This window comes from Diorhabda sublineata, chromosome 6 (genome assembly GCF_026230105.1).
Source record: "Diorhabda sublineata isolate icDioSubl1.1 chromosome 6, icDioSubl1.1, whole genome shotgun sequence".
In the NCBI taxonomy this organism is placed as follows: Eukaryota; Metazoa; Arthropoda; class Insecta; order Coleoptera; family Chrysomelidae; genus Diorhabda; species Diorhabda sublineata.
The window spans coordinates 20,624,908-20,696,996 of NC_079479.1; the positions used below are offsets into that span (position 1 = coordinate 20,624,908).

General features: G+C 32.2%; 4 protein-coding genes across 4 annotated transcripts in view; 2 read left to right on the forward strand and 2 right to left on the reverse strand.

The window, feature by feature from the left end:
* Nucleotides 1-1,605, forward strand: part of LOC130444943 (sodium/hydrogen exchanger 8) — a 15,433-nt gene extending 13,828 nt beyond the window's left edge. The window contains exon 2 of the mRNA XM_056780337.1: nucleotides 1,262-1,605. Coding sequence (XP_056636315.1) covers nucleotides 1,262-1,396 — 135 coding nt within the window. The 3' untranslated portion in view covers nucleotides 1,397-1,605. The remainder of the gene's footprint in view (nucleotides 1-1,261) is intronic.
* A 6,099-nt stretch (nucleotides 1,606-7,704) lies between these two features.
* Nucleotides 7,705-39,135, forward strand: LOC130445461 (N(G),N(G)-dimethylarginine dimethylaminohydrolase 1). Its single transcript, XM_056781078.1, has 5 exons — nucleotides 7,705-8,008; nucleotides 14,457-14,559; nucleotides 24,734-24,831; nucleotides 35,451-35,675; nucleotides 38,781-39,135. Exons 1-5 carry the CDS (start codon nucleotides 7,751-7,753, stop codon nucleotides 38,904-38,906), a joined length of 810 nt encoding a protein of 269 aa, XP_056637056.1. The 5' UTR covers nucleotides 7,705-7,750; the 3' UTR covers nucleotides 38,907-39,135.
* Nucleotides 39,136-51,802: 12,667 nt separating this feature from the next.
* Nucleotides 51,803-53,821, reverse strand: LOC130445845 (craniofacial development protein 2-like). Its single transcript, XM_056781730.1, has one exon. The coding sequence runs from the start codon at nucleotides 53,819-53,821 to the stop codon at nucleotides 51,803-51,805; it is 2,019 nt and encodes a 672-aa protein (XP_056637708.1).
* Nucleotides 53,822-54,039: 218 nt separating this feature from the next.
* LOC130445846 (craniofacial development protein 2-like) lies at nucleotides 54,040-55,422 on the reverse strand. The gene has a single exon (XM_056781731.1). It carries the CDS (start codon nucleotides 55,420-55,422, stop codon nucleotides 54,040-54,042), a length of 1,383 nt encoding a protein of 460 aa, XP_056637709.1.
* Nucleotides 55,423-72,089: the final 16,667 nt, after the last annotated feature.

Consider the following 72,089-nt stretch of genomic DNA (forward strand, 5'->3'; position numbering starts at 1 on the left):
GAAAAATCTAATAAATACATCGACCTTCTACACATTCCCGACGAGTCACGAGTCAATAGTATCAATTTCTCTTTATTCCTTCTAGAAGTTTTATCATTATCCAAGTACTCATTTATCGTTATAAAAAACCTAAAAATTATTTGTTTGTTTTTTGTTTAATTTAAATTAAACTGATTTCATCCACGACTGTCGTTTAATGTACTCATTATACATCTATTAGCTCGACTTTAATAATACTCATCCTTAATTAATCAAAGTTGTCAGATGCTTTCTTGATTTAGCTATATTATATGGTTTTACTACAAAAAATCGCCGTTTATAATTTTTTTTATGTAGAACATTAATAAATATCATCAATTTATTTCTGTACACATAAAAAAAATTATTAAATTTTCTTAGACCATATTCGAACCCGGTAGAGGTGCAGGTGTGTCTAAATTTTATTTTGGCCCGTTGAAACAAGCACTAAAAAATAAAAAAGTATTTTTTTTTATTTTGTCAAAGTCTGTAAAAAAATCAAATCAAATTGTATTTACTAATCCCATTCCAACTTTTAGTCGTTTCCGAGATATTTTAGGTTTTAAATTATTATTGTATTTTTTAAACAAGTTTTATTTTTTTATGTATACTTTTAGTAGGCTTTATAATAAATGACACTTATTTAACTGTCATTAGTTCCTTGTTGATACTTTCGAAAATCGTTAAAATGGCTCGTTCTCAATTTAATAACGAACATTATGTAAATTTGCTTTTATTACATGGAAAATGAGATCTTGGAGTAAGAAATAGTCGATTTACCGTATCTTACGAAAACATAAAATGCATTATTATTCTTACAATTTGTGTCAAAGTTTAAAACCAACTGATTTTATTAAACGAGTAGAGTTGCTTAAAATGAACCGAATAGCTTCAAATTGTTATGTATTCTTTTAACAATGTGCGATTTCCATCGTGGTCTATCTGGATATCTTACTGCGAAGAAAGCACATGTTCTTGTAACAACTTTGCCATATTTACCTTGTATTAAAAGCAAGTTTACATTTCCAGTAGAACCGGAAATCGGCCATCTTTGAAATATTTTAGTTGAAAAGATCGTATCCGAAAACCCAAACATAGAAATTTTCATGATTTTACTTTAAATATTTTGCTATATACAGATAGTTTTAACTCGTTGTGGGACACCCTGTATATATTCTATTAAATATATCATATAAAAAGGTAGTTTCTTAATGTATCTGTTGAATTATCTGTTTTGTTTAAGGAATTAAAAGATTGCAAGAGTCAGATGACAGATTTAACCAACCAGTGGTACCAGGCAATCCGTATATCTCCGGACCAATCTGATGAAGATAGCGCGAATACAGCACGATCAAGTATATCGAGCATCGTTCGCTGACTATATAATATATTTATAACCCGTTTATCAATATATCCATATAAAAAACAGTATTGAAATGCAAATGTCCCTAGTCAAATAAAAAAATGTACTTACGCCTTTTTTTGGTTTTAATTTCTTATTTGTAGGTTGTTATTAAAAAATATGGTTGTATATTGTTAATTAGTCTGCACTAAGATTTTTTGATGATAATAAATATATCATCTTCTTATTGTTTATTATTTAAATACGTTTGATTAGGCCTTTCTGTAATCATCAATCGGTTTTATAGAAAGGAAAACTAACTTGCTATTTTTAGGATCAAGAAGAGTATCTAATGAATCTTTTCTTGCTATACAATTAGAACAGAGGTTGGCAAACTATAAAAAAATATTATTTTTATAACGTCTCAAAAGCTTCGACATCTATAAAACTACTGGCCTCGATGGAATACCACCAATCGTATTGAAGAAATGCTCTACTGAACTAACATATCCGCTTTGTAAACTCTTCTCTATCATATAAAAAGATATCTTCCCAGCAAATTGGAAACTTGCTAGAGTTCAACCCATACCAAAGAAAGCAAAAATATTGGTTCCCAACAACTACAGCCGTTGCTAGTCATGGAACTAGTGGTTAACCAGCTAATTTTGAACCTGTTAACAGAAATACGGCTTTCGTAAACATACATCAATGACAATGGATATATATTATCAGACTTTCATTTGCCAACCTTCTTAATGAATTGAATCGTACGGTTCGTCTTTCTCACTCATCGACTGGCTTAGTAGCTTTCTTAAAGACCGATCCATCCAGGTAGCTATCGATGGATACATCTCATAAAGGTCAACGCTGGGGTTACCCAGGGATGCATCACCAAAACTATAAACCCCGATCTATAGGTTCGCCGACGATAGAACACTGGTGTCATTTTCTAAATCAAACGCCCCAAGAAACTTTGCTAATACTGAAATACGTAGGCAATACGATCTAGCTATATGCATCTTTACACGGCGGACTCTACTCGAACTATTCTCTTGTACTTGCTTTTTACATGAAAAAAGAAAAAATTTAAGAGAATATTGACCAAACTGCAGCAAACGCCAAAAAAACAATATTTACCAAACAAATAGATAGCACAGGCTTTCCCTCTACTACACACGATGATCCATCAAACTCAAGGTTACAAACGGAGCAGCGAGTCGATAGCGCTGCTTATGTGGCAGTGCGAACTGACCCTTCTTACACATTGTTTGTCAATATTAAAGCTGATTCATTCACTTTCCGTTTGCAGTTTGACGTCTTTTGAGCCTATTCATAAGTTTAACGCTGCTGCTGTTAACTTAAAAAATGTTTTATTATTTTTGACGTGTGTACTGCTTTTTGTTTTCGTGATATTTTTGTTGTTTTTTTGTAATTCGGTATTTATGGACGATATTATGAAAAATAACGAAGAGATTTTTTATTAGTAGTATTAGGCAAAATCACGTGACAAATGCAAACATATGATTTTCTATTGCTCCGAACGGCCGGCAGAAATAGATAAAATTCGTTTATGTTGAAAGTCACCAACGGCAATTTTGATTGATCTTGTGAATTTCAATGTTTTTAATATTGTAATAGCAAACGGAAAGTGAAGTTTATGAATAGGCCTTTACAATTGTTATTCTAGCGCACAGCAAAACGTATTATCTCTTAATTTTTTTATGTTTATGGTTACAAAAGGAAAAAAACATAATATAAAGACTCACTTTTTTGCTATAAATACGTACCCTTACAACACAATAAAGTAAAGTTAAAACGATGTTTTATCTTTATCATATTTTTTTTCGAACTTTTATAAACATTCAAACTGATGATGAGCCGTTAATTAGTCTAATTATTGTTTATTTTTTATAATTATTAAATTGCATCTATTATGTATCGCCTATGATACAATGGTGAATGACGGACATAATATTAGTTTCAATAGATTTATTCAATAAAGTCTAGTTTTATTTAGCCAAATAAATATGATACTTCGTACACTCAACTACTTTTACGTCTAAAAAGTGGCCGAAATTATCTCTTCTTATTTCCATCTCAAGTAATGGTGGACTTTTTTCCTTTGCTTCTAACGCCTTTTCAATATAACATATATATATATATATATATATATATATATATATATATATATATATATATATATATATGATTTACATTGAATAACCAGCTGTTGACAGCTACATCCAAAAAATGAAGAACTAATCAAAGGTAATATTTCTTTGAGTTTATTTTAATTCTAAAATAAGATAACAACAATTTACTAAATCCACTCGTCCCATAAATTTTTGTTTACTTGTCATACCTTTTCATTTTTTTCGTAGGATAAGCAGAAATAAGAATTAAGAAGAAATAGAAGATACTATTAGACAGATTTATTATGTAAACACTTTCCAGCCCTTAGTTCAACACCATTTATGGTTGTTTTCTTTTGTTCACAAGAATCACGTCCCTTTTTTGCCACGTCTTTGTCAGCTGTAAAAGTAAGTCTAGGAAATACATTTGAACTAACTCCAATATCCGGAAAGTTAGGATTAGGTTCACTTTTACCTAGAAATTGCCTCATCTTAGTGATGTAATGGGTAATATTTCATCTGGATTTTTTAATATCATATAGATTTGATTGTTCCACAATATTATTCATCATATCAGCATCAAAATACGTGATCGGTATTTCAACTTCTCTTTCTTCTATTTTATATAACCTAACCGGTGTGTCCTTGGGGCCATCTTCCTCCTTTTCTTCTTTCTATTCATATGCTAATTTTACCTTCTTTCGCTACCAGTTTTCCTTTGTTCTATATTCTGATCTTCATTTTCTTTACCACTCATTAGAAGATTCACTTTCATTGTTAGATTACTTCGATTCATTCTGAATCACTATCAGTCTACATAATTATCCTAAAGGCAACTGTCATCGCTTTCATAATGACGAACTAGAGTATTGTTTGGCATTTATTCATCTGTAACAAATTACGATAGTAATAATTAATTCTTAGTTTGACCTTCTTAGGAACAGTTTTGCCTTACAAATAACGAATTCATAAGAAGGATATTTTGGGTAAAAAAAGTTTTTAATTTCATTATAAAACACGTTGGCAAATTATTCGATGCCAATATGATACTCAGTACTATTTTTAAATAACTTCCATTAATATATTTTTAGTTATACAAGGGTGTTCAAGTAATGTTCATTGGATGGATGATAAACATAGCATTTGATGTTTCGCTAAATGATAGAGCTTATTAAGTAGTTTCTTTAAGAGAGGATATATTTATTGTTACAACTCTGTTTGCAAGTTTTTTTTATAAAGTGCATTAATCTAGATCTAAAACACTCTTTTATATTTTGGTAGTTACAGAATTTTCAGAAGGACAAATTTATGCTGAAGAACGACCACGTGAAGGTATCGGCAATCATACCAATACTTCGAGTTGAACTTTTTGTGTCTTTTGGAATATACTTCTGATTTTATTTTCTGCCATTTCCGACAATAATAAATCTTATTATTGGCTGTTTTATTTTCCTCAAAAGTAAAATATGACTCGTTGTCGATAATGATCTCTAAACTTTTAATGGGCGAAAACTTGTTGTTACTGAGGGTTTTGATTTTTGTTTCTCAGAATATTTGAGTGCTGATTTTCTTGATTTTTAAACAGTCCTTTAGATTGTAGCCTACATATTTCTTATAAGTTTTAAATTTACTGCCCAAGTTTCGCCTTGAGCTAGTTTAATCAGATTCTTTTTTAGTATTTTTCAGTTTTTCTGCCTGATCCTGGCTGAATTCAATCTCGGCTTTTTTATAACAAATTTATCCATTATCGAGTAATAAAAGTTACCAGAAGAGATAATTTCATTAAAGGGCAGCTCACAACAAGAAAAGTAAATACTAAATACTAAATACTGCAGTATCACGACTGTCAATAAAAATCATCTCATTGCCCGTTCAATATGTAAGCATAAGAATTGGGTGATATTTTTACCCAATTTTTTGAGTCGCTTTACCAAGGCTTCCTTTTTCTTTTTTTGGTATTTTTTTTGCGTTTCTGCCTTATCCTTACTTCTTTCCAATCGAAATACCTAATTATTAAGATGATTTAATTAATAAAGGTCAACAAATAAAGAAAATTTTCTCACTTTGTAAAACCATAATCGGCTTACAAACATAGCTAAGGAACCTCTCATTAAGAATTGCACAGAGTTGTACTTACTATAACAAATGAAAATAATTTGAGTAGAATTAAATCCAAAGATAAATTTCTTGCTTCAAAGAATCATTTGTAACTTAGAAACTAGATTAAAAGTTAAGTAGCACTTCTTGATGAAAGTTACTCAGTATTTCTGCAATTCTCGACGCTAATATTTGAAATTTTTTTCATTATCACGTCTACAAAGGAGAAAAAGTTTTGGGTGAAGTTCTTGTTTGTCTTTTTACTCGGAACCAAATTAATTCGATTGGATTTAAAATACAGTAGTACTGAGGTAATTAATAACAGTGTGACAATTCCTTTTGACAATTTCATCTTTAGTATATTCTTTGTCAACTATTTTTGTTTCTAAACATCTATTGTTGATTCTTTCTATAGTTCTCTTCGAAATATAAATTTTGTTTAAGTAGAAACTCTTGTGTGTCTGCTTTGGAAGAATATTTCTAATAAACATACACTGTTTCTATCGCTTGGTATAACCACACCTAAATATTTGAAACTCTTTAATCCTTTCAACTGTATTTCATATATTTCGATTCTAAGATCTTATTTTCCCCACTACCATTCTCCATATTAATATTCATGTTCCTTCTGTATCTGTTTCCATTTTATCTTCACTGCTTCCTGCAATATCATTGAAATAATGCCGGACTTAATCATTCTTCTGTCGTGAAATCCTCGGATCGGTCATTATTTTTCCTCGCATCGTTGATGGAACCAGAAACTAATATACGTGCATTATAACAAATTTTTTAGAGAGCTTTGAAACTACTATCATTAAGACTACAAAAACTTTTAGATACGAAGCAGAACTTATTTAATCTCTGAAATAAAAATAACTCATAATCTCAGTTTTTTGTTTATAATGGATTCACAGAAATTTCTCATAAAAATTTTAACTATTTTGTGAAATTACACAATTTCCTAGACATATCAATTTCAATTAATAATATGTAATAATAAAACTATTATTTTCTGTAATTCAGATATTTATTGAATTATAAAAATAAATTATACAAATAATAATAAATGAGAAAACAATTATACTTGAAAATTTATAATAAACGATTTTATTCTTATTTCTTCATTGATTATTGTGAAGTACATGATAATCAGACGCCAAATTTATTTTTAAAGCAAATAATCTGGAATTTGCCATATTAGAGATCACAATTCTTTTTCCTTCAGATATGTTATTGTCTTACAAAGTCGATAATTCTGATACTTATATTCCAAATGATAACTTGTGGAATAATTGTATATGTATTTAATTTGGACCTCTACTTCGTCGGCGTTTAACTGTATGTAGTTTGGCAAGACCCCTGACATATTTTCGTTACTCTGACCAGGTATTTTTTCCACATACCGTAGCCTTTATCTTCACGCAGTGTAGTTTATGTATCGCTCATTCAACTCCTTCTGTTTATAATGGTCGCTGGTTTTTATCCTTTTCTAGTTATTCCTTTTTTTCTTCTTCATTATTTCCTGAAAGTATTCCTCCACCGGTCTATAGTTTCTCTATCGTGTCTCAATACATACATTTTTATGTTTTATATTATTCGATGCCCCTTCTAGTTTTTGGAACTTTGGAGAAAAGTTCATGTTTTCTTTTATCGTCTTCTTGCCAAACTGTTTCCGTGCTTCTTTTTCCGCTGTCATGACCATATCCCCAATTTTCTTTCTTTCAAACATATACGAATATAAACAATACCGACTATGCCTCACTCTTGTAAACCACCCTGTAAATTTGGTTTAGTGTTTAAATCGCACCCAATTTATCGAGCGTTTTCTATTATTTCCAAAATAAAAACAATATTTCATTTCTTTACTGTGATTTCTATATAACTTTTCTTTTTGTCGCACCTCTTAAGCCTTCGAATAATAAATAGATAATTTATTTTAAAATGAATTTAGTTCTTTACTGATAAACAATTAATATATTTTTCTGTCAGATACTTTGAAATTAAAATATGAAAGGATTTAACGTTGTAATTTGAAAACGATGCGTCGTAAAAGTGTTCGGCTCCGGTTCTGTTATGATCAACTCAACAATGTCCAGTCGTTGATCATCGTATGGCAGTTGCGTTCTCGTGTTTGCGAAGTTAACTGCTTGTGCTTCGCAAGATGGCGGCGTTTCGGTATACACACGCTGTAGTCAGCCGATTGCCAAATTCTTTAGAAAATCATGGCAATATTGATTTAGAAGAAGCGAAAAAACAACACGAAAATTATGTTCGATTGTTGCGAGAAATCGGTTTGGATGTAATCGAATTGCCTCCTGATGAATCTTTACCAGAGTGTGTATTCGTAGAAGACACAGCGGTTGTTTGTAATGGGACAGCTTTAATAGCTAGGCCAGGTGCGGCACATCGGACACAAGAAGTACGTTTCATTATTTAATTCAGGGGTTATTGAACTACAAAAAGTAATAATATTATTTGGTTCAACTGTAATATCTGTGAATAGAATTAACAAATGCAATAACTTTTCAAATACACAGGAAAATTTCGAGGTGCTGATCACTATTAAATATTAAAAAAAATAGTACTACTACAATAATAAATTCAAATATATTGTAATAATACTATAGATTTCGTAAGGTGACGTATTTTGAGGTTTGTAACATGTTATTGATTTATTTTTTTAAAAATACCGTGAATATATATATATATATATATATATATATATATATATATATATCTGAAAAATGAGTGATCAGTTGCATTTCAAAGCTCAAGATACAAGATTACAAGAAAATTCATTAAATTAGGCGTCGTTAATACTTTGAATCAGAGTTTCTTCATTTACATCTGTGATAAGTAAACTTGTTCCATTTAAATATTTTTTAAATTATTGCCCACATCTGCTTAATTGCTTAGCGCCCATAAAATTTTATGTGTTAGTTCCATGGACATCATCTTTTCTTTAAATTCTATGAATGAGAGAGTAATAAAATGTTGAAGGCGTATCACTCCTTTTAGAAGACAGTTAAAATATTTATATATTTATATATAATTATTATATAAAATACTCGAGAAATAACTTACTAAATAAGTTATATCTCGAGTATTTTCCTATGAATTAAAATTTATATAAATATAATGAATATATACCGGTTGTAAACTCATAATTTTTATTCAATTAACTTCCAACAGCTGTAAGTAAAAAAGTGCAATTTTTAAAAAATATGTCATATTCAATTACTGTTCAAATTTTTATCAGTTTTAGTTTGCAATGATATGGTGGTGATCTAACCACCTTCATTCCACGATGTTCTGCAATTTCAGATATATTTTTCTAATTTCTCGTTATAAAGGGAACATAAATAATACGATTCTTTTCTGATCGGGATGGAATTTAATATTATTTGAATTTAGCATATTGAGTAAATCTTTTTGTAACCATTTGTGGGCATTTTTCAAAAAGTCTCTAGTGACATCTTGCATTATAAGTACAACACAGTTCTGAGGAAGAAGATCTATCCCTTGTTCGAACCATTCTCTAAAAACATCTGCATTTATATCCTCACGCTAGTCACCGGAACAAGTAGATTCAAAAGACAATAAACCACCTTTAACCAAACCGTTTAAACTGCCTATGTGTACTATTAAACTGTTTACCCCTAATAACTCTGTAAATCGTAAATTCACCAACATTAAGCTAAGTTGTAATTTCACTGTGTCATCAATACTTTTACATGAATTTTTGTCTATAAATGATATAAAACAATTAAATATATTGGTTTTTCAATAACTGTTGAAGGGCGGATTTTTAGGGCGTTTACGCGGCCTACAAATTTTCCATAATCTCACTAGATTGCACACTGTATTTTGCACCAAAACTAAACTGTTACAGCCGTTTGACATGATACAATACAACGTGCAATGGAATGTAAGACGCAATATCTCTCGATCAAAAGCGTGCGCAGATTCAGTTCAGCTGATCGCTTCATGAAATATCTCGCACTTACAAAATTATCGAATCGGTACAATTTTTATTGCGTCTCAGCTGCAATTTTAGGGAGAAGTCTAGTAGCTTTTCACGTAACAACCAATCTGTCAATCGGGCTTCAAAAGTGGCAGATATCATTATTTCCAGTTATTCACTGATCACTAATTTCTTGTCCATTTCACTTAGCTTTGTTTATTTTGAAACTGCCAAAAAATATTGAATAAAGTTTGAGGCTAGGAATTTGCTTAATTTACTTATGGAATTTGGACAGGGGCAGCTGTAATCCTATAATGTCAAACAACAACAATTAACCAAAAATTGTGGTGTAAGTATGTTTTAAAACTTCACAACTTCATTTGAGTGCTGAAGAACACTCACTGAGGAACATATTAAAAAATTGAGATGTATTTTTTGTAACGCCAAAACAAAATACGTTTGATTCTACTTCACAATATCTAAATAGTAACTTACACTTCAATAGTCGTTGTGAAACTAAACCAAAATGTAAATTGTGAAGTAATATTATAGTGCATCAATATCTTGAAATTTTTTGAAAACCGAAAACGATATTATTTATGGGAGGAACACCTTTGTCGGAACGGTAACTAAATGAAAAGAAATGGAGAGACCAGCAATAATTGGATATGCAATAAATTCTTTTAATTTATATAACCAGTAATAAAATCATCAATAAATAATATCAATAATAAAATCAATTTGGTCGCAAATGAAGGCATTAGTTTACAAAGAAAAAATTACTTCTCTTCCACAACTGCGACAGAATATAGAAGCCGCGGATGTAATTAAAAATAATAGACAAGGATTATTTGATATTAAGAGATGTTTACGAAAGTGGATCATAAATTTTATTGAAGTAAATGATAGGCATTTTGAGCATTTCTTATTTTTGTTACCAAATTTGTTATTGAAAATATTTAAGGAATAATAAAATTTTTTTATGAAAAAAGAACTTTTTAGAAGCAAATAACTCGATAACCGATTGAGTAACACGATTCAAAAAAGAGTAACTTTTTTTTGTAGAATTTAACACTTTAATATTTTTTTATTATTTTAGTTGTAAGTTTAGTCCAAAAAAAGTTTACTTTGATTTAATTAACACAAACAAGTGTAACTAGCACCCTCTATTAGCAATGGTAAATTAGACTGCAAATTATGATTCCTAATGCCGAAAAACGTAAAATTGCCAATTTTCAAAGAGAAATTGTGAAAACAAAAAATTATTGCGAAAATCAAAATTTAAATTTAAACTTAAACTCTCGGAAACTAGCAATATTTGCATAAGGCATGTTGAGCAGAATCATCATATTTTGAGGTATAGATATAGAAGTTATATGACGAACCAACGTGTTGTTTCCAAATTTTTTCAACTTGACAGGACCGCTGCCTGAATTCCTTTGTATTTTAATATAAATAAATGAATGAATCAAACAACATTAGTTAGTAGATAAATTTTGACGTTTCGACTTTTCTTTAAGTCTTTATCAAAATATGATATTGACACTGACAATTTGCTTATTTATATTGATTATAGATCACCTTCATCATGAATATCAAAATAAGGATAAAATCAACTTAGAACTTTGTTCTAATAAGAAAAGTTAATTTTTCCTTGGTCACTACATCTCAAATATATTTCTAAGAATTCCTTTTTTCGTGTATTAGATTTTGGTTTATTGGTCTATTTTCTAAATACTGAGATGTTTGACCTATGTAGGCAGCGTCATAATTAGTACAAGGCACTTGATTTCTTTTGTTTTTCGGTGTTTTAGATTTTAATTTAGTGAAATATTTGGACAATGTATTATGTCCTTTATGACTTATACTAATATGATATTTATTGAAATAATTCGATAATTGTTGGGAAAGTCCTTGTACATATGGTAAGGAAAAATGTTTTATGTTTTTGTGTTTCGTTTCTGTTTTGTTTTTGAATTGATTGTAGTATTTGTTTATCCTTTTCTTGAATATGTTATTTATAATTTTTTCCAAATAATTTTTTTCTTTCAATGCAGCTTTTGCTTTTTGAATAACTAATCATCTAAATTCAGGATCTGATAGTTGGATAGATCTATCAGCCAATTATTTTTATTTTGTTCAACCTCGATTATGAATTGAAGTTTTTTATGATAAGAATTGAATTTTTTATTCATGTTTTCAATTTGATTCCTGGGTACAGCAGTAATGCAATCATCTACATATCGGAAAAAGAATGGAATATTTATATCAAGTTTGCTTAGGATAGTATTCCTCAAGATCTTCCATTACCAATTGTGCTATAACCCTTGAAATGGAAGCTTCCATAGCTCAACCATCAATTTGTTTGTATATTTCATTTTCATATTTGAAAGATGTTATTGTAAGTGTGAGTTCTATAGCTTTTATAAATTCGTTTTTAGGTATTTCTGTACATTCTTTAATTTTGTCCCATTTTTTAATTAATATATATATTTGTCATAATGGTAATAGGAATATTTGTATATAAACAAACCACATCTAACGAAATAACTGCATTGAAAGAAAAAAGTTATCCGGAAAAAATGATAAATAACATATTCAAGAAAAGGATAAACAGATAACTCAATCAATTCAAAAACAAAACAGAAATGAAACATCAAAACATAAAACATTTTTTCTTACTATATGTACAAGGACTTTCCCAATAATTATCGAATTATTTCAATAAATATCATATTAGTATAAGTTATAGAAGACATAATACATTATCCAAATATTTCACTAAATTAAAATCTAAAACACCGAAAAACAAAAGAAGTAATATTATAAATCAAGTTCCTTCTACTAATTGCAACGCTGCCTGCATAGGTCAAACATCTCAATATTTAGAAAATAGACCAAGAGGTCATCAAAACAATAAAAAAATAGAACTGCATTAACGAACCATGAAATGTCAAAAAAGACTAAATTCAATTATAAAGATTCAAAAATTCTTGAAACGGAATCTAATACACGAAAAAGAGAATTTTTAGAAATATTTCAAATTCATAAGAACGTAAAAGCTATAAATGATGAAAAAGATCTAAATAAGTAATTTAAGTAGAATTTATAGCTCTATTTTGTAAATTCTAATAAAACTACAAATAATTTATTAATTACTGCTATATATTTGAGATTTAGGGACCAAGGAAAAATTAACTTTTCTTATTAGAACAAAGTTCTAAGTTGATTTTATCCTTATTTTGATATTCATGATGAAGGTGATCTATAAATCAATATAAATAAGCAAATTGTTAGTTTCAATATCATAGTTTATCATATTTTGATAAAGGCTTGAAGAAAAGTCGAAACGTCAAAATTTATCTTTTAAAAATTATCAAAAAAAACTAATTTTAAAAAAGAAGAGACCTAAGAGACCTAAAATCAAGAACATTTGGATGCATTTATATACATATATATATATATATATATATATATATATATATATATATATGACGTTATTTAAAAGAGAAAACAACTACTTTCTTGGCTAATGCTTTGACGAATATTGAATTACCACTCTTCGGAAGAGTGTGATTTTCGACGTTGTTACGAGCAGTTTAACAACCCTCGTTAGGGCTGGAGACCCGAACTGAAGACAAATTCAAAGAGTGTCGATATTTGGTAAATGTAGTTAAATATTTCCCAGCGAACACGCTCTATATATACAAGACTAATATGTTATTGAAAGCTTTTGCCAGACTCATGGACACAGCTTATAAAGACTGTTTCCGCATAACTGTGCATTCAGTCATTCAAAACATACGTATATTTATATCAGAATTTTTTATAGCGATGTATTGAAAAATTGTATAAATACGTAATAAAGAAAGAAAATGAATATTCTATTGTTCTACTCGTAATGTCAATATATTAATCTTGACAATTTCATGTCCCAATATTCTTGTTTGTCACATTAATATATTATATTAGTTTTTCCAAATATTTTGAATATAAAAATTTATATAATGAATTATATGATTATAACAAGAAAATTAATAGTATTAATAGTCAATTTAATCCAAATTACAGACTCATATTGTACACCATCAATAAGCCAATCAAACTGGATGCCTGCTTGGACAATTTGTTTCCACAATTGAATAGAAAATCAGACAATATTTTTCCTTTGATAATCAAAACCAGTATGACCGATAACAATAACACTACACATTATTTTAGACAATACAAAAGATAAAACATAATGTTTGAAAGTTGTAAAGATGTTAATGGTCAAAAATTTGAGAAAGGTTTTTCGACTCAATTAATATAATTGTCTTAACAAACACTATTCTAAAATCGATAAATGAAGAAATAAATTTGTTTCTTCTTATCAAGAAAAGACCATAGTTTCATCACCTATTACAATTGATCAGATTACATTTTTTGGCCTCTCTACAAAGCTCTAAAAATGCTCACAACATTCTACTCAACGCTGCTTTTGCACTGCGCTCTGTTTTCGACTTGATGTTAAAACCTTCTTTAGTCGAAAATTTCATGACAACCCGAACTCAACTTGAGACATTTTTCAACAACTTGACTGAGTGGTCGTTCGAGCTTTACTCTAATCAAATGGATCAAAGCATCAAGTTGAAACTTTATGTAAAGCTTGTTGAGACTTATCACTGACGCGTGCAAAAATATTTTTATGAACGAATTTTATTTACTATATGAGGCCTAGTACTCATGGACTGAACTACGTGAATAACATATATGAGGTGATACACCTTGTATGTATATGAAATGCAGATAATGAATCTTCAAGTAATTTTAGAAACACTGTACCAAATCTCCTAACTATAACTGAATCATTTCAGTTTGTTAGTAGGCACATAACTGATTTTTTTAAATTTATGTATTTCAGGTAGAAACAATTAGGGTGGTATTAAAAAAGGAATTAGGTCTACCAATTATCGAAATTTCGGATGCCCAAGCTAGATTAGAAGGTGGAGATGTTTTATTTACAGGTAAAAATAAACTTTTTTTTTCCTTAGCAAATAGTTTGGAATTGCTTTTCAGGGTTTATTCAAATAATACAAAGATTAAAATGGCTTACAAATAAAATATACAGTTTTTATTTGAATAGATTCCATACAATTGTCAAGTTGCATAGAACTTTGGAAATTTTGGTTTTAATTGACCAATTGCTCACATATGAAGGGTCCAGGGAAAAACGGCAGTAGTCCATTTTTATACGAAACTCCGCATGCAGTATTATTTTATGCCATTTTGTGGTTATTATCAAATAATGAAATCGTTAAATGGTAAAAACAAAAGATCAGCTAAAACATTCGCTATACTTGAGAAGAATGACATGAGTCCGCGCATGTGTTTAAAAACGGCATCAGTCCATGTCTACGGTGATTCGTAGAGGGCGAGATGTAATGAAAATTTTGCGTGCCACTACACACGAACTTGGATCTGACTATTTGTGTAAACGTTTTGGCTGTTTTACTGTTGTTACTGAACCTGAACGCCGTAGAATACTTCGGGAATTTAACGAACTAGGTAACAATAACAAACAACTTACCTTACTGACTAATCAGCTATTTTTTTTTGTTCTAGGTAACACTGACAAACAAAACTTTTACCTTGGTGGTCTCATCACTGTTCTTCCTGTTATGCGTAGGCGTCCTCGGAAAAATGAAGCTGAATCGAGGCTTAATAATGCCTCATTTAGTTATCGTCTCCGACTGATTAAGGATGGAATAACTCGTGATGTTCCAGTATGTATGAAGGCTTTTTTATCTTCACACGGAATCACAGGGCGTCGAGCTAGATACGTAAGGGAGTCGTTACTTCTAACTTAGAAAGCACCTGTCGATATGCGTGGAAAACATAACACACGACCTCACAGACTTTCAGAGGACACAAAACAGAAAGTGATTGAGTTCATTAGGAGTCTTAAAGGGCGAAAATCTCATTATTCCTTGTCAAACTACACAAAATGTATTCTGATCGCAACACTGATGATAAAGTTTCCTACGAAACTTTTCGAGGAATTTTTGAAAGCAACTTTAATATATCGTTTGGCTATACGTGTGCAGTACGTGTGATACCTTTAAAGCCGACATCATCACTTACTCTATAATTGAATTTCATCCCGGATGATAAAACGAGGAACATTGCAAGCAATAATTTGGCGAAAAAAAAAATCGTGAAAAGGAGCTTCATCTAAGAAAAAGTCAGTTATGGAATGACTATGGAATTCCAAAAAAATTTGCCATGCCCAAACATCACTACCAATGATGTTTACTATAAACGTCAACTAAATTTCATTAGTTTCAATATTCATATTTTGTCAAATTCAAGTTCTGTATTTTATACCTACAATGAATCTGTTGCTAAGGAAGAAGCTGACGAATTCTGTTCCATGCTGTATCACTTCTTTTATAAGATCCTGTCCATGAAAGTAAAAGAACTAGCAATTTTTTGTGATTCGTACTCAGGACAAGATAAAAAGTTTACGGTTATTCGATTCCTGCATTACTTGGTTATCCAAAAAAAAAACCGTTTTGATATTGTGAAAGTAATATTTCCGATCAAAGGGGCATTCTTATCTCGAGTGCGATCGAGACATGAGTCTTGTAAACCAAAAAGCTTACACTGAGGTACCAGTTGAATGGAGAGGCGAACTAAGAAATTTCCGTGTGAAATCTACTCAATTTGAGATTATTGATTGTGGCAAAAATTTTGATTTTGAAAATTGGAATACATTTTTTTCGCCGCTTTATCCAACGAAGTGCCACTTCCAGACTCGGCCTATCAGGATTCTGAAGTTTTTTCATGAGAATTCCCGCTTAGTTTTCCACACATCCGCTTATATGGGCCTATATAGTATTTCTAAGTTCGACCAGAAACCGCTTAAGAAGAGCCTAAAAAAGAAACAAGAAGGAAACCAGAAAACGCTGAGAAAACTTTATCAGGGTCCCATCCCTGTTAAAATGCCCAAATGGAAGGATTTGCAAGACCTGACATCATTCCTTGAGAGGCCAGGTTGTTTTATCAACAATTACCAATTGGTGAACAACCTCAAAAACAGAGCGATGACGAATTTGTGGATGACCCACCAACAGATTAGTTTAATGCTGAGGAAAAGTGGCATGATTCCAGGATAAAACTTTTTTCTTTTCTGTTACGTCACTAGTTTTGAATTAATGTTTATTTTTTTTTCATTTTTGTAATAATAAACACAGTATTTACCAATAATATATTTTGCGACATTTTTTCCTTAAATTTTACCTTCTAACGAGTTAGTAAACCCATATGTTCGATATTCTCCAAATTCTTCCGGATGGACTGTCGCCGTTTTTTCCCTGTGCCCTTCATATTAATTTTATTAAACATACCTTTAACCTCTGTGTATAACTGTGTATAATAGAATATACAGATATATAACCTTGGGGCATGGACCCCATTATAATTTTCTTTTTTGTTACCGTAAGTTTTTAAAAATATTTGGAATCAATTATCATACTGCTTGTTCGGGTATGTCTAAACAGGCTGAAATCAGTTTTGACTAGCAAAACACTTACATATAATGTTTGAGATTTATATTTTAATTTTGAGATTTTTTAAACAGAATAAAAACGAATTATATTTTTTGAAAGTATGGGAAAAGTGAAAATTTTGAACATAATTATAAACATGAAAGGATTTAAATGTTTTCTTTTAAAACCCTACCAAAGAGATAAACCTCACTCTGAAAATTACCAAATTTCTAATATACCATCAACATAATCACTGACAATAGGTATAAAATGAGAGTTAATTATATCTGCAACAACAGTTTTTATTTACACACCCTAGGCTACATTTATTTTACACATATTGTAGTAATTGAATTAAAAAAAATTATATACAGTAAATTTTTCAAATTCATAACAAAAAATTGCTTTCAGGTGGTTTATACTCGTTTCTATTAAGTACATCCGTATTTCCTACAAAGCATTGAACGATGTTCCTAACACATTGTAGCCTTACAAAATAAACTGTAAAGTTTTATTTTTTTATACTTTACTTGAGGACAGAAAGAGCAACGCCGTTTCCTTGGAGGCTCGTCGCCATCTGCAGCTGGACTTTTTAAGGAGATCTGCAGTATTTCTCTGATTGCCAATTTGATTCCTCTTTTAATGATTGTAATGTCCAAGCGTTCATATAGCTATAATTTGATTAGATTCCCGAGTAATGTTCCAACATTCCGAGAAAAATCTCACTGGTCAACGTTTTATTATTCTGCTGAAGTTGTACCAATGGCATAATTTATCAAATGTGTTGGTATCTCGCCGATTTTCCTAATGTTTCTAAAGAAACATAGTCCATTGTGAATCATCTAAGAAATAAGCCTTCTTCATAGAGCATAATATGTACTTCACCTGATAACCTCAATAATAACTTTGTAAATGTAGCCAAAAATTTATCAAATTCTATAACTCCTTCTCATGATCCGCTTTCATATCTCTCTGATGCTAATGCTAACTTACACAGTTTCTTCTTTATGCCCGTAGTTTTAGCAGAACTTCGCAGTACAGTTAATGACATCAAAAATAAATACTCATCTGGAACTGATGGAATTCAAAAATGTTATCGAGTCTGCCAGTTATGTGTAGTTAATTTGCGTACTTTATATAAAAATATCAGTGTCAGCTTTTAACGACAAAAGAACTTTATATTATCATTATTCATTTCACTCTCATTCTGTTTGTAACTCTGTAACTGTAAACTTGTATTTTACTTTAAATAAATTTTGTTTTTAAAAAGATATTTCTCGTACAAAATATCTTAACTGCACATTAAATCACCTTACCACTTTAATTAACGTTTCATTTAAAAATGGCACTTTTCCTAATTACCTTAAGACGGCTATACTTATACCTCTGCATAAAGGAGATGAAAATCAAGCATCGAATTATCGCCCAATCGCACTCCTTCCACGTTATTTAAGATCATAGAAAGATTGGTCAAAAAGAGGCTTTTATCATTTCTGTTTAAATATAAAATACTTAAAAAAAAGTCGAAACGTCAAAATTTATCTTTCTTTTAAAAACTATCAAAAAAAACTAATTTTGAAACAGAAGAGACCTAAAATCAAGAACATTTAGATGCATTAATATACTTACTATCCATCAATTTGTGTTTTTAAGTAACAAATGCACAAATGATTCTATATTCTCCCTCCTTAATAAAGTATACTCTATCTTAAACAGCCATCACTCCACTACAACAAATTTTACTGATTTTTCTAAGGCTTTCGATTGTGTTAAACATAATATTTTAATCAACAAATTGCAGTACTACGTTTTTAGGAGGACACCTCTCGCATGGTTAAATCATATCTTACCAACAGAAGTCAGTTTGTAAGGGTTGATACAACGATGTCATCTTGCAAGCCAATAGAATGTGGAGTGCCCCAAGGCTCAATACTAGGCCCTATTTTGTTTCTTTTGCTTCGCCTACCTAGACATTCGTGATAAAATATGTCTATTTGATACGAAACTAGTTTCTCTTGAAACAACCCCGATCTCACGGCACTTCATAGGACCATATCTAGTGACCTAATCACCCTTAAATCATGGTGCGATTCTAATCTTCTTTGTCGCAACGTTTCTAAAAACAAAGTTTTATCATATAAAAATACATGGCAGCCTTTTTTATTAAATAGCACCACCATTGATGTATTTGTAATTTGTAAAATTCTTAAGCTTATTGTGGAGAATTCCTTGAATTGGGAGTTACATATTGCCGCCTTAACTAAAAAAATAAGTTCCTCCTGTTTTGCGCTGAGATCAGTTACTAAAGAACTAAATTTATCCACCTCCTTAACAGTCTATTATGCCCTTATTCAGTCGTATCTCCGAAATGCCCTTCCCTTCTGGAGTATGCTTGGTGCGACGCAATTTGAGCAAATCTTTAAACTACAAAGAGAGCTGTTAGATTTTTACTCGGTCCAAACCACAAGATTAAAAATTCTGACTCTTCCTTCCTTATTCATCTTTGAATCCGTTTGCCTAATTCTTAAGCACAGTTCTCCAATTTCCGAAACATCGTTGCACAGCTACCCATTTAGGAACGCTAAGCACGATCTTTAACTACCTACTCCATGTTCTGAATTAGTTAAGAACTCAATATTTTACAATGCCAAAAAATGCATAATCACTTGCCAATTGAAATCAAATCGATATCATCTTTTCCCGTATTCCGCAATAATTTGAGAGCATATTTACTGGAATGAGCCTTCTACTCCGTAAACGACTACTAATAATAATATTCAATTCCGGACATGCTGCACACTGTTTTAATTATTGCTATTCATTTATATAACAATTATTACCTTTCCCTATTACCTATAATTTTATTACTCATTGTCATTTTATTCTATATATTTAAAGTTTATTTTATTTGTATCTTAATTATATTTATGTTTGTTGAAAACGAATAACGATTCTCCTGCAGGTTTTGAATTCAAAAATTTCGCAGGTATCTCTGTCTTGTTGGCCCACATGGTTCCAACCATTGTTGTTGTTAATATTGACGAGAATGTTCAACAAAATTGTCCTACAAATATTCTATCGCAGCCAAATGATCATCTCTTACCCTCTTTTGCCTAGTGGCTTAATAATTTTTTATATCAGGTGACCAAAACTCTTCCAAATTTAGCTTTGAATCGTTGTGCACACCAGCAAAGCCCTATGTAAGCAATAATTTTCTTTTTATATGTATTTCGATGTTACGACTGTCTTACAATGTTAAGTACCTACCTGTCGATCGGGGCGCCATTGCGTTGATAGATACAATAACACTCACATGTAAACAAAAACAAACATAAAATACATACGGGAAGATAACACAGGACAGTGGCAGACTGGCTAATAGCGGCAATAGTGCAAAAACATCACACAAAAGTGACAACTGAATTTAGATATGAATGAAAACTGTTGGGGTCTGTTGGATTCCAGGGTTATACACAAAGGTTAAATATAGGTTATATTTTGCACGTACTCTAGGCCTATTTTAATATTTCTGAACACAGAAATATTGATTTTTCATAATTAATATATAATTTAACATAATATTCCTCCAAATTGTATTATCAAGCTCTTAATTAGTTTTTTGGCTTAGAAAACACGTCCATTTTGTGACGTTTTTTCACTTTTAGCAATATCACAAAAACTTTTGTGGTTGGGTGCCATTATACAATACAGAGATATCAGTAAATAAATTTATTTATAAATAAATCCTTGGAACTTAAAGTAGGACTGTCAGTAATTAGTAGAGTGTAAATTGTCTAAATATGTCATTATACTGATACAGTAATGAGTTTTTAGAATTTTACTGCAAAAAGAATGAGAAAAACTATATCAGCGCATTTTATTTAAGCTGCTTTTCAACGGTTTGGTAACTTTATACACTGCCTTTTACTTATTTAATTTATTTAAACACTTACATTAGATTTGACTAACTTTATAATAACTAACTTATCATTACTATTATAATTAAATATCCACTACTTTATAACTAGTTTACTAATTTATTTAAATTCACTGTTTACTTTCCGATTTTTTTCCGTTCACTATGACTTTTTAATATATATTAACTTTCGTGGCTAACAAGCTCGAATTTATATTCGAAAAGATATTTCTAGAATTCTAAAACAAAACAAATGAATAAGAAGACCTTCCTAAAAATTAATTTTTAGAAATTATATATATATATATATATATATATATATATATATATATATATATATATATATATGTATATAGAACGATAAATTTTGACGTTTCGACTTTTCTTCAAGTCTTTATTAAAATATTTTGATAAAGATTTAGAGAAAAAGTCTTTTTTATCATTTATAGCGTTTTCGTTTTTATGAATGTGAACCATTTCTAAAAATTCTCTTTCTTTTTTGTGTACATATTAGATTCCGTTCCAAGAATTTTTGAATCTTTGTGAATTCATGTTTTTTTGGTATTTCATGGTTCGTTAATGCAGTTTTTTATCGTATTGATGACCTTTTAGTCTATTTTCTAAATACTGAGATGTCTGCCCTATACTGACAGCGTCACCATTAGTAGAAGGAACTTGATATATAATATTACTTCTTTTGATTTTTGGTGAATCTGATAGTTGGATAGATCTACCTATCAGCCAAACTTACTAGCACTGATCTTTTTTGTGACATAGGATGACATGAATTGAAGTTCAAATATCTTGAGAACCAAGTTGGTTTCGCATACCATTATGTTTTTATGTTATTGTTAATTTTATATAATGTGACATTAAAAAAAATTTTTTATTACATTATTTTGTTCGATTTCGATTGTGAATTGAAGTTTTTTATAAGATATGAATTTTTTGTTGCTTTCAATTTGATTTTTTTGTACGGCAGTAATGCAATCATCTACATATTTGAAAATTCGTTTTGAGGTATTTCTGTATATTCTTTAATTTTGTCCAATTTTTTAATTAATATATGTATTTTTCACAATGGTAATAGGAATATTTGTATATAAAGAAACCACATCTAACGAAATAAATACATATTCGTTAGACATTTTTATACTTTTAATTTTTTCTTTGAAATCCCATGTGTTTTTGATATACGAGTAGTATTTGTTTTGGTATAAATATTTTTCAAATAACTAGATAGTGGGGTAAGAGGAGTTTGAATACTTAAAACAATCGGTCGAAGGGGAATGTCCGGCTTGTGTAGCTTTGGTAAACCATATATTTTAGGGGGTAAGTCATTGTTAATTTTCAATCGTTTGCATCTGATGGCGATTTAAAAAGTTGTTCTTCCCAAGATCGAATTAGATAATTATTTTATTTTTTGTAAGAATTCGAAGATTCATTACATTTCATCAGAGTAGTTTAACAACGCGTCTCGGGCTTAGAAAAACGTTGACTTCACAAATTATTTTTGATCTGCGGGAATAAAAAAATTATTGGGTGCCAAACAAGAACTGTACGGCGGATGGCCTATCGATTCGATGTTTTGACTGTTCAAAAACGTTTTTGCTTGAACTGATCTATGAGCCTGCATTGTTGGGTTAGGTTTCCCTGATTTTTTCGAACACTTCTGGTATCATATGCTGGTGTACCATTCAGAATTCAGAATCATCGCACTAAAATATTCGCGACTCAATTCCATTTTGGACTAAGTTAAATGTATCTGTAACCAACTCAAATAGCACTCGTATGATAACACGTTCTATGTACGTTTACCATTAAAGTTTTGATAGATTTATAGTCTATAGAACGACCTTCATAGAAAACGTATTCGGAAAGGGAGTATCTCCCTGGGCATAGAGAGAAAAAATCTATATTGTCGAAAAATTGTTACAATTTGTAGACAAAAGCTTGTAAAAATTAAAAAACAAACAAAAAATAACTAAATAAAGATAAATCTAATAAAATAAAATTTCAATATACAGAAGAAAACCACAATGAGTAAAAAAATATAGTTAATAGTAATAGGTAATAATTAGTATTTAAATCCTATATAAGTCAATAACAAAAATTAAACCAGTATGCAGCATGCAGAAGTCGTTCACAGAGTAGAAGGCACTTTCCATTAAATATACCCTCAAATTAATGAGGAATCCAGAAAAAGATCATATCGATTTGATTTCAATTGGCAAGTGATTGCGCATTTTTTTGTATTTTAAAATATTGAGCTTTAACTAATTTTGAAACTAATTTTGAACGTGGAGTAGGTAGCTTAAGGTCGTGCTGAGCGTTTCTGAGTGGATAGCCGTGCAATGATCTTTCGGAAATTGGAGAAGCGTGCTTACGAATTAGGCAAACAGATTCAAAGATGAATAAGGAAGGAAGTGTCAGAATTTTTAATCTTGTGCCTGTGTGAGCACTGCTGTTTAGTCCGAGTAAATATCTAACAGCTCTCTTTTGTATTTTGAAGATTCGCTCAAATTGAGACGCACCACACCACGGATGTCTAGATAGGCGATGTCGTTTAAAAACAGAAAAAACTAAATAGAGCCTAGTACTGAGCCTTGGAACACTCCACATTCTATTGATTTGCAACAAGACACTTCAAGTTAAAAAAGTAGCTTTTGGCAGCTCATTTTAACAGATTAATATTGATATGGTTACAATTTTGTTTGTTCACGACAGTCTTTATGATAAATATTCTCTTTGATTTGTGAAATAAACATAAAAATATCAGTTATAGTTTACTACAGATTTTGAAATTTGGTATACGTATCTAAATGTTGAATCTAAACAATTTATTATTATTATACGAAAGACTTATGTACTTAGCTTAGAGCTGGTATCATTTACCTATCCAGGATACCACTGATCATAAGTAATAAGCTCAGTTCAACGTGTGGCAAGTATTCAATATAGCGTTCTTTATGTCGGCGAAGGTGTGTTTTGGTGATGCTATCGTACAGGGACTTAAATATGGCGCCGATTGATGACATAAGAACTGCTTGCTGGGAAACATCTGTCATTCTCAGTTGTGGCGTACTAGGCCAATTTCTCGTTGTGTTTATGTTTGATATGGCTACGTCGACGAGAACTTAATTGATTCTTCTATGAACCACCATGTCCGGTCTGTTATTCGTCATCTGTTTATCGGAGAGAATGATTTTAGTTAGGTAGGTTTTAGGGTTGGTAACTCAATCTTGAATAGTCATCTAAAAAGAGTTAGTTAGCCATATGTTTGAACCGTCTTTATCAATGAGTGGCTGGTTGAGGTCGTGATGATGTTTACCGCGTAATATCTTTTGGGACCATTGTTCCAGCTTTTCAGTTTCAGTGAGGAATCCTTATCCGCTTTAGATATAATATGATATTGGGCCGATGTTTCTGATTTCCTCTAAAGAATTAACATAGTCCAATTATCTGTCGAGAGTGTAGTTTGAAAAGGTCAATTCGCCCTATTTTAAGGGCAAGTTGTTCGATTAGTGGACGACTTATTATTATTATATCTTTTAGCTCTATGTTCATCTATTTCAAGATTTAAAAAAAGTACGTTAAAACAGGCGTGTCGTAGATGTCGATTATTTCATGAGTGTTCTTTTTTTGTCTATTGATCCTGTATTCTAGTTTTATTATTATTATGTTAATATATTTTCTAGTCTATAACTTGATCTTAAAACTTTGAAATTTTCACAGGTAGAGAATTTTTTGTTGGAATTTCACAAGCTACGAATGAAGCTGGAGCAAGAGCAGTGGCAAGCGCTTTTCCAGAATATCCTTGTACACCTATTAAGGTATGTTGGCGAAACATTTTTGACGCTCTTTGTAACTTTGACGGCTTTTCAAGTATTTCAATGTTATGTAATATTTTCATAACAATTAAGTTTTTCAACAAATGAGCACATATGCTGTGACATAATATTCATCAGGCTCTGCTTAAATGTATATAAAATGTAGAACCGGGATTGTATAATCAATTTACTTGTGTGAGTAATTTCGTTATCTGGTTGTAGATTTAGTTCAGTATAGGCTGGTCTTATTTCTCCTAATAAATTCCTGAACATTAAAATGGATGCTTTACATAAGTTGACAACAAATCAAAGGAAATTTTATAAAATAAATGCTAACTAAATGTTACGGTATCTCTAAAAAAAAAAAACTTGGCAATTGAGGTATGGGATAGGAGAGCGAAGATAAATGGCACAGAGATCGATTAAATGTACAATCTTCACCATCTCCTCAACGATTCGGATTAAAGGGTGTAGTGAAGGAGATATAAAACTTTGAATGAAGTCGTCAGACATATAACCAGACTAAGACTAACTGTATGAACACTTCAATGGAGGCCGCAAGGAACGAAGAAAAGTCGAAGATCACAATGCACATTTTTTATATATACACTACCGACAAAACTTTTTGCCCACCCTATAGTTTGCGTGATACACAAAAAATAAAAACAATTTGGTTCCATTTGTTTTTCAGGATATTCCAAATATGTTAAATGAGAGTGGGACAGTGCTTTCTGATTTTCCTATTTAATTTGCCCACAATAATTCATTCGGCAAGTACTTTCAGCACATACTTCTTTCCCAATTCTTTCAATTACTCTTTGCACAGCTTCGAGAAATGCTTGGGATGGTTGTCATACTAGAAGTTAAATTTTCTGCTTATCAGGCGCTGGCCAGAACGTGCTAAATTTTCCCTTAAAATTTTTTTTAGAGTCGGGGTTACACATGGATATATATATATATATATATATATATATATATATATATATATATATATATATGTATATATATAAACTTTAATTTTATTTTGACAAGTCACCATTCAAAAAGCCAACTTCTCTTAATCTCCTTTTCGCAGTAGAAGAACTCAAAGATTCATTTATCTGATATGCTATTTCTAGCCCTCCAGTACCCGCATCCGGTCTGTGGGACCGTCGTGGCATTATGTGCATTTGCTTTAAGCAATCAAATGTCGGTTTCGGCCTCCCACCCGGGTACCTTCCTAGCTCGACCCGTTCGACGTAGAGATGTTAAAAACCAGTATTTTCTAGTAACAGGTACGTTCCGTTCCAGTTACTAAGTCATACCTGTGACAGATACCTGTTCCAAGAATACCTGACTCGTTTCGTATCGTACTTTTCGGACTCGAAACCACAGAAATACTCTTTGTTGGAACAGCGCGCCGCCGTACCATGCGTACGAGAAGTTGCCAGGAGTCTGTAGATTATGAAATATGAAATACTCCCGCGCGTATTTCGATAATCATCGTTTATAGATGGATTCCCGATTTGGTTCACGTCCAACGGTGGCGAAGTCTCATTAGTTTTGCATTTATGTCTTGAAGCCGTTGAACGTTGAAGCTATCATCAAGTAATATCAGTAGGTAATTGTTGTTATCATTCGAGAAATGAATGTCCAGAATAGGAAGTCAAGTGTTGTGTGGAATTTTTTCTCGGTAGTTCAAAACGTGAAACAGATTGCAATTTGTGATTGATGCAAACAAAAACTTTCGTATAAATCATCTGATTCAAATTTGAGGAAGCATTTTCAAAGAAAACATCCTACCGTAAAAATTCCTGTATCTTCTAACACTATTAGCAATGTCAATTCAGATGAGACAGAAAATAAAGTACTGGATACAGATCATGAAGATACCGGAATAACTTCTACAAAACGAACGCTGCTACCAGTAAGTTATATATTGCAGATGTATGGTATTGGAATATCGAATAATATTCCGAATTTCAATAATATAGTAAATGAATGAGTAGTCAACAATTATTTAAACTTTATAGGGCGAGTTTCTGGTGTCTCTTCAATATGACGATGGCGTGTCAATAGAGTCAGCAGTGTCAGCACAATCAACTTCCTCTTCTTGTATGGAAACAATTACACGAAGAAAAATAGAACAAACACGGCAAAATAATAAAATTGACAATTACATACCGAGGAAACTTACCGTACCCGTAAAAAGAAAGATTGATAATGAATTTGTCAAATTGTTTTATTTGGATTATCAGCCGTACAGAATAGTCGAAGATAAGGGTTTCAGACTTTTCGTGAAAGCTTTGAATTCAAGTTATGAATTACCTACCAGACAACTAATATCAAAAACAATGATTCCGAATTTGTATGAAAAGTGTCAAATTAGTTTGAGTGAAATACTAAAAAAAATAGATCCCTTTGTTTGTCTGACTACTGATTGTTGGACATCATTGAATAATGACAGTTTTATGGCTATAACTGTGCATTTTATAGATGAAGAGTTTGAGATACATTCGGCACTTTTGAAGTGTGCAGTTTTTTATGAGAGTCATACTATCGAAAACTTAACCAGAGAACTTATCGAAGTTACGAGACATTGGGGATTAGAAAAAAAAGTTATACTAGCTGTATGCATCTAATGTTAAAGGGGCCATTAACAGCACCGGATGGAAGTTATGGTTGTTATGCTCACACTTTGAATCTCATTGTTCAAGATGCTCTCAAATTACCCACAATAAAACCTATTTTGGATAAACTTAGAACTATAGTGAGTCCACCAGATGGAACTCCACATTTTATATGTTCGAGAGATTTATAGATTTGGAAGTTCCACTGCGTTCAACAATTGCTCTACTTGATGCAAATTTACCAACAATCTCAATGGCAGAATGGGGTATAATGAAAGATATATGCAAAATTCTGCGCCCTTTTGAAAGCGCTACTCGTTCTCTAAGCGGAGAAAACTATATGTCGGCCTCTTTAGTTATAGTAATTACCAACGGTTTACTAGATGTGTGCAATGAATTGTCACGTATTCCAGACTTGTCAGAGATATCGAAGTCTGTTTTGAAAAAATGTGAAACTGGACTTCGAGAACGATTGGGCAATATGGAATACAGCAATACAATGACTATTTGTACATTTTTGGATCCAAGGTTCAAAACATTTGGTTTTAAAAATGCAGATGCCGTGGAAAGGGTTCGTAAAAATGTTATTAGCGCTTTAGTAGAAATAATAGATTCTACGGAAAAAAATAAAATTGATTCCGCGGAATCAAATAATGAAATCAATTCATCCGACGAACCTGTTTCAAAAAAACCGAAAACGAATGAAGAAAATGTTATTGCTGAATTTTCTATTTGGTCTTCACTTGACAAGATAGCGATTGGTCATGGTAGCATGAAAAAAAATTCAACTTCAAGGGCTCTAATGGAGTTACAAAGATATATGGAGGATGATCTCTTGGAAAGGAATAAGAATCCCATGCAGTGGTGGAAAGACTGTAGCTATATGTACCCTAATTTGAGTAAGCTGGTGAGGCAAAAATGTTGTGCCTTGGCAACATCGGTGCCATGTGAAAGACTATTTTCCAAAGCTGGAAATTTATTGCATGAAAAACGTACTCGTTTAAGTGCGAAAAAACTACAACAAATGTTGTTTTTGAATATGAATAGTAAGTTCATGAAGTAATTATGAAATTATTCTTCAAAGGCATTCCCGCAATCATTCAGTTCCTTTTATTTCCAAAGAAGAGTTTTATTGTTTTAAATAACTATTTTTTTAAGAATATATTTTTATTTGTTATGAAGAATATTATTTCTGTTATGACCTGCTGATTGCAGAATGTGGTTGTGATCCTTTAATAAAAAAGTTTATAACAGCTAGTAATTTATATTCAAAATTCAAATCAATGTCAGCTAAATGAAGAAATCCCCAGATGTCCGTATAACTGTTCGATTCCATTCCATTTCGATATCTCCCATATTTCAGCGTACCCTGACAAGAACTTATCCGAGCCCCACAGTTCTTACCGCCGGGTCCGGAGCGGATCGACTACGTTAACGTCGTACGCACGAGTTTTCAAATATATACTCGTCTACGCTAGTAATCGAGTACGATCCGTACCTGTTACAAGTTGTTCCTAGTCGATACCTGTGACAGGTATTTCGTACCATCTCTAGTTCGACCTTAGTTCAATGGGATAGCTAGATCTGTATAGTCGTTTGGCATATGAGGCAATTTCGGTCTGCGAGACCGAAACGGGTATCGGAGTTGGATTTTTTCGGATATTCGCTTGTAAAATTTCTGAAAGGTATGTATTTTATTTGGTAAATTCTGGCACTATTTGGTACTTTATGATAGCTTTTGTGTTATTTTTTGATATATTGTTTAAATAATCCTTCTGTCACAATTCGACGTAGAAAATTTCTAAGAAGTCTATCTATGGAGATAGGTCGTCCACATTTACCTATCCGATCCGGCCACTAAAGCATCGCATCAGAGAAATTTGTAGTATTGAAGATAGCCAAGTAGGAACGATTGCAGAACCACTACCTGAAAGAGGAAGGTGCCACTTTTACGATAGTAAAAGAAATAGAAAATCCCGTTTCATTGTGTAAAATGTAAAAAATTAATGTGCCACGAACATGTTACCATCGTATGTGAAATATGTTTCGAGAAGTTTTCGAAATGAAAATGTAAAATTAGTTGCTGTGTTTTTTCGATCATATATTTTGCACATCGTGATTCAGTTTACATTTATTTAGAATAAGTTTTCAGTTTATTCTTTACCTCTTCTATCTGTATCTGTGTTTTATTTAATAAAGAACAAACATATTTTAGTATAATATTATTTTGTTTTAATACCTCTATATAAAATAAATAGAAAAACTATTATATTAATCGTTGAAACAAAACGGTCTATGAGACCGAAACCGGGTAACCGTTCCTAGATTTTCAAGCGGGTACCGGAGGGCTAGACTTGTGATTCATTAATCACGTTAACTAATCCATACAATATGTTTATATTCAGCAGTTGTGGTTTTTCAAGGCTGTCCTGAATGTTTGCTGTTACCAAAGCTATTTTTTTGCGATGTAGTCCACGGTACGTCGAGGTATTCTTAATTCGTTGGTAATGATTATAAAGACTTACGATTATTGCATTAGCTTAAACTGATAGCTCCTTTCTTTTACCCATATTAAAATTAATCTGAATTTGCGAGAACGAAAATAATTCGGTATATGAACTTCACAAAAAATGTCTTGGTCTAAATAGTATAAATCACAGCACGTTCTTGTGTTTTACAGGGCTAACTACAATCGTAAATACCGAAGAAATAATCACAGTTAAAGAATAATAAACGAATCATAAGGAACCCGCAAATTTCAACTTGGCGCTGACTGACAACATATAAACATGCGCGAATTATATAACTTAATTCACAACTTTGAAAAACAATTTATTCTGTCATAGAAATGTTGAGGTCGCTCGTTATTTTCGTGTCTCTTCATAACAAGATCACGATTAAAGCAGGCGTTGTATCTTTGATCTGCAAAATGTCTAGAAAGTGTTTCATTAAGTGATGTCCAAGAAGTGACGTTTTGAATATTTACCACCAGTTTAGCGTTGCCACAAAGTTAAGAAATTAAGAAATTAATCAAATGTAAATGAAAATCATTTGGTTGTTCTCTATTATAAAAATTATTAATAAGTGATTCGCATACGGATAAATACCTATTGAATTCATTAGGCTTACCGTCAAACTCTGGCACACAGTTTAAATACATACTCTGGTTTAAAATATGCCATGTTATATTTGAATTTAATATTTCTGTTTTAGACTTTTATTGATTCTAGAACAGCTTTTTTTCTCTGGTCTAGAAAGATCGATTAAGTTATCAAAGTCAAAACCACTGAATGAGTCAGTAATATAATGATAAAAATATTTTGAATTTGAGCATATTCCTATCTAAAATATAAGGATGAATGGTGCTTTTTCTTGTGTATGTACTCCTTGCAAAGCTGAGCAATGTTATTCTCAACTTTCGACGCTAGACGTTGAAAAATTCATAGTAGTCTTCTATGGATTAGATTCTCGATTTCTTGGGAACTACTCCACTGCGAACGCCTCCACGCACGAATCGCGATACCGGGTTGGATTAATTGTAAATCGATCCAATTAATCGTTGAAACGAAATTGTTCCGTTCGATACGCGACAATTATGGAAATTCAATCTGGCTGCGCCAGTTCAATAACTTAATTCACAACTTTGAAAAACTATTTATTAACATAAAATATAAATAAATGGTCTCAATAATCTGACTACTGTTATGGTTGGATGTTAAGATTATATATGACAATCTATGCAAGTTTATTCTCTCTTAACATAAATTAAATCTACCAATTCTATTGTATACAAAATCTGTAATTAATTATATTTATGGTCGTCACGTCACATTAATAAAATAAGTAATTTGATAAGTTAATGGAACTTCAAGTGTCTAAGGGACATATCGAACCTCTTATGAAGACATTGAGGACAGTCAGTCTACAATAAATCTTACAATACAATACGAATACAATAGTAAGTAGGTAGATTTATGATTCTTCACAGTCACATTAATATAAGACAGAAATTAGGTAATCCTAGACAGAGATGGGGAAACTACGGCCCTCGGGCCATCTCTGGTCCGCAAAGCGTTGAAATCCGGCCCGCGACCAACAAACAAAAATTAAGTACAATTTTCTTTTTATCAGAAACTACATTCTCATGAATTGGCAGTAAAGGCAGTACACGACGGGCATAAAAACCGTAAGTCCCACTGTCGTCGAACGCACCACCCATTTGAGGCAACTATTTTTGAACACCAGCAAATTGGAATTTTATAAGACCTTATCTAGTACACTATACTCAAATATAGTTTCCCACGCCTAGAAAATAATGGCTATGTTTGGTACAAGCTGTTTGTGCGTACAAACGTTTTTAATAATTAAAAAAATGTCTTCGTAATAGGCTTTCAGATGACCTCCTTTTTTCATTGTTAAAAATTTCAGCATCACAAATGGAGTCAGCTTATGTTAAAGTCATGCAGAAACAAAAACAGTTTCATATGTCACATGTTCCCACAAAGACCAGGCCCACAATTAGTATTTCAGAAAAATTATGGCAAAATTTTTATTTTAGTAAATAATGTAATGCCTCAACTTGACCCGCCATATATTTCGTTAGCAAAAATTGGAACGCGAAAGAAAAAAGTTTCCCGATCCCTGTCCTAGACCATATGTATATGAAAGCTTGGGTGCATGATTTTAATTCGGATGGATCTAGAGGAGAGATTTTTACAACTTTTACGTAATTACAATGATAAATTTGAGGAATGTTCGAATCAATAAAGAAACTACTTATGGAAATATGAAGGAGGAATCAAGCTCTGGAACTCATTTTGTAAATATGTGTTAAAATGTTTCTGTTTGGCTCTCCTCCGACGGTCGGGAGCAATCGGATCGAGAGAATTACAAATCTAATGTAGCTGTAGTCTAAGGTACAAGAGGAATTACGTTTTCATTATGCAGTAAAACTGCCTTTTCGAAACATCAATGAATAAACACCAATAAGAGGATTTTGTTTCGATTTTCAAATCATCCATCGCCTTATTTATATCATTACAATACACCAAATCTGCATCGTGAGAATAGTATGGCCTGAAGAGTTATTTAGGTTTTCTTGTGTTATTAACTGTGGTTTGTTTGAAATTTCTTCAAAATCAAATTAATCGTTTTCATGATAGTAGCGTAGCTACTGTGGGCAAGGAAGAAGGTTAGGTTAGGTTATGATGAAGAAGAAGGAGATCCCAGTACATGTGATAAATGTCATGATACCATCAAAATGGAATCCTGGGCTGGATCCTGCGTCCCAGTAACGTCTATAGTCTCATATCCAGATTATTGGATAACTGTAGACTTGTATAGACACAAGACAAGTTACAGGGAAAAGTAAAATAACCTAACCAATCCAACAACCTACTTAACCTTGTTACAGTTCTTCTTAAAAGGCAATCCAGAACCATAGCCTGCGCAATACTAATATGGGTACTGGACGACAAATAACATATTTAACGCTATGGTGACAAGGCGGTTTACTAATTTTTTATTGTAATCCTACGTTCTGTTGTCTTTTTAATAACGTCTCTTTCTGACCTCGATAGTACATTTTTAAATCGTATACACATTATTTGAATAAAATTTTCAAAATACGAAGCTATTTGATGTTCGTATACCAAGTTGATATTCCAAATCATTGTAATCCAAATTTAAATGTGAGTTTATTAATGTTAGCAATATCTCAATATCTCTTCTTTGCCTGTGAGAATGAATTACTATGTACAGCTCCAATAAACCTAGAATCATTTTAAATTGTTATTAGTTAATCAAACCTGTATAATTTATAGTTTTCTTCTCCTTTCCTAAAGCTTCGCTGGAAAGGATATATTTTAATAATGTACTGATACGAGCTAACTTAGTAAAAGCATCGCATATTTATTCTGATTATAAATGTGACTGCGCTTGTTGAGTGGATCCACATGGAAATTCTTCTGGAACATTTTATGTACCTATACTTCCGTACAAGTCCAGAAAGTACTGTTTTTTCGGACGAGTAGATAAGGTTCTAGAGTGAACCGGAAGTTTATTTATATTATTATTTGTAGGAAATCATAATCCTTATAAAGGGTTCTCCACGGAAAATGGATGTTTTTCAAATGGACAACACTCCAGTATTTTATAGTTTAAAAATAGTTTCCCAGAACATACAATTTGACTAACCTATGTACGAAAAATAATATCATTAAAATGGTGTCCATTATCACGCTGACAAATGTGGAGACGCTCACTGAAGTTTGGTTTTCTACTCCCTCCAATAGTTGACGATCGATCTGAGCAACGTTCTGCTTTATAGCTTGTCGTAGTTCACCCAACGTACGAGACTTTAGAAATCCCCACAAGAAAATCACACATCGAAAGGTCTGGAGAACGAGGTTGCCAATGCAGGTCACCGATTCTAGATATAACGCGATTAAGGAACATTAGGAACTTCCCAAAAAAATCACACATCGAAAGGTCTGGAGAACGAGGGGGCCAATGCAGATCACCGAATCTAGAGATAACGCAATTAGGGAACATTTGTCTAACTGCAGCCATCGATACTCGGGCAGTATGGGCCGTAGCTCCATCCTGTTGAAAATAAACATCTGGCAGTTTGATCCGTCGTCGTCTCAGTTCAGTTTTCAAGAAGTTGTTCCCACGATACCAAATTTCCCGACGCCGCACCACACCGTAACTTTGGGGCTGTGTAATTCATGTAAAGTGCGTGGATTTTCATATGCTCAATATCGGAAGTTTTGACGATTCATAACACCATTGAGATGAAAATGAGCCTCGTCGCTCATTATCAAAATCGCATTAGGCTCATCTTCCAGAATTTGGAGCATCGCTTCAGCAAAAGCTGCACGTTGTGGGTAGTCACCCTCTTTCAACTGGTGCACAACTGACATTTTGTGAAAGGGCGAAAACCTAAATCTCGGTGTAGAATTCGCCGCACTGAACTATCGGATGTTCGTAGTGCTGCAGCATGCTGACAAACTGAACATCTTGGACTAGTTAAAATAACCTGTCTTACACTGCAAGTATTTTCAATAAATAATTACAATTTATGATAATGTTCCTCATGAGCCGGACCTGGTATACGTAATCATCCATTAAAAATTCATGATGTTAGAATGTATAATTTGGAAAATATACTTAAGTATAAGTTCTGATTTCGCAACTTCAAACGCCTATAACTCAGAGAGAGAAATGTTTTGTGTAAGCATTATTTTCACGTCATCTACTCAGTTCTGAATTGTTTGCATCAAGTATATATTAAATGAGTTATCTTGACATATCTCTTCTCTAACAAATATAAATTAAACATTTCTAGTACTATCAATTTGGGGTTGGATAAGGATTTTTTTAAAGACAGGAAGGTTCCTTCCAGTTTGGGGCAATATTTTGTAATTTTTGATTGTTTTTTAATGGGGCGCGGGCTAGTACCCGCGGCTGCATTATTCCCTATCGTCGGCCATTTGGTGAAGTTACAGGAAAATCACAGAACACCGATGATTACTGAATGGAAAGATTGGAATGTCGAACTTATGTTATTTAAATTTAACGGATTTAAACTATATTATCATTGCACGCGAAAGAGTGATTTGTTTTCAAGTGACAGCTACTTGGATAGGCCTATAAATTAGCTAAAAGGTAAGATGTTGTTTAATAGAAAACAGCTCTGATACTAACGAAGACATACAGTTGAATATTTCATAGAACAAAAAAGTTGGCACAAGAAAATAGTAGACGATATGCATTAATACCAAATTTCTAAAATGATTTCAACATAATAAGAATAACACTTGAGTTAATTTAACCATCAGTATTTTTGCTCGTAGAATAACTGATCTCCTCAGCTATTGTATAACAAAGAAGGATTATGCAATTCAAATTTATAAATATTCTAACCATTCAACGGTATACAGGAAAGCAGAAGAGTTATTTGTATTACATTTCTTATTATATTTATATTAAACAATGTCTGTTTTGTTAAAGGTTCCAGAGTCAAAACACCTTAAATCATTTATAACTATGGGAGGACCAGATCTATTATGCGTAGGTAGCGGAAAGGAAGCACAGGAAGTTTTAAAACGAATGGAAAGAGAAGCAACTTTCAGTTATGGCATTATAATTTTACCAGAAGACGAAGCAGCTAACGTATTGTATATAAATAACACGTTGGTTCATCGTAGTGTTGAAGAAATACCTTTGTCAGTTAAGGTAACAATAATAATGACATAATAACTTATGAATCACATAATACGCTCATTCTTATTCCTGCTAAGTAAAACCTACTGTCTGTCTTAACGCAATACTACACAAATTATTTTTTTATCAAAAATGAATTCAAGAGAAATGTGATAAGATGATAGAATTTAAAGAAAGTACTTATTGAAAATTGAAAAAATATCCAGAAAAAATCTAATTTTGTAACATGTTATTCTGAAATTTTTAAAAATCAAAATATACATATCTAATCACTTTAAAAATTTTGGTACTCACATTTTATTGAATATATTACAAAATTTATAATATAATTCAAAAGCATGACTTACAATGCCCTTCTCTTCCCTAAATTAGATAATAAATTGCAAACGAATAAGTTTAAACTGTTAGCACAAATCTTGAGAAAAACGGAAATTGTTCGAGGAAGTACATAAACAGTTTCTGTCAAGACATACACTTCAACTGTTTTGATCTAATCGAGTTCGAGTCCGTATTTCTGCATTGTTTTTTGTGAAATGTGCAAAAGCAACTAGAACTGACTTTGGGCATAGTACGTTGAGTTGGACGATGAAAGTGGTATATATTAATTCTTAGAGATCTTTGCATCTTTTTTTTAATCATTATTCAGCAAATTCTTCAATATTTGTAGAGAAAATTGACGACTCAAATAATAGCCAGAATATTGATATAGCAGGGAAACTCATGGTTCGTACCAACCTAGAGTATCTAGATGAGGGATCACCACAACCTTAACGACTGAAAGGCAAGTTAGAGTCCCTGTCAACATTGGATAATCTTCTAAAGTCCTTATCAATAAACGACATAATGTATTTGATTATTCAGTTTTTTGGAAAAAATACGTAAAGAACAATAACCAAGACTTCCATCTATCGCGAGAGGAACTACTGAACTTTCTGGGAATCAGACTTTTCTCAGGAGACCATACATTACCGCAGATTGATATGTATTAATCTTCAGATGAGAATAAAACTGTGGATATTATTAGAAAATGTATGAGCCGGAAGAAGTTCGGATCAATTATCATTACCAATCTACATTCACAGACAAATTCACAAAAAATCGTCCCTTTCTTGACTCACTCAATTAAACATTGTTATAGTTTTTTCATTTGACTTTTCTATTGATAAGCAAATGGTTCTTTATTTTGGGCAACATTCTTGCAAGATGTATATCAAAGGAAAACCAGTCCGTTTTGGATTCAAGATTTGTTCTACGAGTGGATACGTTTACTAGCTCATTTCTTTCGCGGTAGCTTCAAAAAGACAAGTGATCTTAGACGTGGACAAGTATAGTTCTCTTGAACTTTTGCCAAGTGAGAAAAATGTTTGAGATCATAATATCTTCTTTAATAACTAACTATCAAGATTTATAGAGTTAGCTGACAGTGATTGGTTGAAGATGAATTTTAAGAACAATCGCACTAAATAAAATGGATATAAACGAGGTTTAAATTGTCTTTTGAAAGCGTAAAGATTCTTCGTCACAGGGACGATTCACAAAAACCGAACAAGTAACTGTCCGTTGATACAAAGTGAATTGCTGTCGAAACAAAAGAGATATAATATAAATCTAAAAAAAAGTGTTAATTAGTTAGTGTTAGTTCCTGTGTGTTGGATAAGAAGTGGTGCTGGTCACTATTTTAAAATGTAATCGACAGTACTCTTATAAATTCTTGGAAAAAAACAATACTGTAAATGATAGCAAAATGCTACATTTAAATTTCACATCATTTATCGCAGTCCATCTTTTGGAAATGAATAAGATTGTCCCAACGATACTTCCATCAGATTTATAAAATCATAGTTTATTTATACGCCAACTGTTTTCGGCAAGTCTTCTGGAGATATTTCTTCATTACTTCGAAGCCTTTCTGTAGTATGTCAAATTTGCCAGGTGATATGTAGGGCTTAAAGCTCTCAATCGCCCATCTGATATGTTTATTGAACAGATTTTACGTGACAGAATTTTGCTTTTCCTATTAGGAAGTATGAAGATGCCTTCTTCCCTTCTTCCAGTAAGTGCTTGTGGTTTTCATCATTTTTTATGACTTCTTAGCCGGGAAAGCCTTTGAATTTTGAAATAGTCCAATTCCATTTGAGTGAGTTTTGGCCAAGACTTTATGAAGACATAGTGCTGGAGCTAACTCATGTATTCCATAGCAAAACTATCTTCAAGTTCTTCTCTTAGATTTCCCGAGCTTCTTGGCATAAATTGCTAGGGTTATTTTGTAGTTCGCCCTATGCCAGTATTCTTTGCCTTATTGAACCTCTTTCTTACCTTAGTTATCAAGCGGCCTAATTTTCTGTTCCACCAAGGCACGTCTCTATGGATTGCCTTCGATTTTATTTTATAGTTTTTTTGATATGCCACTTTGATTAAGTAGGACAAGTGGTTGGAGGCTTCCTCTACCGTCTCTATGTTATATCGAGATTCCTCCAAACTTGTTGGATGCTTTGGATGTATGACTCTCAGTTAATGTATTGTGGAATTCCACCTCCGGATCGAATCTGATAATTAAATTGTCAAATATGGAGAGTTCATGTATGTGACGTGAAAGCATCTGATAAGGTTATATCTAAAACCTTTTTTTCATCGCTTTCATGTACGTAGGCTTGTTGTCTTTGTCAAGAATATTAATGTTTTTGGTTTTTAAATATTCAAAAAGATACTCACCCTTCGCATTGTTGGCGTTGGCATTAGCGCCTATATAAAAGAGTTAGATTCACGTCACCAGGAGAGACTATCAGTATATGTCTTGCATCACCCTTCGTTGACACTTCCTCAATAGCGGTTGCCAAATATTGGATTGTGAACTCTGGAACAGGTACAATTATAAGATTAGTTCGGAGCCCCAAAGCTGCTCTTTGTATGTTTTAAGCTGGTTGTCAAAAATCAAACTACATGATTTGATGCTGATGCCTTGAATGGCCATGTATGAGTCCAATACTTATTTCTTGTCCAAATATTTGAGGGATTAACTGGGACCAAACCAAGTTCATTCATCTAATTTTATAGCCTTTCTAGCTTATAAGAAAAGAAGTCTTAATAAAATGTATAACAGAAATTTGTATGTTGTAGGTATTCAGTGAAAAAATCGACTATCCCAGGAGGCCCATTAAAATTTCCCAGCTAGCGTCGAAGTCAAACGGATTAACTTCAAGTTGTATATTAGTACGAAGAACACGCCATCTAAGAAATCTTTAAATACAGAATATTCTTGCTTGTAGTCTGATTAAACATCTATATAATTTTTGTTGTTTCGAAACTATTGAAAAATATGTTTCTTAATGATAATTGGAAGAAAAATAATTACAGTACAAATTCTGCCATTTCTATAGCTATAAAGATTTATTGAGTTAGCTGACAGTAATTTGTTAAAGATGAATTTTAAGAACAAGCACACTAAATAAAATGAATATAAACGCGGATTAAATTGCTGTTTCTTCATATTAATTAGAGATAGTCACATAAAAAAATGCTTTTGTTGATTTCCAAAACATTTGTTGGTTTGCGAATTTAATACATAGAACAAAACATTTAATACTGTCAAGACAAAATTAGTTTGACGTGAAATTTGTGTATGGCACATGTATATGAACATGCCGAAACGTTTTACCAAATAACACTGGTCTGCAAAAAAATATTTGTCCTCCTCCTAAAAGAATATTATAGATTTGATACCTCGCCATGGAAATTTCGCGTTAATATACATGACGCATCATTACCAAATACCAAATCATCCTCTTTAGTGAAGTAACTTATAACAGATTAGTTAATAAAATCGATCATCTGAAATACTCGAGCTCGTCAGATTAAGATAAGGGGTTGATTACGATTTCCCAAATCGTCAGAATAAGAAATGGGAGTGGGGTTTATTTAATCGGCCAAAATTATAGCCAAACACCATCTTTGGTGTACGACCAAAAAGTTCTCAAACTAACTGTATTTTAATCGATTCCAAGTGTATGCTATACTTGATACATCGATCGCTAGGTGGCAACGCTTATTAGATTCCGTAATATTTAAGCGCACAATAGCTCACTGCACACAATTTCTCCTCTCTTCCTTATTACTGGTTCGCGGTACCGGTTTTTGTGAAAATTGAAATTTATGCTCATTTTTTTGTGAATCCCTCTGTCAAACTCAAAAAAAATAAACGTTTTAATGGTTTTAAGGTGTCATCCAAATCGCGGGCATTGAGAATGACATGGTTTTAAGACTTAAAGTTCTTGAACAACTGAACTGAACATATTTTCGGGCGCCAATTTTTGCCTATTATCGTTTGGAATCCAAAAATAACTCTTATAAGCGATTTCAATCCACAAATCGATGTGTTCCTTTGAGATTTTATAGTGAATTCACCACAAAAATAGCAAAAACGTCAGGAGAGTTTTTGTAGATGCCTGGCATTTTGTATATGAAACAAAATTAAATTTTATATATATTATTATTATTATATATATTTTATTTTGACGTTTCACCTACACTTCCGTTATATTTTTCAATATAATATAAAACTAACCAAAATATTAGGTTCAAATCAGCAACAATCATTTTACACTTTAAGCAGTAACTGGTGTTAAGGCAAACCATAAATATAGATGGCGCTTGTTGTTTCAAAAATAAGAAGAACGTATCTGGATAATTTTGTTCATTAAAAGTATTGAGGATAGAGAGAGAGTGAAATTTGAAGGTAGATTCGAAGAGGTGCAAACAACAAGACCCTCAGAAAGTAAGCCACACCAAAGATGCGATTAGAAGTTGTAGTTGCGAGTAGAAAGTTGTTAAAGCAGTACGAGAATCGAGCTGGTAAAGCTCCTTTATAGAAGAGAACTAAAGTTTTCTCAGTGTTTGAGTAATGAGATCTTTGCCTATGGTAAAATGTAAAGCTTGTATATATGGACCACTCCAGGTCATCTCTTAATAAAGTGAATTTACTATTAATTCGTAAGTGTGTGACAAAATTAATGAATAGCAAAAAAAGAAACTGAACCCTGAGGTACACTACTACTAGCTGCAAATTTACTTGAAACTTCGCCATTAGCTCTTACCAATTATTTTGGTTATTCAAGGTACTATACAAACCATTTTATGGAAACACTTCGGATGCCATAATATTCTAGTTTGTTGATCAGAATTTCTTGATCAACACAATGGAATGGCTTATCGAAATCACAAAAAACTGAAACCTTATAAAATTTATTGTTAAGTGAGGTATATATTTCAACTGAAAACACAGCGTCATTAGCACATTTATTAAGTAAAAAACCAAATTGTTGAGCTGCAAAGATTTTATGTTTGAAAAGAAAGCGTAATAGACGGTTTTTTCCTAGCCGTTGAATTATCTTCGGTAGGTTTGGTAATAATGCAATAAGACGATAGTTACTAGTGTTATTTTTCTCACCACGCTTGTGCAGGGGAACAATTATAGTTATTCTTAGACAGCTATAGAAATATTCGTTTTTCAGAGAATATAAAACATAGCTGATAACCCATCGTTGCTGCAGGAAGTCTTGTTTTGAATGTTGACTACGATCTATTCACAGATCTGAGGAAGAGACTATAGGTAATTGCTTTAGAAGGAATGAGAAAAGAAATAAGCATCACGACTGGGAGATATTTTAAAACTAATATTCTTACTTACGTTCACAAAATAATTGTTAAGTTTGTCTGAGTCGAGGTCAATAGAGTTCAATGAAAGTCTGAAAATTTAGACTCAATATCTTTAGCTAAACATAAGTTATGAAATTTGATAAAGTTTTGTTTAGAGAAAATCCACACCAACTGAGTGTGTTTCTTAAGAGATTTGCAAGGTATTACAAATTCGGTGAAAAGAGAGGCCTGAATTAATTACTAAGTGATTCACACCATAGGGTGGGGAGTCTTATCTAGAATGGAGGAAGTTGTTTTAGTAACTCGAGTTGGTAAATCTAAGTGCATATTTAGCTGAAATGAGTCAAAAATATTTACCAGAATGGTACAATTATGGGTAAAGTCTTTGTTAAAATCACCGCATAGAACTCTTCTGCTCTTGTAGGCAGAGCGTCGAGTAAATTTAGAAGGTTCTCGTAATTTGATACAGCCGAGAAGTCCTCCCCGGAAGCATGTTTCCGATCCCTATGTGGTTACCGCTAACGGAGCGTTAATCGTGTAGGATTTGTTAAATTATAACAGATGTTGCGTTTTCTACTAGGTCAGCGCACAAAAATGAAATAACTGCGTTTATTATGCTTATTTCTTACACCAGGGGGTGATTACAGTTCGTACAATTTATATATTATGAAAACTGCATGGGTTGGTTTATAGTACTTAATTGATAAAACGCCTTATAAAGTTAAATAACTTTTATTAAATAAGTAATTGATTATCTCAATGACTTTTAGCATTCGGTTTATTTGCCGAAATGTTAGAGATGTTAGACTTTTTCATATTTGTTACTTTTTTACGTAATTTTTCGGCATTGGATGGTCTGCCTGCTTGTATTGTTCTAGCATGTAGTCCTCTCTCTGCACGACGTGCAATCGAAGTTGGTTATACTTTGAGTCGGCATCCTTGTTTTTTTCGTGCTACAGCGGAACAAATATCATAAAATTCCTGTTCATGTTCAATATTATTAATTATGGCATCCAGTTCTTATATGTTTTCAAGCATATGTTTGGATGGATGGGCTTGTGCAAATTGGTGAATTTTTTTAAGTTTTCTTCTAATATCTTTTGTTTCTTCACTATATCCTGCGATGATATTTTCATTTACACAATTTTCTACTAATACCTACTTGTGTCCTTCTGATCTTCTGGTATTGAAACGGAATTCAAATCCATATTCATCGAAAAAGAACTGTTAACATTATTCCCCATTGCTAAAGTATGAGGTGTCCTGACATTGACATTGACACCTGGTTTATAAACTGCACAAAGGTGCTTGCAAAATTGACCCCCTTCTCCTGCACGGCAATCACAGTGCTCTAGCTCAACGTCGATCTTGTACATGAACTTATTGTTTTGTGAAGATGAGACCATAAACAGTGTTTCAGTTTTTTTATTACTTCTAATAGATTAGATTTATAACAAAACTTTTTAAAATAGCATTGAAGTTCATAGCATTGAATCATATCTCTACCATTTGCAAATGAAATTATTTTTTGTTTATAAAACTCTTCTAAAGAAAAACATACAAAATCTGCCAATGAGGTTGCATTACATGCTTTGCATCTCTGTAATACCTGATCTTTGAATCCTTAAGATACCTCAACAAAGTTGTTGGTATTGTAACCTCTGGTTCTATATTGGTTTCGAAAATGATCACACCACTCATGTCTTCTCTTCCATATATCGCTAAAATAATCTAAAAATAGTTGGTATTTTTTTGCAATAGTATCTTCGCATAGTGACGTCTTATTCAATTCACAATCAATTTCATTTTAGGCATATAGCACGTCTCGGAAAAGAAGCATCAATTGTCTTCTATGTCCTTTGTCAATGCTATGTAAACTGTCCCATAACCAGCGCCACACTGCTTGTAGAACGTGAAATGTGCAAAGCAATAATTTAGATTGTGAAAAAATTTTGCTTAAAGCCTTCCTCTCGGCTGCACTATCATCCGTCATAGACATGACGGGAAAGCCTTTGCCATAAAATCCATCGGTCCCAATTAAATAATGCTTAAAAAAAATTCATAAATTGCCTTGGTTTGAAAGTTCTGAATGATGCAGCCCAGCGGCGCACCTCCAATTTTACTACCACTAAAAAAGAATGTTGCTGAAGAACCACCTTGGTCACAGGAACCGCTAGAATCCACAAATACAACTTCACTCGAAAAATGCATGATTTGAGCTCTTTGCATCAATGGAGTCAAGAGTACATAGTACATCCTTTTTTATAGAATCTTCTCTATCATACTGTGTACTTTACGAGTGCCATAATTTTCTTTTCTAAAAAAGAAGATATCATTATTAATTATCAATAGGATTAATGTGACCATTGGCAAGTACTTCACATATTTCTTCTAGGTGTAGTTGCCACTAGTGAAGGTTTGTGAAATGATTTTGCTTCGCTTGCTGACAGTCCATCTTCAAAATACTTGTAAAACTTTTCTTTCGTCGACCTACTCATGCGTAAAAAGCTTTACGCCTAGGAAACAAGGATTCAGTGAGTGTATTTGTAGCGAATCTGTTTAAATAAAATAACGAATATTGCTTATAATATTATACATGTTAGAAATGTGCAAACCGTTTTGCCCTATGTTCAACTGTTTAAATTTTACAGTCAATCAAAATGTGAAAATGCCAATCTTCAAACATGAATATCTCGACAACACCTGAACTTAAGATATATACTTAACAAAAGTTCCATGTTTTTCAACGTCGTTTTTAAAAATATCATATTATACAGGGCGTTCGATTAAAAAAAATGTTACTTTTGCCCGAGACTTTTTCTCCAACCACTGTGCCCTGTGTACAGTAGAAAATAATTTGGTTGCTGTACAAATGTTCTTTGATTTTTTTAACGTTAGCTGTTATCAGAATATCAACCGAGAATAACGCACTATTAGGACACCCTGTATACCTTAAATTACTATAGTGCAGAAAGTGACTGATTTCAAACAAGTGTATGAATATGATATACACTTTCAAACGAATGTACACTATTATTTTTCCTACGATCATGCATGCACAAATGACAAAATTGGCATTCTTTGGTTTTTAAAAAAACTTAACTCTTCATACGCAGCGGAAAAAAGCACAGGTAGAAGTACTTTCCAAACAATATGTGCTTTTCACTTTCCGCAGGCGTGTGATATTTACAGCATTCTCATGGAGTGCGGATTTTTTCATTTTCGTATGTGATCGTAGGAAAATATTTTTTTTACAATATGTACCTACCTCAATTACTCCATTCAAGTTTTCTTTCAAAAGAGGGTCTCTGTATATAGTAAATCTATTTGTTTTTTAACTTTGTATATGATTTTTGCGGGGCACTTTTTTATTCGCTCCCTTGTGTTTTCGTTTTTGCGACCTTTATTTTTTTTTGTGGTGATGACAACCAAATTCCTTTCTTTATTGAAGCCTCTCCAAGTTTGTATAATTTTGTGAAATCCATTGCGTGTTTGTAGCAGCCGAAAACTCGCTTATCCACTGCATACACTTTCCATTGTAGTCTGGAGAATTTACTTTGGTTCGCAAAACTACTTCATATTCATTCTTCTTCTTACTGACACAACTTATAAATTTACACGTAGTATCAAACTTTTTAATTATCTCTTCCATAACGCGAAAGTCAACATCAAAATCGAAATATTGCACGTAACCACTGATTAACAGAATAATTATCACTTAACCTCAAAAAATGACAAATTAAATGGATTTCAGTCAACCCGTGCCGCATGATTGAAAAAATATTCATATTTATTATTTGACTACTAAAGTAAAGAGAAAGCTGTAAGGAATTGGCCCTTTGTCCCTATTTAAGCTACTCTTACATCTAGCAATTTCAATGCTCTCAAATGCAACCAACATCCAATCTCGTGTAAAGAGGACTGAAAGGTATCAAAGCAAATTTTTCTTATATTACACTTTGGGTTTGGAAAAAAGTGGTTTCACATAGAGATTTCTTAAACCTATGACGATTGATTAACCTATTTACAATTCTGGCCATTTTATTTTGGATACAATGAAAAGAATCAGCGGGGATGTACCTGCACGTAGCGGTTCAGTTCACCTATGAAATGGAGAATAATGGACAGTTACCATTTTTAGATACTTTAGTAATTAGGAATAGTAATAGGTTGGAAATTGATGTATTTAGGTAAAACACCGCTACGTGCAGGTACATCCCCGCTGATTCTTTCCATTGTATCCAACATAAAATGGCCAGTATCCATTTTCTGGTATATCGGTTAATCCACTTTCCACTCATCATCGTGAGATACAATAAGGAAAAGTCCTTCATTGAGGATATAGCTATACTTAACGGTTATGAAAAAAGAATTGTAAGTAGGTTAATCAATCGTCATAGGTTTAAGAAATCTATGTGAAACCACTTTTTTCCAAACCCAAAGTAAAATACAAGAAAAATTTGCTTTGATACCTTTCAGTCCTCTTTTCACGAGAGGATTGGAAGTAATATTTAGCAGAGTGGATTTAAAACTGGTTTATAAATCCAACAACATATTAAAACAATTGTTAGGTAATCCTAAGGATAAAATACCAAATTTGGAAAAGAGTGGTATATATGAAATAAGTTGTGGTGATTGTGACCTAAAGTATATTGGACAGACTATGAGATCCGTTATTATCCTGTTTAATAAACACATAGCTCATTTGAAATATGGACAGACCGGAAAATCATGTATTGCCAATCATGCTGCCAGTCACAATAATAAATATTAATAATGTAAAATTGTTAGAAAATGTATCCAATAATAAATTATTGGACGCATTTGAGAGCATTGAAATTTTTAGATATAATAGTAGCTTAAATAGGGACAAAGGGCCAATTCCTTACTCTTTAGTTTAGTAGTCAAATAATCTTCTTTCCTTGCCTTCTCCTAACGGAGGTTGGCGACTACTAATTTAAATGCTTCTCTATCTTTTTCTATGTGAAACAATTCCAGCACACTCATATTCGTCCAGTCTCTCACATTCCTTAGCCACGACTTCTTCTTTTTCTCGACACCCCGTCTACCATCTACCTTGCCTTGCATAATTGTTTGCAGAAGAGTATACTTGTCTCCTCTCAGTATGTGACTTAATTACGCTGTTTTCCTTTGTTTTATGGTCCTTATCAGTGATAGTTCTCGGCCTATTCTGGTTAGCACTTCTGCATTTGTTGTTCTTGCAGTCCATGGGATCTTTAGCATTTTACGATAGAGCTAGAATTCAAATGCTCTATTTCAGAACTACAGTCATGCTCTCACTTTGTATATCATGCGCAACATTGTCACTTTCTAAGTTATAGTCCGAAAAAAGTCGAGAAAAAAATCAGTAACAGGTAGTTGAGGTTCCCGAAACCAAAAAAATAAAAATTGTTTTTATTTGGTGGGGTTTGGAAAATATATATATATATATATATATATATGTCACCTACGCCATTGCCCTTAGGTGGACAGTATATTGTGCTGATTAAGAACTTATTTTATTGTAGAATTGCTTAGCTTGTGTTTACCAAAAGATTATTTAATTCACGTTTGTAATAAAAAATATCAGTCTTGTAATTGAAGTTGTTGGTAGAATTTATGTTAGAAATAAAGTTAGTTTTTAAAAACACGGTTCCAGTAAATTAAAAGTTAAGTGGCGCAGTCAGTAGGATAGTCAATCGGAAGTTAAAGCATATAACATTCGGTTCGTTTCTACGATTTGTTGACTATTCGAACAAATAAAGTTTAATTATTGGAACTCTTAGTTGGGCGAACTGAGTAACTCAACTAGAAGATCTGTGTTGTGCTAGAAACCGGAAGAATCAAGAGGATATTGGTTGTTCCTGTGCAGTCCGAGCCAATGGAAAGGATCTTCATTCTATTGCTGTAAGTGTTTTTAATGTCATATAGAGGAAATATTAATTATTTACTTGACACATCTGACGATTCTGATTCAAATAACTCAAATTCAGGTTCAAACTCTGTTAATACTAAAATAAAATTTAACTTAGCATCACCAAAACTTTTTTCTACGAACAATTTTAATAAAATGGCTACTCCACAATTACCTATTTTAAAAAAGGAGTATCTTGATATGATACCCGAATTTGATGGAAACAATGCATTACTTCCTAGGTTTATAGAAATTTCAGAGAAATTAGTAAGTAAGTTTTATAATACTGTGGATGTAGGGGATTTTCAAAATGAATATTTGATGTCCAGCATTTTAGCAAAAATAAAAGGTGAAGCAGCCATAAACATTTCTTCTTGAACGATAAGAACTTGGGAAAATCTAAAAGATGCACTTCTTAATACTTATGCTGACAAAAGAGATATTTACACTTTAAGTATAGAACTTTCAGAAATGAAACAAGGTAATGAAACGCCTTTCGAATTTTATAATAGAATTCAACATTTATTAAATCTTCAAATTTCTTATCTCACGACACATTCTAATGTTAGTGAACATTTAATTTTGGGTAATTACTTTAAAAATTTGGCTCTCAGAGTATTGCTACGCGGTTTAAAAGAACCTTTAGGCACATTAATGCGTACGAAAAATCCAGAAAATTTGAATATTGCTTTAAATGTTCTTACAAATGATTTTCAAGTTTATATGACCCAGAATAATCATCCGAAAAATGTTTTTTCACCCTTGAATACGCAAAATAATTCACATAAAAATAAAACCAATTTCCAAAATAATGTGGCATATAGGCAGCCACCTCCTAGGCAAAATTCTATTCCGAATTATCAATATACTAATCGAAATTCCGCATCAAACCCGCAAAATCGTCCTTCAACTTCTTACACTCCTTCTAATAGGAATAATTCAAACTTTTCTAATAATGGTCAAAACGTCTTTAAACCCAATCAGAACCAAAGATTTCCAAATCCAACTCCAATGAGTCTACAAGAAATACATCTAGACCCCCTCAAAATTATCAAAATAGGTTCCAACACAATCCGAATCAACCTAGAAATTTTATCTCGGAAGAACTCCATAATATAGACGATTCTGATTACACTAATGACACCAGCCTCGGAACCAAACCAAACATTATCGAATTGTTAAACTTAAATAATTCAGAAAGCGTGTTACCCTATATAATTTTTCCAGAACAAAATCTTAAGGATTTAATTGATACTGGTAGCACAAGATCCTTTGTGACACCAGCAGTTGCTGAGAAATATTTCAAAAAATCTTATGTCAAAAAACCCTTTCATGTAAAATCTGCCTTTGGTAGCAGTCAACAAAATTTCTGCACACTCATACCAATCCCTAAAATGTTTAATTATAGAAAACCGCTCAATTTAGAATATTGCGTTTTCAAATTTCACGATCATTTTGATTGTTTGTTAGGATTGGATAATTTAAAAATACTTAATGCAATTATCGATTTAAATAATAATTTGCTTATGACTCCTTATAGTCAAATTAAATTGAATTACTTTGACATTAAAACTGGATCCACGAATTGTATAGTAGTGCCTCCACGTTGTAAACAAGTAATTAAATTAAATATTGAAAATGTAAAAAATGGTAATGTAATTATACCATATAAACGAATTGGGAAATTAGAAATCCCTGAATGTTTAACAAAAGTTGAAAATAATATAGCTTTATGTACAATTTTAAATCCTTCAGAATCCAACTTTCGAGTAGATTTAAGCCCTTCTATTAGTGTTGAGACATTCGATGAATACGAACAAACCCTCAACCCAAATTTTAATGAAATTTATTGTGAAAATGTTAAATTTGATGTTTCGAAAGTTAGAACTGAACACATGAATTCCGAAGAGAAAAAATCTGTATTAAAATTAATTCAAGAGTATAGTGATATTTTTCATGTTGAAGGAAATCAGCTCACCTTCACAAGAAAAATAAAACATCACATTAAAACTTCTAATGAAATACCTATATATATATATATCCCCTTTTATAGCGTTATACGCCTTTGGGTTCCTAATCTCCAGGCCTGTCTATCTTGCCAGTCGTCGACTGCTAGGTTCCTTTCGGACATTGCTCTAGTGATTCCTTGTAGCCATGTTCTAGGTGGTCTTCCCCTCTTTCTTTTTTCTTTGGGGGTCCATTCTAATATTATTCTTGGTAGTCGTTCTCTTCCCATTCTCTTAACGTGTCCGTACCAAATCAACTGTTTCTTTTCTATATCTTCTACTAAAGTTCTTTCTACTTTCAATTGTCTTCTTATTTCCTCGTTTCTTATATGTTCCGTTCTAGATATTCTTGCTGCTCTCCTCCAGAAATCCATTTCCACTGCATTTAAGTTATTTTTTTGCTTTTCTGTAAGTTGCCAAACCTCGGAGCTATATGTAATTATTGGTTGTAAAATGGCGTTGTATATTCTCTTTTTTGTTTCTGGTCTAATATTCTTTTGCCACAGCACTGAGTTCAGGGCTCTTATTACTTTTCTTCCTTTGGTTATTCTGTCCCTAATTGTTTCCTCGTTTCGTCCTGTTGTTGTTAGTTTTACACCTAGGTATATGCATTCCTTACAGTTTTTAATTATTTTTCCCTCTAGATCTAAATTCCCAGGTGAATCTTCTGATCCTATACATATGTATTGTGTCTTCTCCGTGCTAACCTGTAGACCCCACTTTTGGTATTCTTCTATAAGTTTTCTAGACATGTACTCCAGATCTTCTTTTTCCTGTGCTACCACTACCTGGTCATCGGCATAGTGCAGTGTATACAAGGTGCTCTCCCCAATAGTTAGTCCCATTCCTTTACATTTTTTTTCCAAACTCTTAGGGCTTCATCTATGTATATGTTGAACAGAGTTGGGGATAAACAACACCCTTGTCGCAAGCCTTTGGTTGTTTTGAAGCCGTCTGTCACCTTGTTACCTATTTTTATTTTTGCTGTTGTGTCTCTGTATAGTTCTTTTATAGCCTTTATTAGAGTGGTATTTATGCTCGTTCTTTCCAGAACCTCCCATAATTTTGAGACAGGTACTGTGTCATACGCTTTCTTCAAGTCTACCAATAGTAGGTGCACTTCTTGTGATCTTACGGTTCTCTTTTCGATTATTTGTGATAGACAGAAAATACTATCTATCGTCGATCGACCTGCTCTGAAGCCGTTTTGTTCCTCGGATTCGTATGGGTGATATTCTTCACAAATGATCTCCTTTATTATTTTTCCGTATAACCTACTGAGCGTACTAGTCACTGTAATGCCCCTATAATTATTGCAGTCTTCCTTATTTCCTTTCTTGTATATGGACGTGATCCATCCTTCTTTCCACGTTTGCGGTATTGGTTCTCCATTTAGATGTCTATTGATAATTTCTGTTAGGATATTAAACAGCCTATTTGTTCCTGCTTTTATTAATTCTGCAGGTATTCCCTCTGGACCAGGAGCGCGCCCATTTTTAAGTAGTGTTATAGCTTTCTTTGTTTTTTCTACGTTGATTTTTATTGGTTCACCTGTAATCCGTATGTCTTCAGCCGGCATGTTACTATATTCAGATCTCTGTTCTCTGAGTCTCTCTTCTAGCCGTTTTCTATCCTTTGGATATAGGCCTCTCTCATATTTTTCCAGTTTTCCCTGTTCTGTGCCACTTGGTACCAGTTAAGTCCGGCTGTTCTCTTGATATCATCATACCATCTTTGTTGTGGTCTGCCGGTGCTTCTTTTCTCCCCCCAAGGTCTCCATCTTGTTATTTTTCCGCTCCAGTTGGTGTTATTTCGAGCAACATGTCCGGCCCAGTTCCATTTAAGACTACCTATTCGCCTCACTATGTCCTCGATTTTGGTTCTATTTCTTATCCACTCATTGGTTTTATGATCTTTAAGCGTTATTCCTATCATTTTCCGTTCTATTGATCTTTGATGTACCTTTAATTTATTCAAGATTTTCTTTGTTAGGACCCATGTTTCACATCCGTAGGTTGTTACTGGGAGAATGCATTCCATGTAAACCTTGGTTTTTAGTTTGAGGGGTAGGTTGGAGTTGAAGACGTGTCGCATCTTCCCGTAGGCCGCCCATCCTAGATGTATTCTGTGGTTAATTTCAAGTTCTTGATTGGTTTTACCCAATGTTAATTCTTGACCTAGGTAGATATAAGAGTTCACTTTCTTTATCTGTTGTCCTCGCACATTTATACTCTCTTTGTTTGTCCGTTGGTTTGTCATGAATTTGGTTTTAGAAATGTTCATTTCTAGGCCTACTTTTCTTGCTTCTTGTTGTAGTTCTATAAGCATGTATTCTAATTCTTCACTGTTTGGGGCAAAAATGGCAATGTCATCGGCAAATCTTAGGTTACTTAGTTTTTCTCCCGATATATCAATTCCTCTGTCTTCCCAATGTAGGCTCTTAAAAACGTCTTCTAGCACCAGTGTAAACAATTTGGGTGACACAATGTCTCCTTGTCTAACGCCTCTTTTAATTATGATTTCCTCAGTGTCTTCATATAGCCTTACTTTCATTTTTGAGTTGTCGTTTAGTGTCTGTATATAATGTCAATATATCGTTGGTCTATTCTTGCATTTTTCATTGACCTGATAATTGCCCAAAATTCAACTGTGTCGAAGGCCTTTCTAAAATCTATGAAGGCAATCCATAATGGGATGTTATATTCCGTTACTTTTTCGTTCAGTGTCCTTACGGTGTGGAGATGTTCTATTGTACTCATGCCTTTTCTGAAGCCCGCCTGCTCATAGAGTTGGTATGCGTCGAGTTTGAATTCAAGGCGGTTTGCTATTATTCTCATAAAAAGCTTGTAGATCTGTGATAGCAGGCTGATTGGTCTATAGTTTTCTAGGTTGCTTGGATCACCTTTCTTATATATCAGTATGACTATCGCGGTGTTCCAATCCTGTGGTATTCTTCCCTCGGTTAGGCATGTATTAAATAATGATTTAAGCTCTCTTATCAGTAGGCTTCCACCTTCCTTCAACATTTCCGGTATGATGTTATCGTCACCTGCCGCCTTTCCGTTTTTTAGTTGATTTAAAGCTTTTACAATTTCTTCCTCTTCAATCTCAGGTAGATCCTCGGAGCCAACGTTACATATCCTGTTTTTATGGTCACTGTTTGCTTTTCTAACATACTCATTGTCTATTTTGGACTCGTACAGACCTGTGTAGAACTTCTCTGTTACCTTGAGTATCTCTCTTCGATCTTCTGTTATGTTACCTTGTCCGTCTCTCAATTTGATCATTTCTTTTTTATGTGCGTTTTCTTTTTTAAAGATGTTCAGACCTCTGTTTTGCTGTATCAACTCCTCTATTCGATTTTCTTGATACTTTCGTATGTCCTGCTTGGCCATTTTCCTTGCTGTTTTGTTTAGTTCGGCATACTCTACTGTATTCCTTTTGTTGTCTTTAATGAGCTCTCTCCTTCTTTCCAGTAGCTGTTTGGTTTGTGTTGTAAACTTTTCTATTCTTTTAGTTTTTGATGATACTAAACTTGTAGTTGTTTCTTTCAGTTCTTTTACCAGTCTATTGTTTGTTTCGTCCAAGCTCTCGTGTGATGATGTTGTTTCCTTTGTTAGTCGTTCTGTCAATCTTTTGCTATATATTGACTTGTTGTCTCTTATTGTATCAGGATCTATACGGTATTGCGTGCTGTTGAATTTTTTTGCTCTTTCCAATTTTGTGTTTAATACGATCCTGCACCGGACTAATCTGTGGTCGCTGCCCGTATTAAAGGAATTAAGAACGTCAACTTCTTGGACGATATGTTTATTTGGTGTCAGCACGTAGTCTATTTCGTTTTTTGTAATTCCATCCGGGCTGGCCCAGGTCCATTTTTTGTGAGGTCTTTTTTTGAAAAACGTATTCATTATGTATAGTTGTTCTTTTTCCAGGAAATTTGCAAGCATCGTCCCTCTTTCATTTCGTTTCCCCAGTCCAAATTGTCCAACATACTGTGAGCTATTACACTGCTCTCCTATTCTTGCGTTGAAGTCTCCTATTATCAGCGTGTATCTTGTCTTATTTTCTGTTAGGCTCTGTGTGATTTCATCATACAGCACCTCGATCTCTTCGTCCTCATGACTACTTGTTGGGGCATAGATTTGAACGACTTTAATTGTTATATTGGAGTTAATCTTAAGTGTTATGTATATTACTCTATCTGATATGGTTTTAAGTATTTGAAGATTTGGGGAGATTCGTTTGTTGATAAGAAAACCCACACCACCCAAACTATTATCTTCTCTTCCTTTGTAGAATAGGATATGTCCTGATCTTAGTCTAATGGATTCTTCACCTCTTCTCCTTGTTTCTGATATTCCCAGAATATCCCAGTTTATTCTGTCCAGTTCGTACTGTAGTTCCGTTAACCTTTCCTCATTTCCAATTGACCTAGCGTTATAAGTTGCAATGTGAAGTTGGCAGCCTTGTTTTACCCAGGGATTCTTAGCACCCCCTGCTCTACGACTGGTCTGACCGCTACCTTGGCCAGGGTCGTTCGAGCCGCTGGGCACTGGGGGCCATTGTTTTTGGTATGTCTTCATATGAGAGGGGTTTAGCCATAAAACACCACGTTGGCCAGACGTCTTGGTGAGTGTAGGTTCAGCCGCCCCTAACCTGGGGAGCCGTCGCTGTTTGCAGCCGCCCACTCTGGGTCAGACGCTGCAGATTTTTCCTGTTGGTCCACGGGGCGTATTTGATTTCCGCCCTACCACCCATATCTGGGAAGCATTCCCCTATCCGCCACCCGGGGACGCGCTCTCTAGGAGTTACAGGCTCTCCCGAGAGGTTCTCTGAGTAATGAGCGGTAATAGTCTTGCCATTTATTTGGTGATATGGTGCCTATTGGGATATTTTCTTTTCTGCCAGATCTAACATTATGTATATAACTCCACGATTCCCTGGATTGGCGTCCTCCTAAATAGGTATCCAATTCCTTGCATTTATTTTCCCAGCTGAGGTTTTTGGCCTCTATCGCAGCGGTTTTAAATTTTGATACAGCTTCACTATATTGTTCCTTATGTTCTGCTTTTTTAGTGCTTAGCCAGGTATGATACAATCGTTGTTTTTGTTCTTTTAAATTTTGCAGTTGTTCAGTCCACCAATAATTTCGTGTTCTCTTTTTCATTTCTTTATATCCTAAGGCTTCTTTGGCTGCTTTGTGTATGCTGTCAATTACTACTTTGGTAAGATTGTCTGTTGGTTCTTGTTCGTACTCCTGTGGGAGGTTTTGGTCCAGTCTTTGTTGGTATAATAATTTTGTGCTCTCGTTCATAAGGCTTTCTATATTATAGTTTGGTATATCTATATCTGTTAAATCTTTACTGTTTTGCAGTTGATTCTTTTGTTTGTTGTCTTTGATTATTGGCATTATTAACTTAGCTTTTATCAGATGATGGTCACTTCCACATTCTGCGGATCGATATACTCTGACATTGTGCACTTTTATCTTCGTTTTTTGTTTCATTATAAGATAGTCGATTATTGATCTTAGATTTCTAGTTATTTGCGTCCATGTATATGTGTGTATTTCCTTATGTTTAAAATACCCATTCATTATTCTTAGTAAGTTATGTTGACAGACATCTATCAACCTGGAGCCATTATCATTCCTGGTATTTTCACCGTAGGGCCCTATTATCTCATGCTTCGTTTCTTTGCCAGTTCTAGCATTTAGGTCTCCCAGTATTATGATTTCTCGATCGTTACCTGTCTGAGATATTAGCTCATTTAGCGTTTCATAATACTTTTCTTTTTCATCTACCCGTGCGTCTTCATTAGGTCCATAAGTAGCAATTATTGTTATTTTGCAGCCTTTTAAATTGACATTAACTTTTATTGTTCTATCGCTTATTGCTTCCCAGCTGGAGACGTTCTTCTTATACTTCTCATGTATAAGGAGCGATATACCCCTTTTTGCATGTTCTTCTTTGTTAACGCCGCTGTATATGTGGATATATTCCCCGAGTGTTTGTGTACCTTGTCCTTTTTTCTTTGTTTCAGAGAGAGCAATAAAGTCCAGTTTATGTTTTTTAATTTCTTGTAAAATGTCATCTACCTTCGTTCTAATTCCCTGTATATTCCATGTTCCACAAATCATAGTCCGTTTTCGTTGCCATTGTCGTTTTCCATTTTGATCATCCATATTCCGAGGCCTAGTTTTCGGATTTTTAGCCAAAAGAAGTTTTTTCCAAGTGATAGGGGGCTGGCCTATCGACTTGACCCTCCTCCTTTACCCGGGCTTGGGACCGGCAGTTGTGTCCAGCGGGCTACTCAATCCACCACACCGAAACACACCAGGCGGATCATACAGGTATCCTGAGATTCACCGAACGGAAATTCAAAATCAAATACGAAAAATGTTAAGTAATAATATTATTAGACCATCCAATTCTCCATGGTCTAGCAACATTTGGATAGTCCCAAAGAAGCTAGATGCTTCTCAAAAGCCGAAGTTTCGACTCGTTGTTGACTATCGAAAACTGAATGAGATCACAATTGGAGATCGATATCCATTACCAGATATTACAACGTTACTAGATAAGCTTGGACGTTGTCAATATTTTACAACATTAGATCTCGCTTCTGGTTTCCATCAGATCGAAATGGCTGAGGAGGATATTCCGAAAACAGCCTTTAATGTAGAAAACGGGCACTATGAATATGTGCGCATGCCTATGGGTCTGAAAGGAGCTCCTGCAACCTTTCAAAGGGTCATGGACAATATCCTAATGGGTATACAGAACGAAAAATGTTTGGTGTACCTTGATGATATAATTGTGTTCAGTACCAGTTTACAAGAACACATCACAAATTTAAAAGAAGTATTCAATAGATTAAGAGAATCTAATTTTAAATTACAAATTGATAAATGCGAATTCTTGCGAAAAGAAGTAGAATATCTGGGACATATTGTCACGCCAGAAGGTGTAAAACTGAACCCAGATAAAATTTTAGCAATTCAAAAATTTCCAATACCAAAAAATTCAAAACAATTAAAAGGTTTCCTTGGACTCCTAGGATATTACCGAAAATTTATAAAAGATTTTTCAAAATTAACTAAACCATTAACTATTAGACTGAAAAAAGATGCAATTATTAATGTAAACGATTCAGATTACGTCGAATGCTTTGAAATGTGTAAAAATCTGTTGATGAATGAACCAATACTTCAATATCCAGATTTTACAAAACCATTTAACCTTACCACAGATGCCAGCAATTATGCTTTAGGTGCTGTTTTAAGTCAAGTCAAAATAGGCTCTGATTTACCTGTGGCTTACGCCAGCAGAACCCTAAATGATTCAGAATGCAACTATTCTGTAATCGAGAAAGAACTTCTTGCCATAGTTTGGGCAACCAAATACTTCCGCCCCTATCTTTTTGGCACAAAATTTACAATAGTTACCGATCATAAACCACTCCAGTGGTTATTCTCACTTAAAGATCCAAGTTCAAAACTTGTTAGATGGCGCTTGAAACTTGAGGAATATGATTATGATATTGTATACAAAAAGGGTGCTTTAAATACCAATAGCGATTGTTTATCCCGAATTCAAATAAATATCAATGAAACTGAATTACAAGAACCTCAATGTTCTAAAAAATTACTAGTTTATATGGACAAATGTAATAAAAAACTCTCATCAACTCCCGACGATAATGTATCGCTAATAGTTGAAACAGATAACGAAAGTAATAATAATGAGAATGACGACGAAGATATAACTGTTCATACAAATGAGGAAAATCCTGTAATTGGTATACCAATTTCAGATTCAGCGATAAATGTTGGTAAAAATCAATTAATATTTTCGGAAGTAAATTTCGAACCAGCCGTACCTACTATTATGAAACTATATGAAAATAAACAAAGAATTGTTGTGCAATTATCTAAAAACAATTTTGAGCAAGATGTCATTAATTTCGTAAAAGAATACATAGTACCAAAAACTAAATATTTTATTTATTTCGAAGGCCCAATTTATGAAAAATTCAGTGTCGTTCTACAAAATCACTTTCAAGATTCTCAAATTGACTTTGTTAAATGTAATAAAAAATTAATAGATGTTTCCTTAAATGAAATTAAAGAAGTGATTCAAAATTATCTCGAGGGTAAGACTAATCATAGAGGACTAGATGAAACTGAAAATCAATTAAAAACTTTGTATTACTGGCCAAATCAAAGAGCATCTATACAAACTTATATAAACAAATGTGAAGTTTGCCAGTTATGCAAATATGATAGAAAACCAATAAAACCATTTTTAAATGTTACGTGCATTATTACTACCAAGCGGAATTACCCTTTGAATTAAAACATAAAAATATTTTAGAATTTGAAGCCGTCATAGACGTAGTTTGTAAAGTAGAAAATAATCAAATTCAATATTTTTTATCGATACCCATTAACTATGATATTTTATTTAATCTTTTTTATATGTTACCTATACCTACAGAAATTGAATCAGAATACGTAACATTAATACCTAATTCAAAGTTTTTACTTAAATCAAATAATGTCATTAAACCTCTAAATGACATTTGTACTCGCGGCAATATATTTCAATGTCATAACCATTTGCAAGACAATAATAATTATGGATGCGAAGAGAACATATTGCTAGCAGGAAATTCTACATATTGTCAATATACAAAAATTGAAATAATTGAGAATCACATTGAAATTATTCCGGAGATAAATCAATTTTTGGCAATATTTCCCGTAGAAGAAAAATTAATCATAAAATGTAAGCAAGAAACTGAAGTGAGAACTCTTAAAGGCATTTATTTAATAGAAAATTCAGCATGTAAAATTATATTTAGGAACCAAGAGTTAATATTTCAACAAAAAACGTTTGGACAACCTTTTGTAATAAATGAATTAAATTTGAAATTAAATCAATTACACGTTTCTCCAATGAGGATTGATTTAAAAAAATTAAAATTAAAGGATATTCCAAATCAACTGGTAACGCCAATATTCACGGATAACACTAATTTTCACATTCCCAGTATTTGGACTATTCTTCTTTATATAGCATTGATATTGGCCTTCTTGTGGATTTTGTATAAGAGGAAACATTCAGGAAGGACAAGTAAGAATCACCCGCAGGCAACAGAAGATGGGATCCAGCTTCCAGAAGCTTCCTTCTAAAGGGGGAGGTGTCACCTACGCCATTGCCCAGTCCATGGGATCTTTAGCATTTTACGATAGAGCTAGAATTCAAATGCTCTATTTCAAAACTACAGTCATGCTCACTTTGTATATCATGCGCAACATTGTCACTTTCTAAGTTATAGTCCGAAAAAAGTCGAGAAAAAAATCAGTAACAGGTAGTTGAGGTTCCCGAAACCAAAAAAATAAAAATTGTTTTTATTTGGTGGGGTTTGGAATATATATATATATATATATATATATATATATATATATATATATATATATATATATATATATATATATATATATATATATATATATGTCACCTACGCCATTGCCCTTAGGTGGACAGTATATTGTGCTGATTAAGAACTTATTTTATTGTAGAATTGCTTAGCTTGTGTTTACCAAAAGATTATTTAATTCACGTTTGTAATAAAAAATATCAGTCTTGTAATTGAAGTTGTTGGTAGAATTTATGTTAGAAATAAAGTTAGTTTTTAAAAACACGGTTCCAGTAAATTAAAAGTTAAGTTATATATATGTATATATATATATATATATATATATATATATATATATATATATATATATTTCAAGGATATCGTTACAGACCAGTGTCATTATATTTTTTTTTATATTATTATGAGTTTTAAAATATGATTCAATTATTTTTGAATCAATGAATTGTTGATCATAAACTCAAACTCTATGCTCAATGATATCATCAAGCAATTCCAAAGTCATATAAAATCTTCAACACTAGCATGTTAGCGAAAACTAACTTGCCCGAAATTTTTTATAGATTCAATCAGATTAAAAGCAGATTTAATTCTATAAGAAATGCACTACATCCATATTTTCAATGTTTCTTGTGTTCAAACGTTGCTGTGAAAATTTTTGGAAAATAGGTATTTCAAAATTTGATTGAAAAGAAAAACCATTTAGTATAATGACCTGACTTTTAGAAATGTATCGAGGCAAAATTCAAGAATCTCTGAAATGAGCCCACAAATCAAATGTTTTAATTCATGGACCAAATCAAATGCAATCATATATTGTAGACCAGGGTAGATAATTTCTGAAACCAAAACAAATAATAGTAGAACGAAACCCATTGAAAAATGAGGAGATTATAATAAAAAATGAAAGAAAAAATTATTTACGGGTGATCTGAAGTCGGAAAAAGGATGAGGTGGAAATGAATGGTAAAAAACTTTTTCTCGATTGTACACTTTTTTCACATAACCTTAAACTTAATGGTAAACATTGAAATAACCCAAGTTTCTACATTTTATATTTTACAGAAAACATATTTTTGTCATAAAATTTGATGAAAACTTACTTTTTTATGTCCCAAATACATTGTAATATATTTGATTTGAAATATTTATTTCACTAACCTTAAATTAGTTAAACTGCGACTAACCTTTCGACTCTCAGACTATGCATTAAAAAACACAAATTTTCAATATTTATTTTATAGTAACAAAAACATGAAGTGGCTTCCTTAGGCAATTAAACAAAACAATGAAAAAGAAACAATACTAATTCTTACAATTACTTTTCTTCACGGCCAAAAAGTACTTTTTGAAGGTACTTGCACTCCTTTTGTGGGCAAATGGTTATTTTTTAAAATCGCTAATTGAAAATCAGTAAAGACTTCGCTTCGTTAGCGGTAGTGTGCGAATTAGAATATCTGTATTAGTATAGTTTAGAATCTCATTGATCGTTTCATCAGAAATGAACAGAAGAAAGATTTCTTAGGGGTCAGTAATTTCTTTGGCCACACCTACAGGTCCTGATACTAGGTGAATCGAGAAAATATTGTTGCTCGTGGATTTCGAGGTCTAGAAGACCATTTATCACTGCTCTTTCCATGCAGATGATTTTTATTGGGGCGGATCACAACTGATGGCACAAGCTCCTGCTGCTGCATCTGAAGCGGAATGGATTCGGAGTTTAACTGACTTGCATCGGTCGCCAGCTGACAAAGACCTCTTCATCAGGTGACATCAAGTTTTCTTCTTCACTTGTATAATTTCCTATGTGGACATCTGCCTCCAGGTTATCTTTTCTTTCAGACCTCGACAGTCCCTCTTCTTGTGAGATTTCATGTTACATTGATAAACATAAATAATGATTAAAAAAATTCGGATTATATTTTTTGAGAAAATTTACCATGGAGGTGGTAATATTTTTTTTTAAAGCATCAGAAACTAGTAATTTCTGCGAACAAAAAACTTGCTGACTTTTTAAAAAAAGCTGATATTTGGACGGGAGAATTTTCAATTGAAAATTTAGGTGTTTTTTCGATATTAAATTAAAATAAGGTGAAGAAATAAATATTTCAAATCAAATATATTACAGTGTAATTGGGACATAAAAAGTAAAAGATAAAAATAAAAAAACAGATACTTGGTTATTTCAGTTTTTCACATAAATTTTGAAGTATGTGAAAAAAGTGTGAATACAAAAGTTGTGGATCTTTTCATTACCTACAATTTCGTCATGCCATTTTTTACCCTTAAAAACTCACACTCTTCCACTTTCCGACCTCTGATAGCCCGTAAAAATTTTTTCTTTTATAATTATCATAATCTCTTCCTTCTCCAATGGGTTCTATCCTACAATTATTTTTCTTCTACTCTGATTTGTTGATAAAATCAAATTTTGAGAATCCTTATGAATGTCTTAGGTGCTACAAATGTAGTTTACTACAGTATTACATTTTGTCATTCCATGTGAAATTACTATAATCGTTGTATATAATATTAAACATTTAACCTATAGTCTTAAATTAAGTAGTTAAAATGTTTCTGACTATGAACTTATGCAGTATAGAGAACAATTTTATGAATATAATGACAATAATATAATATAAGCAGTGATAATTGAAATGGTTCTCATATAGTGACTGTAAAAAAGAGAAATAAAGTTTAATAGGATCAAAGGACATCAATCAAAGTCAATAAGCTACAATAATAAAAGACTTGAAATAAATAATATTCAAATTATTATTTCTAGATAAACCCTATTTTTGTTCTGCAATAAATGTATAAGAATGAACTCTCAAAATCCAACAAGACAACACTAACAAAATCAGAATGTGCACAAAAATATAAATAATAAAGTAAGTTATAGTGAAAAAACACATAAAATGAAGCTTCTAATGAGTATCAGGATTTAATAGGTCTTTATAAAATTATCTATTATCTTAATACATATATATAGTTACGGTACCTAGAACATACGACATTATATAGTCGAATATGTAGTAGGGTGTGTCCGTGACGAACACTGAACAATTTGGGCTGTTAGTGTGAAATGAATGTAAAATTAAATGTCAGGATTTTTTTATAGTCGCTTCAACTACTACGGCTATTAGCGACTGAGAATCACTCACATTAAAGGGCAAATAAAAAATACTTACAATAACATATATAAACCGGTGTCCTTTAAATAACCAATTATATTATCCACATTCATGTTTTCACCTAATCTCCGCTACATTCACTGAAATATCGTATTTCTTTCTTGTCTTTAGTTACTATATGTTTGAATACAGATTTCGCATTTTGGTAACTCAGTCAGTGTTTTTTATATATTTATATAAATTTTTATGGGTTAAATTGCTATGACCCAGGCGTAAGCGCGATATTCTTACTCGGTGTGGTCTGGTCGGGGCCAAGGATTCACTGATTGTTTGTTTTCTGTTGCACTTCATATGTTTTGCCACGAACTGAACACTTTAGATTTAATTTCACATTTCAAGTATTGAAAAGAAACTTTGTCTATTTAGATGGAGTTCTATTTGTTTGTTGCTGATCGGGCTAACTGGTCTATTTTCTCACCTAAAAAATTGACGTTTCGACGTAACTTCAGTCTTTATCAAAAGGTTTAAGAAATTAAAGAAATTTCTTATATCTTATTGAGAACGTGGAATGAAACACCAAAGTGGACTAACTGTAATATATTATCCGAGCTTTCGAATACTTATGTATTCATCGTCGGGAAATAATTGAGATTTTCGGTGGTTTTGTTCTTAATTAATTATCGCCCAGACGATGAATAAATAAGTATTCGAAAGCTCGGATAATATATTAAATTTAGTCCACTGGTATTTCATTGCCACGTTCCCATTAAGAAATCGCTCATAATATAGCTGGCAAAGATTTCGTTACAATTCATATATACAACATATGTATATACAAGATATCTTTGTCTACGTAAATTGAATCCGTGGCTTGGACTTCTCAAATTTGTTTACTGTAAGCAAATAATAGATGTAGTATTTGTGTAATGATTGAGTTAAGTTATCTAAAACGACCCTCTTCACAGCGGCGCATCATTATCAATTATTTATTATTATGAACTCTAACCTCTTCAAGTTATCTTGTTATAAATTTTGAATACCTATGTTTAGTCTGTCTGTAAGTTTCATAGATTCCACTTCAACTCCATTGAAGTATCATCTTCAGTTAATTATTATTAATGTGACAATAATGAACCATAAATAAATTTATCTAATTTTATAATTATTATGGTATAAGATAATAACTGATATATAAAGAAGCCTGTGGAACTAATATTTTGTTCATTAAACTGATATTCGTCTAGTACGTTAGTCAGATTAGTGTAACTCATTGTAACTTTAAAATATTAAATCCTCAGTTTGCTAAATAAATTGTTTTTAAAAAAGCAAGTTGATGAATTGAGTTATTTAATTAGCGCAGTCACTAGGTTCCCAGAAGACAAGTACCAGTGTGTGGAAAAGAAAATTGTTCCTGAAACCTACCAATGTCTACAACTAGTAGAATACCTTTTCTTCAGACAAAAAATTTCCCTAGACAAAATCCATTTTTCGCTAACCCCCGTAAACATCGATAATTCAAACGAAATACCGAATAATAATTCCGACCTTAACTATCACAAAAATTTTCCTATACCAGCCTCAGAAACAAATCAGTATCAAATATAATACATTACCATTACCATTACCAATCCATTCAAATAATAAAATCCACCTTTAATATTACTTATAGATACCGGATGCCACAGTTCCATATAGGGTAAAACAGGCAAATGTGCCCCACTATTCGAAAAATCGAAATTAAAATCACTTTTTGTTTAGAACATGTTTATTAATGTAATCAGTCTCAACCTCTGACTCAATTGGCATAAAAAAATCTTCTAAAATATAATTGAATATAACTGAGATCAACAATTTTGTGAAACTTAGGGTGAGGCACATTACAAGGATAGATCCGTCTTATGTATTTCTCTCTATAACTTGTACAGTCTTCATATAACCAGCCAGAACACTGCAAACATCGAATCCATTCGCTCTTCTTCTTGGTACGGTAGTAATTCTCGTGACATTCTACACATGTTTTCATTTTCATCAGAACATTCTTCGCTAGATTCACTAAGCTGCAACTCTACTTCACTTTCTGATGACGATGAGAAATCCCTCACAACAGTCTTCTTACGTTTTTTCTCCTGTATTTTTTTTTGTCTTCAAACAGTTTCCGAGTTGTCAAATGAATTTTTGATGTCAAAACCTTAACAGATTGCTTCCTTTTACTTACTTTTTGTTGAATAATAGGCAATGGACTAATTATTTGTAAGGTCTTAGATGGTGTTAATTCTTGTGCAGTCTCAGAAGATTCTGATGTGGACATTTGAATGGCTTGATTATTATTATTACTAATCAGAGATGTGGATGTACTTGGCAAGGAAAGAGCAATAGTGTTCTGAGTTGGCTGTGAATGATTATTAATTGCTTGCGAATCATCATTATTCTGAATACTTCCCATTGATGCATCAGAAATTCTGAAGAAATATTCAGGCACAGCATTGGGATCATAAGGGCAAATCCCTGTCGCTTTAAATCCTGAAACGCCAATTGCTGGTATAGCAGACTTGAACCAGGCATCACCAATCATTTTTGAAATGTGGTATCGATTAAAAGGTCGGCCTTTGTTGTTGATAAACCAAGTGGAAACTTCTTGGCTTAAAAAAACTTCTATCCAATGGTTGAAGAGCCTGAGTAGTATGACTTGGTAGACAGAGGATAATCACATCGTTTTCAGATGCCAATTGTAGCATTTCATATGAATTGGAATGCGAAGAATGCCCATCTAAAATCAGAAGAACCTTGCCATCTTGCTTTCGTGGTATAAAATGCTCTTTCATCCACTTCAAAAATAGTTCAGCGTTGATGTAAGATGATTTCTGATTCATGTATACATTTGAGCCAGGTGGTAGACCCTCACAAAATTCCGGTTTTTTGTATTTACCCTTCAGTATCAAAATAGGCGGAAGGAAAGTACCTTCCGCATTGCAGCACGCAATCAAAGATATATTTTCACCTTTTTCGGTACTGGTTACAGTATTTACACATTTCGCACCCTTGCTAGCAATTACGCGTCCAGTTTTATTGTTAACTTGTATTCCGCTTTCGTCCATGTTGTAAATTCTTTCTGGTTTACTAATCAAATCGTTATCAGTCAATACCTTCAACAACATTTCAAAATATTTATTGACATCCTGTCTATTCATACCACTAGCTCTTGCCAATGACAGGCCTTCTGCTTTACGTTTACTCAGGTCTGGATGACGCTTCATAAATCCTTGAAACCAATCCCAGCCTGCTGACTTCTTCTCATTATTGAATCGATGTGGCAATCGAAGATTTTCAGCAAAGTCGTAAGCTGTAGACTGCAGTCTCGATGGCTCCAAGGGAAATCCGATGGATTCGAGCTTTTTAATGTGAGCTACAAGTTTTAGTTCGTTCTCATATCCCAATTCAGAAGGTCTTCCAATTCTCTGCTTAGACCTCCAACCCTTGAGGATGTGTCTTCGCAATGTGCGCGAAGGTATTTCATATAAACGACTCGCTTCATTTACTTCCATTTTCTTATTTATTACATCCTCCACCGCCTTCTGCATATTTTTTCCGTCCATTTTCTTGGATCAACAGCTTTAACCTTTCCCATTTCCTAAAAAAAAAATATTAAAAAGTAATCAAATAAGAATTCAGGAATTATCTCCAAATGGGGCACATTAGCCGAAAAAAACGGGGCGCATTAGACGATGTACAGTGTAATGTGCCCCTCTTAAATAATTCTAATATTTGTTACGAAAAACGGAACGTAAGTATAGGTAAATAAAAGTTAAATGAGGTTAGTTTTCGATAAAAACTTTAAAAACACGAAATAATATGGAGCAAATACTTTTAATCAACGTGAAAATAGATATAAAACAAATTCATGTAGTCATACAAACCTTTTAATCACTTTTTCTCACTAAAACTAAATAAAAACCAGCACAGTGTTGTTTACATCGCGGCCATACTTGGAACACTGACCAGCTAGGATCAAATAAGCGCCAAATTTAAAATGCTTCACTGAGTTTCGCGAGTGGGGCACATATCCGACTGGGGCACGTTTGCCTGGTTTACCCTATAGCTGAACAAAATGTCCCAAATAAAATATTTCACTCGAACCATACCTTAAAATCATTTACCGATAATACAAGAACAAAAAACAAAGCAAAAATACCCTTGCTAAAAGAATTTAATTTACTAGAATTCATTCTTTATAATTTCCACGACTATTTTGACGGAATCTTAGGATTATGCGATTTAAGAAAATTAAAACTTAATATAGACCTAAACAATAGCTATTTAATTAGCCCTACTATCAGAATACCTCTTTACTATAGAAAAGAGAAAACTTACAACAAATTGAAATTCCCTCTAACTCCGTAGTTTTAAAAATAATCAATACTGATTTAGAAGAAAATACCGAATTCTTTATGCCTTATATAAACAATCAAATTATTGAAATCTTACCCAGCTTATTACAAGTAAAAAAAAGCCGTGAGAATTATAAATTTCGGGTTTCGAAATTTATTTTTAAAAAACTTTATTTTTGAATATTTATATGAATACAATTAATCTCAAGATCGAACTAATTATAAACATTAAATATCATCGAATTGTTTACAAACATCTTATTTATAGTAAAATAGTGCTGATACATGTTTACGTTATTTCATACAAAAATAGAATAAATGCTGATACATGTTTATGATATTAGATACAATGGTATTGTTTTAAAAATGTCCTTCAGGAATTCTTCGCATGTAACTCCTCCATCCCTAAGAATGAAAAATGACGGAGGTATTTTTCATCCTTTGTTGTCTTTCCTCTTCTAATTCGATGTCTTCTTTCTTCATTTCTTCTATTTTATGTTTTCTTACAAACTTATATTTATATTTTCGAATTATCCAAAATATTATGAAAATTATACAAATTATTATTATTACAGTAAATAGTCCTATCGATACATGACTTTGTGGATTATAAATTTCATGAATTGGTTTTATATTCTTAGCGATGTTATTAATTTCATACAATTTATTAAAATCTATATTAGTTAAATTAGGAGATTTATAAATTTGATTATTCAAAAATTTAAAGTTTAATTTCGGTAGTATCATTGATTTCCCTTTTTTAATTTGTACATTAGTTGAGAAAATTTCACTTCCTACTTGAATACTACAATTTTTTGGAATTTTTATAAGCGATGGATACATTATTTTAAAATAGCGGTCTGATACACATTTAGAAATTACATCAGTTTCAAAATTTGGAATCACTAAAAGTTTATCATTTGTTACTTGTTCCAATATTGTTTCTTGAAGATTAATTTCACTAATTACACAATTTTTACCGAAATGTCCATTTAAAAGTTCAACAGTACAGTTATCTTGTAATTTGAAAGTTTCTTTACAATAATATTTTCCTTCTAATTCGGGGCATTCTTCTTTGATGAAAGTAACTTCTTTTTGACTTCTGGCCAAGTAAGGTTGCGGAGGGATAAATATTGTATGGTTTTGAATTACGGGGTATAAATGAAAGAATTCATAGGTTTTAGGTTTTAGGATAGGAACATGGGTAGCAAATATTATTTTGGTTTTGGAAAAGGTTACTTGTGAACCAAGAAAGAGATAATATGTCAAAATATTACTAAATTTTGGTATTTGTTCTTCATTATAAATGGTACTTAAATATTTTATCATTTCTAAAATTTCTTGGCTTGATATAACTGAACTGTGAATTGTATTTAATTTAGAAAACGTTATTGCATTTTCAATATTATCAATTATTGTAATTAAACTCTGACAATCCAGATTAATTTGTGAAATTGTACTTTGAAATGTTATAAAATTATTTAAAGTTATTATTTTGTTTTCAATTGAAATGTGAAATTTCTCTATATTATCAAAAAGTTTCCATTGATTATCCCATAGAGTCGTAATCGATTTGTTATAATGATCAATTAATTTTTTATGTAGTGATATTTGTAAATTAACTTCGTGAATTATTTGTTTCTGATTTTGTTGTAGGACATTTATAGCGTTATTATATCTTTCTTCATCGTCCGAATCTAAAGTTCCAAAAAGCCATTTATCTATTTTGCCTACAGCATTTATTAATCCTCTTTTCAATCTTAAATGTGGGTAAATATTTTCTGATTTTTTATCTAAAGTGTTAATTAAAATTTCTGTTCTACTCAATGATTGTTCAGCTAAGTTATGGTACGAAATAGGATTTGTTGCGTTCGCTTGAGATAAATTATTTCTTAGGTTATAATAATATTGTTTTAAATTATTGATTTGTTTATGAATGAATTCTAAATCTATATAGTATATAAAAGTATGTTTACTATGTATAAGATTACTGGTTCCCAAATTGATAGGTAATAATAAATTATTTACGTTCGTAACTGTTATGTCTTCTGTTTTGGTCATCTTGTAAAGTAATAGTAACGTTAATACTATTGTCAGCTTCATTATCTGTAACAATTTTTTTTTGTTTTAGTTTTTTGGTTTTCTAATTATATTTTTATGATATGTCCCTTTGTTTATTTCTAATAATATGCCAGAATCTTTTACAATTTCGGCTTTTTTGAATTTAGGTAGTTTTTTGTCTTGAAATTTTGTTTTAATGTAAGCTATATTTTGGTTTTCGTAGGATGGGGGATCATTTCTATTTTCGTTTCTTTTATTGATTATTTTTTCTTTAATGTTAACATTTCTATCTTTAATTTTTTCATATAATAATTTGGAGGTTTCTTTGTGATTTTGTATGTAATTAGATATTATTAAATGATCGTCTAAATCGAATGGATCAGGGTTATTTATATGGCCTTTAATAATTTCAAATGGTGTAAATTGTGTTACTGAATGAATTGAATTATTATATGCTAATATTGAGTGTTTTATCAATTGATCGGGAGTCAAATCGTTATTATTTTCTTTTATGCACCTAAAATGTTCGATTAAACTGGAATGAAAACGTTCAACAGGTGAATTAGAATTGCTATTTTTAGACGTGGTATAATGTAACTCAATTTTGTGTAATTTGCAAAAATCTTGTAGGTCATTATTTTTAAACTCTGAACCACAGTCAGCTGTTATTTTATAAGGTAACCCATGATGAGTAACGTAATTTAATATATTATCAACAACTGAAGTTCCATTCACACTTGACATTGAATAAGCTTGACCGTATCTAGAAAAAGCATCTATTATGGTTAAATATGATTGGTTTGCTATTTTAAAGGTGTCAATGTGAATGTGTTCAAATGGTCTACTAGCTGTTGGGGTTAAATTGAATTTTATTATCGGTGGATTTCTATCATATTTATTCTTTTGACATGTTTCACAATTATTAACGAAATTTTCTATATCTTGTATCATTTTAGGCCAGTAATATTTTTCGGTTAATGATTTTTTTAATTCATTGATCCCTCTATGTCCTTTCTTATATATATGATTATATTCTAATTTTTCTTTTTGTTCTTCCTCAGTTAAAATATCTTTTACTATATTTATACAATGAATAAATTTGAATGAAGCGTTTTTGAAATATTTTTGTACAGTGGCTATAAATTGTTCTGGTTTTAGGGGTTCTCTAAAATATAATGCATAGAGTAATTTTGGGTCGATATATTCTTTAACAAATTGAATTATGTTGCTTTCTAAATCTCTTTTAGATAAGATTACATATATACGAGTGTTGTCAAAACATTTTTCTCTTTTAATCCTTATATTATTTACTTCACCGCTTGTTATTAAGATTTGATGTTTATATGTATTCAATGATCTATTTGAAATTGGAATTTCTAATATTGGATTTTCTAAAGAAGAATGTATAGTTTCTAAATCTGAATCTCTATTTAACGGTGGTCGTATTTGAATATCTGATATAATGTTTATTTTGTTATTATTTATATTTTTATTTTGTATAATTTCTTCGACATCGTCTAAATATGATAAGTCAGGTAATAAGTCATCGTTTATCGGCTCAAAATCATTTGGTAGGTTATCAATTTCTCTTTGAATTATTGAATCTAAGTCGTCGATATTAACATTAAGTGATTCTGTTTCTAAAGCATTTACGTCTCAATCTGGTTTTATTCGTGATAATGGGTCTGCTACTAGATTGGATTTTCCTTTTAAATATTTAATTTCATAATCATATTCTTCTAGTTTCAATCTCCATCTTACTAATCTTGAGTTTGGTTCTTTGAGTGACATTAGCCATTGTAGAGGTTTATGATCTGTGTATATAGTGAATTTTCTTCCAAATAAATAGGGTCGATAATATTTACATACCCATACTATTGCTAATAGTTCTTTTTCTATTGTTGAGTAATTGGTTTCTGCGTCGTTTAATGTTCTCGAAGCATAGGAAATTGGATGTCCTTCTTGAGATAATACTGCTCCTATTGCGTAGTTTGATGCATCAGTAGTCAAATCAAATTGTTTATTAAAATCTGGGTAGACCAATATAGGTTCTGATGTTAAAAGTTGTTTACAAGTATTAAAACAATTAATAAATTCTTGTGTATGTTCTACTTTTCTATCTTTTTTTAAGCATGTCGTCATAGGTTTAGTAATTTTTGCGAAATTTTTAATAAATTTTCTGTAATATCCTAATAATCCTAGAAATGATTTAATTTGTTTTTGAGTATAAGGTATAGGAAAATTTTTTATGGCTTTAATTTTTTTCGGGTTAGGTTTAATTCCTTCTGGTGTAACAACGTGTCCAAGAAATTCTACTTCTTTGCATAAAAATTCACATTTGTCCAATTGAATTTTTAACTGGGCTTCTCTTAGTTTATAAAATATTGCTTGTAGATTCTGCATATGTTCTTGTAAACTTGTGCTAAATATTATGATGTCATCCATACTAAACAAATTTTATTCTGTAGTTCTTGTAAAATTTCGTCCATTACTCTTTGAAATGTTGCGGGTGAATTCTTTAGTCCAAAGGGCATTCTAAGAAACTCGTAATGTCCATTATCTACACTAAACGCTGTCTTTTCTATTGATTCTTCCGACATTTGGATTTGATGAAAACCGCTGGCCAAATCTAATGTTGTGAAGTATTGCGCTCTTCCTAATTTGTCTAATATATCAGTAATATTTGGAATCGGGTATCTATCAGAAATAGTTTTTTCGTTTAATTTCCTATAATCAATTACTAATCTCCATTTCTGTTTTCCAGATGCATCTAATTTTTTACTGACGATCCATATAGGTGAACTCCAAGGGGAATATGATGCTCTTATTATTCCTTTTTCTAACATTTCGTTGATCTGTTTTTGTACTTCTTTTTTGTGTATGTATGGGTATCTATAAGACTTTACATGTACAGGAATTTCATCTGTTGTCTTTATTGAATGTTTTATTTTGGATGTAAATGTTAGTGGATCTCCTGGCTTTAGAAAAATATCGGAAAATTTCTTACATAGTTTAATTATATTGTTCCTTTCTTCCTCGTTCATGTGACTAGTTCGAATTAGTTTACTGATATCTATTTTATTTTTTTGTCGATTATAAGTTTCTTGCCAATTATGATTTTCGTTAATTAGTTTTTTATCTTCTTTTGAATAATTAAAATTGTGAATTTCGTATTGATTTATTTCAAATGGTTGAGCTTTCAGGGGTTCATTTAAAGTTATAGGTATTGTTTTAAATGATTCGTTTATAATTTCAACTATAGCATAACCATTTCGAGCTATTGTTAATGTTTCTGGAATATATGCTTTTCCTAATTGTGTTTTGTTTATTAATATTTCTCCATTTAATACATTTACTGGTACAGACTTTAATAATTTTTCAGTCGGTCCAATGTCAAATGAGAATTTTATGTATTATAATTATGTACAATGTATTTTATGTATTATAATATGTATTATAATTATTATTATTTATACGTCTACTTGGTCTGTCAGAAAAATTTCTTGATGTCGTTGACATCGGTTCAGGTCTAGGTAAACGATTTACAGGTATTTGGTTCGGGCGGAAAACATTTTTCCTAGGACCAAATACTTGCGCATTCGTTGGGTAATTTTGTCTTCTTTGCGGTATTGGATTTACATTTATAGGTTGACTAGGGAAATTATTGTTATTATTATTATTGTATCTTTCATTATAATAGTTATTATTATTTCTATCATAATTATTATATCTATTATAATTGTTATTATTAGGTTGTCGGTAGAAAGAATTATAATTGTTATGTTGATTGTTTCTATTATTTCTTGATGGATTCATTTGAACATTATTAT

Bases quoted from the DNA above. Each gene is read 5' to 3' on its own strand.
- LOC130445461 (XM_056781078.1), top strand. From the start codon at position 7,751: ATGGCGGCGTTTCGGTATACACACGCTGTAGTCAGCCGATTGCCAAAT. The intron at 8,009-14,456 runs GTACGTTTCATT...TATGTATTTCAG, and splicing joins CGGCACATCGGACACAAGAA to GTAGAAACAATTAGGGTGGT. The intron at 35,676-38,780 runs GTAACAATAATA...TGTATGTTGTAG, and splicing joins AAATACCTTTGTCAGTTAAG to GTATTCAGTGAAAAAATCGA.
- LOC130445845 (XM_056781730.1), bottom strand. From the start codon at position 53,821: ATGAAGACATACCAAAAACAATGGCCCCCAGTGCCCAGCGGCTCGAAC.
- LOC130445846 (XM_056781731.1), bottom strand. From the start codon at position 55,422: ATGGATGATCAAAATGGAAAACGACAATGGCAACGAAAACGGACTATG.